The 72089-nt window shown below is 35.1% G+C and overlaps 1 protein-coding gene and 1 non-coding gene across 2 annotated transcripts; one reads left to right on the plus strand and one right to left on the minus strand.

Annotated features, from left to right (window-relative positions):
- The first annotated feature begins 25720 nt into the window (after positions 1 to 25720).
- On the plus strand, positions 25721 to 27125 carry LOC148785051 (uncharacterized). The gene is made up of 3 exons (XM_088875211.1): positions 25721 to 25909; positions 26039 to 26651; positions 26734 to 27125. Exons 1-3 carry the CDS (start codon positions 25721 to 25723, stop codon positions 27123 to 27125), a joined length of 1194 nt encoding a protein of 397 aa, XP_088731337.1.
- Positions 27126 to 29992: 2867 nt separating this feature from the next.
- On the minus strand, positions 29993 to 30064 carry TRNAD-GUC (transfer RNA aspartic acid (anticodon GUC)). Its single transcript has one exon. It is a non-coding gene; the product is annotated as a tRNA-Asp (tRNA).
- Between the last annotated feature and the right edge of the window lie 42025 nt (positions 30065 to 72089).

Consider the following 72089-nt stretch of genomic DNA (forward strand, 5'->3'; position numbering starts at 1 on the left):
CTGGAAGCCCATTTGCCAAACCAAAACCACTTTGGACCGCCACCTCAGCCCGACCCGGTTCGTACTCCAAATCCTTTGTAATAGTTGGTTAGGTCATTTGTGAAAGAGATATCATTGAAGGGTTTCTCCCTACAGTGGTATCAAAGCATCCTTCTGATCTGTGTTGTGCCTTAGTGGTGGTAATTCTAAACCCCTCCTCTCTTATTTTTCTCTAAAATTTATATATTGTTGCTATAACTGTGATTATCTATTGATCTATTATTTTTGCAATTTTTTATATATTGTTGCAATTTTTCGCGGTTATAATCCCCTTATATCTCTCTTGGCTAGACCCTTGAGGTTGTCGGGTATCTGGAAGGGACTGAGGCTGGATAAGCCTCTGACTCATTATCTCTCATACTTAATTATTTACTGTTGCGATAAATCTGTGTGATTGGCATATTATTTTCTGTCTTTATTCTCTGAGATCTGTTCATACTTTTATGATCTGTTTATCTTCGTGATACTCTTAAGATCTGTTATTATCTTTGTGATATATCTCAGAAATCTGTCTATTATTCATATATCTCCTGATCTGTTGATATTGTGATCTACACTGTTTAGTGTGTTTCTTACTCTTAAATTCTTTTTTTGTGACAAATCAATATTCTGTGTGATTAATCCTTTGTGAACTGTCTTAAATTTTTTTTTTTAAGTCCTAAAATCTAAAGATTTCCTTTTGTTTAAACAGCGTCAAAAATTTTTCTTTTAAACTCGTGTTTTCTGTCTCAAATCCTATTTCTTTAAAATGGCTGGTTATAATCTCCAACCCTTTGATGGTAAAAGTGATTTTTTCTTATTTGGCAACAAAAAATGAAGGGTATTATTATTCAACAAAAAGTTTTTAAGGTCACTGATGGAAAATATTTGGAGAATGTTTCAAAAGAAAAGAAACAAGAAAATGATGAATATGCCTAATCCTCTATTATTCTCAACTTGTCTGACACTGTTTTACGACAGGTTGTTAAACAAAATTCTTGAAAAGATTTATGAGATAAATTAGAAGAGCTTTATACAGAAACCTCTTTGCCTAGTAAACTACTTTTGTTAGAAAATATTTTTAGATATAAACTCGATTTGTCTAAAAACATTGATGAAAACCTTGATGATTTTACTAATTAATCCATGACATTAAACCCACAGGTGATAAAAACATTGATGAATATTCTCCCATTGTCTTGCTTAATGCTATACCTGAAACATACTCTGATGTAAAGCTGCTATTGAATATGGTAGGGATAGTGTTAACATTGAGACTGTTCCTGATTTAAGCCAGAATTTGATCTCATGTGCTGCATCAGAAGAAGAAGGGTTAGAAGAAAAGTGGGGTAAGGGTATTATGAAGATCATGAAAGGTTCTTTGATTGTCTTTAAAGCTGAAATAAAACGAAACCTTTATATGTGCACTATTATGTATGACAATATTGCTACTTCCTTCTCTGAATGTGATAGAACTACTTTGTGGCATAAATGACTTGGACATATTAGTCTAAAAGGACTTGAACTTTTAAAGAAAGAAGGGATTTTGAATGACAAAATTCATAAATTGGATTTTGTGGTGAATGTGTTATGGGCAAGCATCACAGAGTATATTTTCCTGTTTCCCCCTCCCCTAATCCCTCTATGTCTACATGCATTTTAGACTATGTAGATGCTGATATTTGGGGTCCATCAAATGTGCCTACTCACGGTGAAAATCGTTATTTTATGTCCATTATTGATAACTTTTCTCGTAAAGTATTTGGTTTCTTGATGAAGCATAAATCGGAAGTTTTTGAAATATTTGAAAAATGAAAAATTCTTGTTGAAAACCAAACTGGAAAGAAATTGAAATCTCTTAGAACCGATAATGGTCTTGAGTTTTGCAATCAAAACTTTTCTGATATGTGTGATAAATTTGGGATGAGAAGACATAAAACAAATCCTTACACTCCCCAACAAAATGGTGTTGCTGAACATATGAATCGTACTTCACTTAAAAAAGTGAGATGTTTATTGATTAGTACTGGATTGCCTAAATCATTCTGGGGAGAAGTTGTTTTAACTGCTGCACACTTGATAAACATGTCCCTTTCTGTGCCTTTATATGATAAAACCCATGAATCTATGTGGAATGGAAAATTACCTGATTATCTTCCTTACGTGTATTTGAATGTTCTGCTTTTGTTCACCAAAACTCTGATAAATTAGAACCGAGATCCCTAAAATATATTTTTATTAGTTATCCTGAAGGGGTAAAAGCTTATAGGTTGTGGGTTAGAAGTCAACCGGGTTTCAAAGTCTTAATTAGCAAAGACGTTACCTTTAACGAAAACGAAATGCCATGTTTAGAAAAGACTCGGCCCAAAGAAAAAAAATCCACTTTTAACAAAGTAGACCTAGAGGAGAATAACCTAGAGGAACAAAACGCAGAAAATACTGAAATGGTAGAAACAAATCCTTTCGAAAATTACCAACTTGCCAGAGATAGGAATAGAAGACAAACTAGGATTCCTTCTAAACTTAGAGATTTTGACACAAGTCTAAATACCGAATTATCTTAACCTTCTAGTGTTGATGAAGCAATGCAATCAGAAAAATGGCTAAATGCTATGAAAGAAGAGATGAAATCCCTAAAAGATAACAAAACTTGGGTTCTAGTTCCTAAGCCTAAAATGCCTCAATTGTTGATTGTAAATGGATTTTCAAGATAAAACAAGAAAACGTAATAAAGTATAAGGCAAGACTAGTGGCTAAGGGATTCAAACAGAAAGAAGGAATAGACTACAATGAAATTTTTCTCCTCAGTTGTCAAATATACTACTGTTCCCATCATACTTGCTCTCACTGCACACTACAATTGGGAATTGAAACAAATGGAGGTTAAAACTGCATTTCTACATGGTGATTTGGATGAGGATATTTATATGAGTCAACCCATTGGTCTCAGTGGTGTGTCTAAACCCGAATATGTGTGTTTATTGAAAAATTCCTTGTATGGAGTGAAGCAATCCCCTAGACAATGGAACAAAAAATTCGACTTATTCATGCAGTCTTTGAATTTTAAAAGAAGTCGTTATGATCACTGTCTTTATTACAAGTATGTGGATAACTCTCCTATTTTTCTCGTTTTACATGTTAATGACATGTTGATTGCTAGTCCTAGTTTACAACTTATAAATGTTTTACAAAAGGATTTATGTAAAGCTTTTGAAATGAAAGATCTTGGCAATGCCAAACAAATTCTTGGTATGAATATTGTTAGCAATAGAGAAAACTCTTCTATACTTCTAAATCAAAAATCGTATATTTTGTCTATCCTTAACAAATTTTGCATGGAAAATGCTAAACCTACTTCTGTGCCTTTGGCTGCTCACTTTCAGTTATGTAAAGATCAATGCCCTAAAATCGAAAGTGAAAAAGAAAAGATGGAAAATGTTCCTTATTCAAATGTGATTGGATCTATATGTTTCTTATGGTGTGCACAATACCTGAAGTTGCTTATGCTATTAGCTGCCTTAGTAGATATATGTCTAACTCCTGTCCTCCTCACTATGAAGCTTTGAAATGATTGCTTAGATATTTGCGTGGCTCTGATAATATTGGCATTACTTTCTCTAAAAATTCTGAACATACTCAACTTGTTGGTTACATGTACTCTAATTATGCAAACGATAGAGATAGTCGTAAATCCACCACATCTTATGTGTTTACCTTTTGTGGTTCATGCATTAGTTGAAAATCCCAACTCCGACACATTGTTGCATTATCTACAACCGAAGTTGAGTATATTGCTACCACAAAAGCATTCAAAGAAGCCATATGGCTAGATGGTCTTATAAAAGAAATTGGTTTCTCTAAAGAAACTTGTGATTTTTTCTGATAGCCAATCCTCAATTCAATTATGCGAGAACCATGTTTTTCATGATAGAACAAAGCATATAGACGTTAGGTACTATTTCATTTGAGATATCGTGACTAAAGATGTTATAAAGCTGGAAAAGATTAGTTCTGACGAGAATCCTGCAGACATGGGAACTAAGTGCTTGCCTATCGAAAAATTCAATAAGTGTTTAAAGATTCTCAGTTTATTTCCTGACTAACAAAGTTTCCTTGTCAAAGTTTTTTCTATCTGCAGGTACATCCATGGAGTATTCTATGTCAATGATGAAAATGACCAGATCCACTATACTCCTGACCTACCTTATTTGGGTATTTGATCCAAGGTGGGGTATGTTATAATTTGTGGCCCAAAACCGAGTAAACTCCAAGCCTAGTCTAGAGGCCCATTTGCCAAACCAAGACCACTTTGGAGGCCCTCCTACCCTGATCCGATCCACCACCTCAGCCCGACCCAATTTTCTCACTATATAATGGCCAAAATGCATGAAACCCCCCTATGTTTGGAAAAGTACGCAAAAAAACACCCCCTATTTTTAGAATAGGCTAAAACCTCCCTCCTATTTTGTTTTAGTCAGCAAAAAACCCCCATTCTGTCAGCAATTAACGAGAAGTGTAGGAGACGCGCGTCTGTTGCGTTTGGTAGTCATTTTCTGCGGTTTAGGTTCATATTTAATGATAATTTGGACCAAAATACCCTTATATGGGTCTATATAATATACAAAGCGTTTTTTAACTTGTTTTTTGTCTTTCTTTTGTCATTTCAAACCCTGAAAATAAGTATTAAATTTTTCTATATTTAATAAAATTAAAATATTAAATTATATTTAAATTCAAATAATTTTATAATTGTTAATTATTAAATCTAAAATTATTTTTAATTAATTAAAATATATATTTAATTACAATAATTATTATTAATTGGCCAAAATATTTAATAATTAAAATCAATTAAAAATTAAAAAAAAGAAAGAAAATCTGCTATTTCGCCCGTTTTTTGGCTGGAAACTTGTTTCTAAGTTTTTGGCAACATCCAGACAAATTTTCCACGGCCAATGGTACCGTTAGAATCCTCTCTTCAAGACGAACATTTCCATACCTTCAATTTGAGTTTTCGTCGATCATAGAGAGTGGGCTCAAGCAACAATTGTCGAACATGTTTGCTGTTAATTCATCTCCGTCCGATCAAATCTCCGTCTCAGATTACCACCATCAGACTCGTCTCTTCAAGACGATTCTAACGAGACCGGCCTCACTCAATTTGGTAAAGAATTTATGGAGATATGATAATTTTAATAAAATCTTCGTCGTCGATGACGAAATTGGGGGGGGGAGGAGCCCGGGGGTAGAGGGGGTATGGGTGCGGGTGGTGATGGGGGGGTAGTGGGGGGGTAAGGGGGTGGGTCGGGTAGGAACAGCTTGCAGCTCGTCTCAGGTTCTGCACTTGTTGCTAAGTTCTCCAATGGCCTTCCTAGTGTTAACTTCCTTAAAAATAGGCTTGTTAAACTGGCGTGTGATTAATTTAAAGCATGTCTTTTATCCAATTATCTAATAAAGAAGACTTCTCTACACTATGGCTTCAAAGTGAATGGCAATTTGATAGCTTCCACATGAGAGTTTTTAAGTGGACTCCTAATTTAACCCCCAAGCTCAATCCCCCATTGCCCCTGTATGGATCATGTTACCAAAATTACCATGTCATTTTCTTGAGAAACAAACTTTGTTTGGTTTGGCTAGTTTAATTGGTAAGCCCTTACGCATGGATGAGGCTACAACAGATTTATCAAGACCTAGTCTTACTAGAGTTTGTGTTGAAATTGACTTGATGTGTTGGAATAGTTGATCAGAAATCCAATTTGATTATCGGTCTTGAGAACCATTCATGTGGTCTTTAGTCAAGTGATATTCCCCAATGAATATAATAACTATTCATCTTTAATATATGTGTCTATTCCCCAATAAGATTTTTCCAGTGCAGTCAGAATGTGTAGTGAGGATAGTGGGTTTCAAGAAGAGGAACCGTCCCCAGTCAGTATGTGATAGTGGTATCTCCTATGCACTTGGAGACGCATTGACCCATTATAAATCTATAGCTACAGTAGTTGGTTCATAGAAAATGGTTTTCTATGTTGAACAATTTAGCGAAACACAATATCAAGTATTAAAATATAATTGCCTAGTATAGGATGGAAGTTGATACATAGATTCCAAGCCCTAAACTAAGGCTGTAAACGATAGATGGAAGGACCCTACTCATATGGAATCGAGAGCCTAAATGTTCACACTTACATTCATCTAGTCTCTAGTGCCATGGACCGTTGCTAGACGACCACCTATGGTAACGAGATCTCTTGATCAATGGTTGACCAAAAACGATTTACTCAATTGGATTTAATTAACCAGCAGTGTTGGACACTAGTCCAAGTCTAGTTGAAAGGTGAACCTAAAGAGTTACATTCAAATTATTGTGGAAGGATAAGGAATTAATTTAAAGTTAATTATGAAAGATGTAAATAATTGAATTATTTACACATGGGATGATCCATTGGATGGATAACAATAAATTAAATTAATTGGACTAATTTATTTGTGTTTGCTTCAATTATTAAATTAAATTTATTAAGTAGAGATAATTGAGCCTATGTGTTTAATGGGATTAAATGACATTGGGCTTAATTTAGTTTGGATTTTTTAAATTGGATGTAGTTATATTCATTGGGCCTTGGATTTATGTTAATCTAATTAAAATAAAACCCGATCTACTAAATTAAGGCCCATTAGCCAAAGGGTTGACTTCTGTCTTTGGAAGGAGGGTTGGTGAAGTTGCACTTTTGGAAAATGCAAATTTGATCATATTTGGAGTCGTTCTTATATGGCATGATTAGATCATACCATATAGGAAGGGAGTTGTCTTATAGGTAGGTAAAATGTATCTAGACACATTTCCACCTTCCTATATAAAGCATATATATGTGTGGGTCATCATCATTATTCATAAGATGATAACATAGTGAGTAGTGTAGAGAACACACTCCTCTCCTTTCCATGGAATTCGACCTCTCTCTCCCTCTAACATATCAACCCTCTTGTTTATCTAATTCTCTACGATTTAGGATCAAATGAAGAGTTGTGAGAATCTTGATGAAGAGAATATACTAATTACATGTAGTTCTCTTCGATCGTTTCTTCCAACCGATTTTGATTTATTGTAACAAAGAGATCAAAGAATTCTTGCCATGGTGTAGTGTGGATCATCTCTAGAGGGCTCCTACGTTGGAGCCTAGGGTGAACAAGGGGTTAAACATGCATCACCAGTTGAAACGATAAACGAAAGAGGTAATTTCATTTAAATAATGCATCTCGTTTGTTTCTTTAATCTATAGACTTGTATGTTAGGATTGGTTATTTTATTTATTTTTAATCCACATACTACATCGACCGCCAAGGAACATCAAAGGTACACCCCTTGGTTGGTCATAAAAATACTTTTTAGTTCTGCGTATTTTTTACCACTTCATTTTTTTTCATGCTTCTACTTGCACGTTCCGAGGCCAATTCAATTCCCCTCAAATGATATCAGAGCCCATTTCAATATATGGCCATAGATTTTCTGTGCTATTTTATTTGGTGAGCATGAAGAACATGCTTACTGACTTTTAAAGCATGATTTAATGCTTTAATTTTGGTGACTATATATTAGGATTAACTTGTTTAATTTTGCAACTGTTTTGGATATTTGGTGTATTTAACAAAATTGAATTTTCTGTAAATGCTTTATTTTGTTTCAGATGCAGAGCCAAAAAAATAAACAAACGTACGGTATAGCGCATTGTTGGCCCGCACAGACCAGTGGGCCCAAGCAAGCGCAGCACGCGCAGTGCAGCCTGTGAGTGTGTGGGGCCGTTTGTGCAGACTATGCACTGACGGCCAAACAGTTGGACAATTTTCTCGTCATTTTTTCGAGAAATTAGATTTTCTGGATTTCTACATATTTTCTAAAATAATGAATTCTTTTAATTTAATTGGACTTTTTTTGAAATTAAATTACTTAATTAATTGGTGTATTTTGTGCATTGGATGCACATATTTTATTATCCATTTAATTGTAATTTATTAAACTTGTATTTTTCTAGATATAATTGTATTTTATGATATTGGATATCATAGATGATATAATGCATAGTTTGTATTATAAATTTGCTTGAATATTTATTGGATTAACCATGGATGATCACCAAGCCCATGACCGCATGTATGGATTTTATTTTCTGGTGGGTGGGGCTTGCGAGTCTCTTGATGTTTATCTTCTCATCTCTCTTTTCTATGCCTTGAAATACTAAGGCTGGCTCTTCCTCCCTATCTATGTACTCCCCCTAATTCTTGATCGGGGTTTTGGGTTGATGGGTTAAGTGTAACAGTGAGTAAATATTAGGCCCATAATAAATTTGGTTCAAAATGGTTTTGATCTCTCTAAGGCTTTCATCCATAACATGTGATGAGGAAGCTACCGTCACCCAAGTGTGATCTCATGAGTCCTGGCATATTTGGAATAGAGGAAAGCTAAACAATTATTGTGAACTAAGGAAGACACTCATTATTTTCGTATCTCATGAGTCGTGAGGGGCAAAAGTTGAGGTGTCATTTGGTTGATGGGTTGGGCCAAATACTGAATAGCATGATTCGCTTGGAGTCCCGGGATTATATGAAGAGATGAGGCAAAACATCTTGGGAACCTCATAGGATGAGAATTGTATTGGATACCTCCCATGAGCCTTTTGCCATGTAAATCGTCAAAGCAGGTTATGATAAATTGTGCTTGTGGATCTGAAGCCCACTAAGAAATATTTTTCCGATACCCTACTTGAGAGTGGTGAGCTTTTGTAAACATAGTGGGAAGGGTAAATGACTAAAAGACTAAGTCGTAACTTGAACAAAATATTACGATAATCTACTTAGTTCTTTCTGCTTTACATTTTGAATGTATGTCTAAGATCCACTTACCATCATGTTTCAGGTTAATTAAATCCAATGTAATAAATTATAAATGATTGGCTGCAAAGTTTGATGATTGTCCTTGATTTTCGGAACCTGGCTTGTGTCATGGATAAGCCACTTCTATAGATTTGGGAAAGCGCCTAAAGAACGTTTGAAGCTTGAAAAACAGGCATAAGGAGAACCGCAAGGTCCGCAGCATCATACTTGCTTCCAGGATCAATGAGATACAAAAGCTGTATGACAGGCTGGACGTTGTTGGCTCGATAATGCTCCACATAAAACGAGCTTATGTGGCACTAAACCAGCATATTGGATATGTTGCAACGAAAGCATTTTTAGAGGCAAGATGACTGAGGGTCATTTGTACATAAACGTGGGGTTAAGATGCTATTCGTTATGGAGAAGCTCAAGGACCTCAATGTTGATCTTGAAAAGGAGATGTATATTGACGTGATCCTTCAGTCCCTTCATCCCTCCTTCGACCTGTTTATCATGAATTCTAAATGGGCTTGAGAAGACTAGTCATGAGTTGATAAACATGTTGGACCAATACAAGGTAAAGATTGAAAAATCTACGTTGTCAGTATTGGATTAGGAGACTTCGACTTTAGGAGCGAAAGACAAGGGTGGTGGACGCTAGAAGAGGAAGAAAGATGAGACAGAGTCCCGCTGCAAGCGCTTCGAGCGCTCCTGTTACCCCACTGGGCAACGTAAGGAAATGAAAAAGTTAGTTCGACAGTCAAGAATTGCTAATGATGTTTGCATAAATTGTCAAAAAAAAAGGGACATTGGAAGAGGGAGTGTCATAAACTCTTCACCACCCAAGCTGTTGCATTTATTGCTGAACAACATGATTACTAGTTCTACTCCGTTAGTATTGGATACCTGCTTCATAAGCTCATTTCTACAAATAGTTTGCAGAAATGCAAAAGAGTAGAAGGCTAAGACAGATAGTTGCAAAGCTAGACAATGACATGGCCATTCTTGCAAAATCTATAGGGTTAAATGGACTTAGCTATTAGTGATCGTGTTAGGGTGTAATATAATTGTGTAACCCAGGATGATCAAGTTTTCATTAGTCTATTTTTGGACAAGTTAGACTATAGATTTGATCAATAAAAGGTTTTTTTATTTGATGATGAGTTTTTTGAGTTAAAAATTGTTATACTCCATGTCATAATCGCATTTGGAAGGTTCGGGGAATTACACTTAAAGTGGAGAACCAACCCTTCGATTGGACCAAAGTGGTGTGTATTTATAGGGATTTTTTGAAGTTTCTTAATAAGAATGAAATTCTCACTCAGTGAAATTCTTCCTGGAAGAGACGATGTTGAACTGTAGCTGGTTAGAAAGAAACTGAACCTTGATTGGACATGGTTTGGTCGGTGTTCCATTGAATTACTTAGCCCATATGGATATATAGACTTTTGAAAATTATCGAGTTGCAAAAAAATGGCATCTTAAAGTGGTGATCCAGATATCATATTTGATATGGAATGACAAACTTGTATTCCACAAAAGTTCTTGAGTATGAGGGACGGTCCTGCATACGTCAAGGGACTAGTGGGAGGCAAACTAGACTTGGAGTCTGGTTTGTGCAGGTTTATTAAAGAATAATGCAAACATCATTTGCAATCAATATTTTCATAGACTATATTCCAGTTCTCCGAAAAAGAAGATCAGAAAAATTAAATTTCCTAAAAGGTACGAGTTTTTGAGTCTGACCGGATAAGGAGAAAAGATGTGGAACATCGATCTAGATAATTGTGTTCCTAGTGTTTTAGGTGTTAAAACTTATTTATCCTTTGGAATGATAGAAGCATATTATGGAACACTAAAACACAAATATTATTCATGAAAAACTCTGCATAAAGGAGTTGGATTCTTGTTTAGAGATAAGTTATCCAAGACATAGTCATAGTATACTGATGAGGAGCTTAGATGTTTTTCATCCCCTACGTCTCTATTGTAAACAACATGGGAATGTTGTTTGGTGCACTAAGCCTGATGTTGTATCTGCTTTAAGCATAATAACTATATCAGGTATGCACCAATGATGCAGTAGACAATTGTTAAAGAACTATCTTTAATAGCTGAATAAGGATTAAAGAAGAGTTCTTGACGCACGTTAATGAAGAGTTGATTATGGAAGGCTATAGCAATAATAGCTTCCGACATATATAAAAGGCACATAGAGTCTGTTTCCTCCTCATCTTTACAATCTTAATGATCAAAATTATGATATGGAATGTCAGGGGTATTGGTAAAACTGAAAAGCAAAAAAGTCTTTTTGAAATGCTTACAGACCATAGACCTCATATTTTAGTCTTGTTAGAGCCTTTTGTACAAATAAAGCTGTTTTTTTATTCGTAGGTTTGGCTTTCACTTCATGTTCTCTAACACTACTAGCAAAATCTGTATTATGTTTGGATTAATATTTTAGATGTTTCTGTTTTAGTGTTTTGGAGATAGATGATAAGTTTGGATTAATATTTTGGATGTTTTTGTTTTAGTGTTTGGAGATAGATGATATGTTTAGATTTTTTATTCATTGTCGACTCATGTCTTTGAATATATATATTTAGTAATATATATGTGTATGTATATAGTATTTTGTTTGTTAGTGAAATATAATATATATATTTATGTCAAGTAACTTTTTTTATTGAGGAATTTCTTTTTATATTGTAAATAATAATTATAATTTTAATGCTTAATTAAATACATTGTAGTTTGTCTCCACAATGATTTTGTTAGACTTTATCTTTGGAATGAAAAAATATAATATATAAAATTTTAGTAAAAAATTTAGAATTAAGTATATACTATTGGTATATTATCCTCAAATTTCAAATTTCTCAAATATTTCAGTGAAATAAGGAAAATTATAAGTACAAAAGATTTCATTGGTCTAAGTTGAAAAAAATTGTAATCAAGAGTTAAATGCACTATATAACATGTTGAAAATACATTAGTTAGAATTTTATATGTGAACTGATAAATTTTAATAGATAATTGAAGTAATAAAAATACGAATTAGGTATATAGTACTGATATATTGTCAGTAGTGTACGCAACTGCTACAATATTTTCGTTAGGTAGAGAAAAGTTTTACATATTTTAACTATGTAGCATTGATATTAAGTATCTTTAATATCAATGATTTCATAAGTTAATAATTATTTTTTAGTAGTAATTATTAATTATATTTTACAAATATTATATATTAAATAATATATAATACATATAATACATATAATAAGAAAGAAGAAAAGAAAGAAAGAGAACAAGGGACAAGATGTAAGAAGAGACAGAAAAGAATAAAAAAAATATTTAAAATTAAAATTACAAAAACAAACAAGGTGTAGTGTTTTGGCCCATTTCTAAGATGAGCCAAAACATAAAACCAAACATAGGGCTGGTGTTTTGCTCAATTTTGTTTTAGTGTCCAGGTTATACTGTTAAAATCAACTCTTCTATTTTACCTGAAGATATATATTGCACCTTCATATATGCTAAACGTTATAGAACTCCCACAAGAATTATATGGGAAGACCTCAAAAGTTTCTCACTCCTTGGATAGTTCGGGGGACTTCAACACCATATTGCACACTAATGAGAATCAAGGAGGTATTATCAACAGCCCAGGCCCCATAAAAGACTTCAATGATATGATATTTCATATTGGTTTGATTGATCCTGAGTTTAAAGGATGAGCTCTGTACCTAGACTAACAAAAAGAGTTTGGAGGAGAGCTTAATAGAGTCTTGTACTCCCAAGAATGGTCTGAGTTCTTTACCTCCACCAGAGTTAGACACCTTGCTAGAAGATTATCGTATCATCATCCCCTCCTCCAAAGCAGATGACAATCATCCCTCTTCATTTAGATTCCAGAACATGCGGATAAAGCACCATACTTTCATTGATATAGTCAAACAAACTTAGTGCCTTCCTATTTGAAGTTGAAAAACAGTTTAACAGACTCCCTCAGAAGCCAACCTGATCACTCTCAATGTAGCACCCCCTTCGCTACAATGGTTATATCTACTCTAAACGTCATACTTATAGTAATCCCTGTGTTTATATATATAAATGCACATAATCATCTAATCAATTTGCATACGTAATTCCAACACATCATAGCAGGTATTATCAACCTACAACATTATATATACATATCAAACACCACAAGGTGATTTATCACAAGTAATCCGTACGCTTATATTCTCTTTGTACAAACAAAATGTGAGTTGTACTCTAACTGACTAAGAGGAAAAAACTGCATACTGGCCCGACCTGCCTGAGTATAGCGTGTAGACTTAGCCTTCAACAGGCAGACACCTCAAAGTCTACTCTTGAAATAAAATGTCAGCAGAGGGATGAGTCTGCCACTCAGTAAGTAAATAACCAGCTCTATCTATATATGCAACCCAAACAAGATAAATAGGCAACACGCATGGGATACAATCAATTTAATTCTAACATAATCAGCTTTATTACAGCACATGACTATCTCATAATAAGACAACCAATCAAACTCCATTTTTCCTAGTTTGCTTACCAGAAGGTGATATTGTGTTTTTCTCATCAACTCATTCTCACTGTTTATAAATTCAAGTGAGTCTCCTTGACAGCCGGCTCATCAATCTCATGGCTCATCGATCTCATTTCGCATCATAGCTCTTTCAATTCGCATCATAGCGCTTTTATTTCGCATCATAGCTCTTTTATATCGCAACATCGCTCTTTTCACATCACATCTTTTTCATATCGCATCAAAGCTCTTTTCATTTTATTTCTTTCTCATATCGCATCAAAGCTTTTTTTATTTCATTTCTCCTTATAGGCTTTTCAACACATCAAGTGGTATTCACGCCACAATTATATTCAATTTCCACCATTCCCTCATTTCCACATATCACCATTCTTGTAAGCAACTAGTAACGTAAAACAATATATCAAACATATTCTCATTTTGAAACATCCACAACACATCAAACAACAAACATAGTATTTCAACGTATTATCTAATTCCACGTACACAATATCGTCAATCAAATCAAATCATTCACCACTCCTATATTTTCAGATAAATCAATATCCGCATGAACCGCAAAGTCATATAATAGTAATACCACAAATAAAGAGAACATATATAGATAATACTAATTATTTACATACCTCGACCTTACAACGCTTTTATCTATCCAATAGGTAGTGGTTAGGTCTTTTCACTTTACCCCAGTATCGTATAATGAGTTATACCACACACAATTAATATATCGAGAATATCATAATTTCTTTTAAATATAATATTGACTATCATTTGTACAATTTCTAGTAATTCTTTAATATTCCATTTCCATCAAAATAAAAATCTTTATTTTTCCTCTTTATTAACATACCATTTATTAAATATAATTTTTGAAATATTTCTATTAATTCTCTATCAATTTGTCGCTATTATATAATTTAATTAAACAATAATACATTTAATTGCGTATTTGGTAAATAATTCCGATGGAATTGTATCAATTAGCTATATCAATATTCAAATCTAATAAATTTAATAATCTAATTAACCAACAATATCATTTTTATATCCGATTTGATATTTAATTTGACACTATTTTAAATAGCCAAACTCGTAAAATATTCCGATTAAATAATACATCGCTTAGTATAAACAATATTTAATAAATGAACTAATTAAATAATATAATTATATAAATTAATAAAAATTGAAATTGCAATTCTCGTACCTCTAGTTTTTCTTCCGCGAGAGAAACCCTCAATTTCATGTGTGTGTGCGCCGTGCATGTGTGTGTATTATGTATGTGTGTGTGAGTAAAGAGAGGAGAGTGAGGCGGTGGGGGGGGATGGCCCACCTCCCACTCTCAATCTTCTCTCTCTTTTCATATGTATATATATTATTCATTAATATATATATATATATTTTTCTAATACATATATATAAATAATAATATTATTATTATTTATTTAATTAGACTTTTCTTAAAATACCCATTACGTCCCTCCTAAATTTCTTGAATTAATATAAATTGTCCCAAAATATTATAATGAACTCCAATTTAATCCGTTCAAGTTTTATTATATTCCAATTATGGCCCATAATTTATTTACTAATTAACTAAGTTTCATAAAAATTTACCAATTAATCCCCCAATTATATATTATAATCTTTAGGGTGTCACACTCAACAAACGAAATGTTGCATTGGTTCATGCACTCAATCTTGAATCCAAAATTTAGAGACGAAAGAATAATTGTAAATGGCTCAAAGCTGGAGAAATAAACACTAAGTACTTCCATTCCCTTGTAAAGAAGAAAAGACTAAAATCAAGAATTCATAAAGTGAGGGACAATTAGCAGGAAATCACTACCCCAGATCAAATCAAACCCTCTGCAGCTAGCTTCTTTCAGAATCTTCTCTGTGCCATTCCAGTTCTTCTTCAAGACCAAACATTCTCTTTTGAGTTCCCTCAACTCCTTGAACAGGTGACCCTCAACCTTTCCAAAGCTCCTTCTCCAGAAGAAGTTAAAGAAGTTGTATTTGCTATTAATAAGGACAGTATTGCTGCCTCATCATCAAACTGATTATGTCTAAGGCATATGACAAAGTCAACTGGAAATTTCAATATTCAGTGGTCGAAAAGATGGGATTTCCTAACATATTTATCATCCTTATTAAAAGTGTCACTGAGAATTATTGGTTTACAGTTCTTGTGAATGGGGAGCCTTCTGGATTCTTCAAATCTTCTCAGGGTCTTAGACAAGGAGATTCTATTTCCGCCAACACTTTTCATTCTTGCAGCAGAGGCCCTTTCTAGGGGGCTAGACTACCTTTTCATGAACAACAAAGACATGATCTACCAAACAGGCTGCAAAATCAAGGTGTCTCACCTAGCCTATACAGATAACATCATCGTCTTTACAAGGTGTGCTTATGAGGCTCTGACTGAATTAATGGATTTCTAGATCACTATGAGAAACAGTCAGTTCAGCAAATTAGTCATTCTAAAACTTTATGTATCTCTGGAAAGAAAGCCCAAAGAATTAAATCTCTCAGTGGCTTCACTTTGAAAAATCTTCTTATCACTTACATTGGAGACCCCTTAGATAAAGGAAATAAAAATAATGTTTTATATGAGTTTCTCTTGGACAAGATTAGGAGCAAGATTTCTGGTTGGGAACACTGTCATCTCTCACAAGGGGGAAGACTTCAGTTGGTTAAAAGTGTGCTTGCATCCATGCCAATCTATCTTCTTCAAGCGTTGAGCCCTAGTATTTGCATTATTAAAAAACTTGAACAACTCTTTGCAAAATTTTTTTGGGGATCCTCACCTGATCAAAAAAAAATTCACTAAATATTGGATTTCATTTGTTACCCAACTAAGGAGGGAGGACTAGGAATTAAGAACCTTAGAGATGTCATTACAGCATTTTCACACAAACTCTGGTGGAGACTGATCTCAGCAAATACTGTCACAAGAACACTCCTGCTATTGCCAAAGCTAGAAAGGAAAACTCTTATATTTGAAGAAGACTTTTAATATTACGGCTGCTACCAGATAATATCTTCTGGAGTCTTGGAGCTGGCAATGTCTCCTTGTAGCATGACTGGTTTACCCCAGAAGGCATCCTTCAGCATTTAGCGAATCAAGACAGAACTTATAATACTCTTGGTAAAAGTTTTTGGAGGAACCACAAATGGGACAGCAGCAAACAACAAGAGGTTTCTCATCATATCACTAAACTCATTTTGCATATCCAAATCAATCCTGGTTTTCAAGATCATATGCATTGGAAACAATCCACAAATGGCGCCTTCAATACTAAAGCTTGGGAGTTCATTAGAGATCATAAACCATCTCAAGTTGTCTTCAGATCTCTTTGGTCTCATTTGATCCCCCTAACCAACTCAATCTTTTCCTGGAAACTTCTCAATAACTGGACCCTAGTGGACAACAAGCTTAAAAAGAAAGGAATCCCCATTGTTTCTAGATGTGTTCACTATTTTAAGGACATGGAAACTCATGCTCCCCTTTTCCTTCACCATAAAGCATCAATTGATGCCTCGAATTTCATTTCCACAAAGCTTCGGATCACTCCCCCCCCCCCTGCACACACAACTTCGTAATGTTCCTGTAAGCTTGGAAGTGCAACATACACTCTCAACCTCATACCAGGGACATCATACCTTTGCTGGAATGTGGAATATCTGGACAGTTTGTAATGCAGCCAAATATGAAGGGACAACTTTCAGATCAAGCCATATCATATTCAAGACACTCAACTACCTCCAACACTTACACAAAGCTAGATTCTGAAACCTGCTTACTGAAAAGGGGATAGATGCCTTTCTTCTGAATATTCCCCTCCCTATTAAGGAAAATAACTTCAAATTCACTATTGTTAATTGGAAATAGCCACAAGAGGGGCGTTTCAAATTGAATAATAATGGAGCATCCAAAGGTAATCCTAGCATCGGAGGTGCTGCAGGTATTGTTAGAGATCATAATGGATAGGTTGTCTTTGTATTCCTAGAACCTCTTGGTTTTTCCTCCAATACAGTGGCAAAATTACAGGCTATGATTCGAGATATTCGGTTATGCATTGAAAGAGATATGAAAAGAATCTAGATTGAAATTGATGCTCTCATTATCATCAGACTCATTTCCTCTTCATACCAAGGAGCCTGGCACCTTCAACCTCTTTTGCAGCAGATCAGAACTCTCTTATCTCAAAGTAAATCAAGGTTGTCCCATATTTTTAGAGAAGGCAACCAAGTCGCTGACTTCTTTGCCAACTAAACTTGCAGGCTCCAACAATTATCCATTCTAAATCCTGAACACATTACAGCTATCCTTATAGTTATGATTAAACTTGATGCTAGTTGCCTCCCCTACATAAGTTTTTGAAGTTCTAGTACATTTATTTCATCTAAAGCATCTTACATGAAATTTTTAGTACTTTACCTTCTGTTTGGCTGGGAAATTTGTTTGTCCTTTACCCCTGAACTATGGCTAATTGACTTGGGAGATGTTCTCCTTGTATTCTTCACTTTCCATATTTCTTATAAATCAACTTTTTTGGCTTCTGTGCATGCCCTGCTCTACTCTTCCCACTCCTTTTGATATGTTCAGGGATGTAATATGGATTCATTTTTTTTCATCAGTTGTGTTCATACTTGCCTGCTTTTTGGGAAGTAGTTGAAAACACGAACTTCACCTCTCTTGTTCTATCACTTCTAGTTACTTCTTGGGAGAGGAGAAAGTCCTGTGGATCACCATCTGCTCTTTTGTACATGTTATGTTGTGCAGCTGCTCTGCATTTGCCTTTGGTTCTGCTCCATTATGTCCGAGATGCTTTTATTGCTGCAGATCTCTTGTTGTGTTGATTCACTATGTTGCTTGTTTTGTTACTATGGTAACATGTTGATGAAACTTGTCTGCCTTGATATTGTATTGTGTTATCTTGGTAACATTACTTTTGATTTCTTCAAGTTTTTTGTCCAAGGCATGCAAGGTCCTGGCCTACTTTTTGTTCTGCCTTTTTTGTGAATACATGTTGACAGGACCGGTGCTGGAGATTTTCTGTACGATATTGGTGAAGTGGTAGAAAATTTTTTACTTGCAAAATCCTTTAGCCCAACAACCTCATTTTATCTGGTATTTAGGAATTTCGTTCACCGAAAGGGAGTAGTACTCATCATTTATGCTTTCTCTATAGAGTGTAAGGGATTAGTACTCATTGTTTATGCTTTCATCGTAATTTTTAATTGTAAAGGAGTAGTCCTCCTTACTTATTACTTTCCTAAGAATCATAGGCAGTTAGTACTCCCGATTATACTTTTTTATTTTTCATGATTTAATAAAAAAGGGATGGGGTCCCCCGGAAAAGCCCCCCTCCCCATCTTCGGGTTGTTTAATTAAAAAACTTGCTAGAAAAAATAGTTTGAAACTGCAAAAATTTGAACTATCTCAAAATTTATATATAACTTAACCCAAAAATAGCTCTAAACCCCAACCTTTGTAAGCTAATTTTTTTAATTTAAATAATAACTACAGAACAAATGGACAAAAATAAACTTGCTTGAAAAAAAGACCTGAAGCTGCTAAAACTTACACGATCTCAAAATTTCATGAAACTTGATCTAAAAGTAGTCCTAAACCCTAGCATTTGTTTGGTAACTTTCTAGTAAATGTAAATTTCATTAAGTAAAAGGAGTACAGAGGTACAATACAACACATTTCAAGGCTAGACATACCCCTCAACAGGCCAAAGGATCCACCATAAACGATAAAGTCCACATGAGCTAATAGAATAGGGTAAGTCATCGCTAAGGATCCTCTGTCGCACGTCTCCTATAATGATAGCAGCAAGTCTTGATGCATCACATTCCTCTCTATCAAACCGACGTTGCGTTTGCGCCAAATGTGGTAGACAGCCGAAGCAACAAGGGCACGGTAGGAAGCAGAGATGGAATCCTCGACCTTCCATTTCGTTGTTGCCCACAGAATATCCGTTGGCCAATCAGAGTTAGGCCAATCAAATCTAAGGGTCTGCTGAATCACCCTTAAGCACTTTCAAAAATAGCTACAATGGAAAAATAAATGTGTATGTGTTTTTATTATGTCATCATCGCAGAAGATATATGAACTACCCAGCTGAGAGAGTCAAGGTTTGTCCAAGGTAGAGAGTTCCTCCAGAAGAGCCAACCAAAAGGACCAACGCATGCCTGGGAATTTGAAAGGGACCCAAGAGTAGTGAAGACCAACCTACTTTCGACCCGTGAGGTCTCAAGATACTAAGAATGTAAGCAGTCGTAGGAGTATCGAGTGATCTCCAAGTCCTACAGTCCACTCAACCATAGATAGCGGGTAATACAAGAAAGATTTCTAAGTAGTCAGTATCCGTAATATACGACCAATACCACTGTCCGTCCTCAATAACCACATTAAAAAAAGTTGGTAACTTTTCTAAGCTATATCATAAGTGCCGAATGTATGAAAAAGAAATAAACTTGCAAAAAAAATTGGCCTGAAACTACTAAAATTTAGACTATATCAAAATTCTACAAAAATTAACTCAAAAGTAGCCATAAACCCTAACTTTTGTAACATAAATTTTTTAAACTAAATAATAACTACATAATATACAAAAAGAAATAAACTTGCTAGAAAAAATAAGCCTGAAACTACTAAAATTTGGATTATCTCATACCTCCACGAACTTGAACCAAAAGTTTCCCCACACTAGCATTTATACGGTAAATTTTCTAAACCAAATAATAACGACAAAATGTATAAAAAAGAAATAAACTTGCTTGAAAAAAAGCTTGAAACTGCTAAAATTTGGACTATCTCATAATTCCACATAACTTGATCCAAAAGTAGCCCTAAACCATAACATTTGAAAGTTGAATTTTTAAAGCTAAATAATAACTACATAACATATGGAAAGAAATAAACTCAAGCATAAAATTGCTAAAATTTGGACTATTTCATAATTCAAAAAAAGTTTATCCAAAAGTAGCCCTAAACCCTAGCATTTGTATGGTAAATGTTCTAAGCTAAATGATAGCTACAGAACGTATGAAAGAGAAATAAAGTTGCCTGAAAACAAAGCCCTGAAACTGCCAAAATTTTGACTGTATTAGAATTCGATAAAACTTGACCCATAAATAGCCCTAAATCTTATCATATGTATATTAACTTTTCTAGACTAAATAATAACTACAGAACGTACGAAAAATAAAAGACTTGAAACTGCTAAAATTTGAATTGTCTCAGAATTTTACGAAACTTGACCCTATAATAGCCCAATTCATTGAATTTGTATGGTGACTTTTCTAAACTAATAACTATAAAGCGTGTGAAAAAGAAGAGTTTATTGCTCGAAAAATAGGCCTGAAACTGCTAAAATTTGGATTGTCACAAAATTCCATGAAACTTGATACAAAAATAACCCAAGACCCTTGCATTTGTACGAAAAAATTTCTAAGTTAAATAATAACTATAGAACATATGAAAAGAAATTAACTTGATTGAAAAAAAGGCCTGAAACAACTAAAATTTGGACTATTTCAAAATTTCAGAAAACTTAACCTGAAAGTAGCCCTAAAGATGATGATAGTGATGAGTAGCACTTTGTTGGATCAAAAGTCCCTTTTGACCTTGCAGCAACAGTTTTTGGTAAGTCTTGCATAATTCAGGCTACTTTTCCTGGGTTTACAAGCTTTCCGCCAAGAATTTGGAGTGTATGGAGTTGGTCTTTCTTTAGGACTATTTTGGATTCCATGATGATGCAGATTCTATCAAGGCTTGTTTGGATTCACACTGATTTATAATTTTTTTTTTTAATTAGCTTTGCTTTGGATTTGATATTTTGTAAAGGGAGTAGTAAGTCCCAATTTTCTTGTTTACAAAATGTGTTGTGCTTCTTCAACTTATGCTTATATATTGAGATGAGAGGGGACTCCGAAAAAATCCCCTTATCCTACCCCGTAGCTTTTGGCCAAAAAAAAAGTAACCCTAAACTTAGTACTTATACCATAAATTTTCTAAACTAAATATTAATTGCAGAACGTATGTAAAAGAAACAAATTTACGTAGCTCACAGACATTAAGAAATTACCATCGAAAGATTCTTAATTTTATTATAAAATTCCCATTCGTATGCTTTTAATTTTAGTAAACCTTATGAGATTCTACTCCTCACATAGGGGCAAACTGAAAAGCATCCATGGGATCATGGGTTTAATTATTTAGTATTATTAAAAAATTAAAATATAATTAAATAATATATATAACAAAAACATATTAAGTCGTGAACATTGTTCACAACTTCAAGGAAAAAAAAGTTTTTAAAAATGTCCGAGCTCATCAAGGGTGAGATATATATGTTTTATCAATATTATACATATTATTATTATTATTATTATTATATATTGTACTTATTCAATTATCAATGTAAATTATATATTAATAATTATTTAATTATAAATTTGAATATTATATATTATTATTACTATCATAATTGCAATCCCACATTGACGTATTTAAAGGATTTCGGCATTATTGGTATTCTTGCTTTTGACGCATTTTTTGCTCTCACTTCTTATATAGTATAAATATTTAAAAATATATATATATATAAACGTAAATATGTCTGTGGGGGTTTATATTTTAAAGTACAAATGTAAAATTATGGGTTCGAATCCCACCAAATATGTAGGTATTTATCTTATTTTATACAAGTTACTGTAATTTAATTATCATTGCTATTTTGATATATTTTTTGAATTTATTTACTATTTTGTACACAAAATAAGTTATTATAATTTATTACCGCTATTTATATTGAAATCATAAATAATATTCGTATTTATTGTAATATTTATAATAATTAATTATAATTTTTTTAATTAATAAGTTTTTAACATTAATTATAATTAGAAAAATATTGAAATTTATACTTAAATAATGAAAATATATAATATTAATAATAATAATAATAATAACAACAACATATATTACTTAAAAAAACATCAACGCTGTCAGGGCTAACAACCTTGACAGCCTTGATGAGAGACAAAAGAAAAACAAAAAGAAAAAGAAATTAAAATAATTTTGAGTCATGGATATTGTCCACGACTAAGGCATTTTTAAATAAAAAATAGAAGAAATTTTTCATGTCGTGGACACTTGATATATTTTTGTAATATATTATTTGTATTTTTTATTTTTTATTAATTTAAAATAATTAATCTCAGGATCATGATGCTCCACCAGTCTCAAAAAAAAAAAAAAAAAAAAAGCAAGTTTTCACATAGTGCCAAACACATCTAAGTACAACTCTGGATCTTATGTTTAATCTAAATTTAAATATTTTTATCCTATTATTTATATATTATATATACACATTTGTCTATACTATTATAAGAGTATGAGAATCATATAATATGTTATATTTCTTAATGAAGTTGGGATTAAGCATGTTCGTCAGTGTTCTTTTGACAAGCCGTGCCTTAATCCGGAAGATGAAGAACTACACTATCTATGCAGTTTCCACAACCATACATCCCATGCTTGGAAGCATGATTCTTGCAATCGAAGTGTTGATAATCCCAATCCTTAATGATGGAATCATCATGACCATTTTTAAGGACAAGGTGAAGCCATTATCAATGCCCGACTCATGCAAGCTGGGAGGAGATTTCACTATTAGTCGTTTTTGACACTTATCTTGCTTTCAAGATTGTCGTTTTCTTATGAGCTATTAAAGAATAATATGCATTAAGAATTGCCTATGTATACTTAATAAATATCTAAGATCTGATCTTAAGACAAGTTCATTAGACTTTCAGTATAAATTTGGTGCAAGACAAATTAAGGACAACTATAGTGAGTTGATTTATCATCAAGTCAGCATCATGGGGCAGGCAGTCATCTTCGTTATTCGATCAAGGAGTTGTCTAATGTGGAACGACCTAGTTTTCTCCTTGTGGCCACCTTTCTAATAGCACAACTGGTAAGTTGAGTAACACTATAGCAATTTTAGATAATTCATCTGTTCCACTATCTAATAGTTATTCTGCAGTCATATTTTTATGTATAGGTTGGAATTTCATGCGTATGCAAACTGACAATATGCAAAAATCCACAGTATAGGGTTGGGCAAGGTAGGCATCATATGGCTTTCAGCATCATTTTCTACATCCCTCTCAACATATTCAAGTTTATCATCACATATGCACTGAGTCGGAGATCATGGAATAGTATGAGAAAGAACAACGTAGACTTTGTCAATTCTTCCCTCATATATAAGTAAAGTTGTAAATGCACGTAGATGTAGAAAGATGGTGTTGATTGTTGTTTTTCAACTTCAATACTTGCTACAATTTGTTTTGCTACAATTAAACTTTTATATTATTAATTAATTTGTTCAATATTTATTTTTTGTTGAATACAATTAAATTCAATAAATATAGGATTTACAAAAGATGCTTGATGGATAGATTGATTACAAATGAGAGGGCTTGGCCTATTTCTAGGCAAACCTCAATTTCCTAGGGAATCCTAGCAACTATGCTACACTATTGGTTTCTACAATATTCTACAACCCTCTGGACAATTCTGTTAATGTTCTAAGCCCCTTTCTACAATGTACAAGAATCACTTAGAGTCATTCCCAACATTTTTGATAACTCTACAATTGTCATGATTTTATAGCAATTTAGTCTTCCTTTTTAAGCCAAAATATTTCTAATCATGTGATTTTATTGCATATTCAGCCAAAAGGAAAGACATGAGATAAAGATGGTAAATATCAAGCTAAAATCAGAATTGAAGGCATCAAAAGAAAAGAGGAGATTACAAGGCAATTTCTGCAGGATTGACTAAGCATGCAAACGCTCAGTGAAATGGTCAACTCGGGTGAAAAAGGAAAATGAGTGATTTTCGCAAGAAAAAAAAAAGAATGAAGTGCTTAGATTTGGAAAGGATTCCTTAAAACATGTTACTGGTGATTAATTTACCTTTTTAGAATTAATTATGTATTTATCCCTCCACGTCTAGATTCGTACGAAACTTTTATTATAAATAGAGGGGGATCTCTTTATTCGAAGGGGGTTCGTGAATCATTGGAATTAATAGAATACTTTATTTAGTTTATTTCACCCTCTCTCTTTTATTTTTAATTTGTAACCGGAGTTAATGGAATTCCACTTTTTAGTGTGTTCTTCCATTAACATGTCCGGCTAAATTTCTTATTTTCTGGTTAAGGTATGGTGATTGCTTGATTCGTAATATATTGTGAGATCTAATTTGTTCTCTTTACACTTGTTATATGAATATTCATGCTATTCTCTTTGCTCTTATTACAAACGTCTGATATTTGAATAATGTGGCTAGTTGTTCACTATCAAGAAGGTTTGCTTAGCTAATTGAACTTTATAAATCCGTGTAATTGTTTATTTAGTTCAATGCTTAGTGGCAACGTAGCATGATTAATTATGTCATAGTAATTAGTTATGTTATGGGGAATTTATGATCTAGTTCAAACGAATTATCCTCGTAGGAGTTTATTGATTAGAATCAGGTCTTTCGAATTCTTAATGCTGTTAATAGATTAAATCTTGTGGATGTTCCCAGGGTTGTCTGTTAATTAGGGATCTAGCCAACGGTTTGTACCTTGGCTGACGAAAAGGTAAGGTGTTAGGTCGTACCAACATTATAACTGGTTTATTCGTTTATACATGTGTTATTCTTGCATAGATGATCAGCTCACAAGATTCAAGCATTATCCTAGCCTTAACCGAAATATCTCTCTCTCGTACCTTCATCAGGTAATTTCAATTATTTTCTTGTTTATTTAGTTTTCAATTATTTCTTTTTATCATCAATCTCCCTCTATTATTTTCTTTTTCCTAAAGAAATCAACTTAAAACCAGTCTCTGTGGCTTTGACCCTACTCCCACTGTCACAAGTGTACTAGAAATTATTTTTTGTGATCTCGACACCCACCAAATTTTGGCGCCGTTGCCAGGGACTGGCGTTTTTAACTAGATTTCTTTAATTTTTGTTACTTGCTTTTTATCACCATTAATGCAAGGTCTTCTCGTACAGGTAAATTGGAATACGATCCCGAAATCGAGAAGACTTCATGAAGACTACGTTGGGAGACTAAGCAACAATCAGAAGGAACATCCGCTCCCTATGAAGACGGAAAAGATATAACTTTGGAATTTGACGCGCCCTCGAGCGAATCCGGAGAAGAAATAATGGCTTTGATTCCTGAAAGATCGATCAAAGACATGACATCGCCCGATCTGAACCAGCAGTCACTGTGCATTAAGTACTCGAACTTGGAGGTAAACTGTGAATTGAAATCTGGATTAATTCATTTACTTCCTACTTTCTGTGGTCTCGCAGGTGATGATCCACATAAGCATCTGAAGGAATTTCATGTGGTATGCTCCGGAATGCGACCACAAGGTATAAGTGAGGAACAAGTCAAACTAAGAGCATTCCCCTTCTCTCTTGCCGACCAAGCGAAGGATTGATTGCACTTTCTACCTTCGTTATCCATTACAACATAGAATGATCTCAAGAGGCAGTTTCTTGAGAAATGTTTTCCTGCCTCAAGAGCCACAACAATCCGAAACGAGATCAGCGGGATTCGTCAATTCGCAGGAGAGAGTCTTTTCGAATATTGGGGAAGATTCAACCAACTAATAGAAAGTTGCCCCCATCATCAAATCCCAGACCACCTGTTGATCCAGTACTTCTACAAAGGTCTATCAAGCATGGATAGGAAACTGCTAGAAGCGGCAAGTGGAGGAGCACTGTTCAATAAAATCCCTTCCGAAACGCGTAGCTTGATTTCGATTATGGCGTCCAACATGCAACAGTTTGGGGTTAGATACGATGATCCACCAAAGAGAAGCAACGAGGTAAGTAATCTTGAAGATCGTTTAAATCAACTCACATCTATTGTTGAAAAAGTTGTTGCAGACAAATATCAACAAGTCAAAGCGTGTGGTATTTGCACTTTAACGGGGCACGCTAATGACATGCGCCCAACTCTTCAAGAGTCAACCACCGAGCATGCCGACTCCGTAGGAGGATTTGTTGGACAACAACACAGAAGATATGGTCTTTTCTCCAACACATACAACCCTGGATGGAGGGATCATCCAAATCTGAGTTACGGTAACCAACAACAAAAACTTTCAAAAACCCCAGCACAAACCACCTCCGTAGCCTAACCCCACGCCTAGCCCATCTCTCGAAGACGTGGTGAAAGCATTAGTGACCAACACACAACAGTTCCAGCAACAGACCCAGACGAGCATTCAAAACCTAGATTCTCAAATCAGTCAACTGGCGTCGTCTGTTGACAAGCTAGAGTCTCAAGGTAAGCTACCTTCTCAATCTATTATTAACCCTAGACAAAATGCTAGTGCTATTGTGCTTCGTAATGGAAAGGAATTGCAGGAAAATGTAAACAAAGATGGCACTAAACGTGGGCACGCTGTGAAAAGAAAGCCGGAAAAGGAAATTGAGGTCCAACAAGAACAAGCCGAACCAGAAGAGGATCATCCGAAGCCTTTGGTAACCAGACCACTTTTCCCAGAAAGAGTTACCAAAGCAAAGAAGAAAGAGGAAGAAAAAGAGATTTTTTAGACGTTCCGCAAAGTGGAGGTAAACATTTCTTTACTCGATGCCATCAAGCAAATACCCCACTACGCGAAATTCCTTAAAGAACTGTGCACTAGTAAGGGAAAACTCAAGGGAAATGAATAGGTATATATGGGAGAAAATGTTTCTACAATTCTCCAACGAAAATTACTCCCAAAATGTAAAGACCCAGGTACATTCTCTATACCTTGTAAAATTGGTATGATTGGATAAAAAGGGCTATGTGCGACCTTGGAACATCTATAAATATTATGCCCCTAACCATTTTTGAGTCCTTAAATGTTGGTCCTTTAAAGGAAATGGGGGTAGTCATCCAACTTGCAGACCGCTCTGTAGTCTACCCGGAAGGAGTCTTGGAAGATGTTCTTGTACAGGTAAATGAATTGGTGTTTCCCGCCGATTTCTACGTGTTGGATATGAGGGAGGACAACTCCCCCAATTCCACATCAATCTTGTTAGGAAGATCATTCCTCAAGACAGCTAGAACAAAAATCGATGTGCACAGTGGAAGACTCACCATGGAATTTGACGGTGAAATCATAAGATTCAACATATATGAATCCATGAGGTATCTAACTGATTTACCTACCGCCCTCCTTGTAGATACTTTTGACCCTTTTTTGCAGGATTCCATAGCAACTGATGGCGAAGACCATGTGAAATATGCAATCGAAAGAGTACCTCACTATGTAAAGTTCCTTAGGGTGTTGTGCACCAACAAATTCAAATTGAAAGACTTTATTGATCCATTGGTGCAGGAAAAACCTAAATTCGATGGTTATAAAAATTTTAGCTCTCGTTCGAGAACTTATAAGAACAAAGCATTTCACGATAAATTAAATTCGAGGAAGAATTCTCTCATGAACCTCAAAGTTTTCCTCAGTCTACACCATCTCTGGATACGCTACGACGAAAAAGGAGTGGATTTAAAGTGCCCAACTTATTCAAGTTGAGGAACAACAATGTATAGCCAAAGATATTAAAAGAAAGGCGCTGCATGGGACGCAACCCATGAAATTTCTATCCTTTTCTTTTCTCTTTTGTTTGATTTTAATTTTAATATTTTTATTCAAGTTTTGCGATGCGTGCCACGCTTAATGAAGCATCTAAATCTATTTGGAAGGCCAAATTGGACATATTTGAAGTTTTCACTAAACGTGCCCACGCTTAATCGATATTTCAAAACTATTTAACTTAGTTCACCAAAACAGATTTGGAGTTTTCGCTAAGCGTGCCCACGCTTAGTCGCACTTCGTAGGCTGTTATTCACTTTATTTACTTTCATTTACTTGCCTTTTTATTTATTTATATTTATGTAAAAAAAATTAAAAAATCAAAATAAAAAAGGAAATTAGGTCAACATCTTTCTTCTTTATTTAACCGATAATTATCTCTCTCTCAGCTCACCCACAACAGCTTCAAGAACTCTTCATCTCCCTCTCGACTCATGGCCGACGACATCACACTGAAAAAGCCCTCCGCTGTGACAGCCGTCGTGCGTCATCGTCGTCGTTGCTGTTCTTTTCGTCTCCTGTCGTCGCTCACCCACAACATCGCCTTCTCCGCCACCGAAACCCGACGACCCACGTCGTCATCTTCTTCCTCAGCTCCATCGCCATTTGGTGTTCATCGTTCCAGCCACCACTTCGTCTAATTTCACCGTCACCGCCCAAGCACATGACGATTTCTCCTCAGTCCGCCGTTCGCCGTAGCATTGTCTTTCACCATCGCGTCATCCAACCCAACGCCGCCAGCCTCTGTTTGCCGCCACTCTGACACGCTTCGCCATTGTTGTTCCTCTCGCTCAACCACCGTTCACCATCAATGTGAGTCTGACGGAGAAAACCTAGATCCGCTGCAGCGCCGCTGTTCCGAAACAACCTAGATTTCTCGCAATCGTCATTCAAAACCGCCACCACAACGCCGGAACCCTCTGCCGTCATCTAGATAGTCCATCGCTCTCCGTCGTGACCCATCTCCACTATTCTTGTCTCACCGTCGTTGCCTGCCGTTGCTGTTGTTGCCGCATCTCCGAAATCTTCAAAGCACGGTTTATTTGATTCCTTTCCCTCATTATTTTATTTTATTATATCTGATTAGGGATCTAGCCAAAGGTCGTACCTTGGCTGACGAAAAGGTAAGGTGTTAAGTCGTACCAATACTATAACTGGTTTATATGTTTATACATGTGTTATTCTTGCATCGATGATCAGCTCACAAGTTTCAAGCATGATCCTAGTCTTAATTGAAAAATCTCTCTCTCGTATCTTCGTCAGGTAATTTCAATTGTTTTCTAGTTTATTTAGTTTTTAATTATTTCTTTTTGTCATCAATATCCCCCCCATTATTTTCTTTTTTCTAAAGAAATCAACTTAAAACCAGTTTTTGTGGATTCGACCCTACTCCCACTGTCACAAGTGTAGTAGGAATTATTTTTGGTGATCTCGACACCCATCAATTTTACAAAACTGTCATAAAAAGAGTGACTTATTTCTAATTAAGAATATGGGTTAATTATATTTAAATTCCTTGAGAAAATACAAAATTATATTTTTTTTCTCAAAAACATTTTGTAATTACACTTACATCCCTCCAAAAACTTACTATATACACATGACCCGCTTTTGTTAAACTTTGGATGAAAAATATTGGCATTTGTCAAAAAAAGACTACAGAGTTTCCATTTTCATCTCTCATTTATATTTTTTTTCGATAAATGTAAATTTCATTAAGTAAAAGGGGATACGTAAGTACTGTACAACAAGCATCAATTAGGTGAATTCATCAACGATAAAACGCGCATGTACTAACAGCATAACGAAGCTAAGAATCCTCTCTCGCAAAATAATAGCCGCCGTTGCCGGGGATCGAACCCGGGTCACTCGCGTGACAGGCGGGAATACTCACCACTATACTACAACGACTTGCTTTTTTCACCTCTCATTTAACGTTCCTATATAATACTTTTATATTTATAAAGAAAAACTGTAATGATGTTAACTTCATTCTATATACTCACTCACATATATATATATATTACATTTATCCCTTTATAAATATAAAAATACATATGGGAAGAGGGTGAAATGTATGTAATATTTTTGCTTACAATAATATCTTTTGTCCAAATTTTAACGAAAAAGGATCTGCTTTAAACAAAAAATTTTCAAAAGGAGTGTAACTATAATATTAAAAAAATTGGGTTTTGAGGGATGAATTTTCAATTGGATTTTTGCCGTTGCAGTTTCCGCTATGATTTCTTTTCTTGGTATTAAATCTAATTTTTATGAGCAAGATGATAGAATATATAAATTAGGAAGCATGTTGTAATACTTTTGTAATAAACAATTTTTTTTTTTTATATTAATACAATTACCAAGGCATTCTTCATTCAATATTTATCTATTTTATTATACTAGGAAGCATAATATGCTATGCAGGTATACAAATATATTTTTACAGATAAATATATTATTTTAATTAGTCATAAAATATATTCAGTTCATGATATTAATTATATTTCTGTCACTGAAGCATTAATATTATATAATTATATTTTCAAAACAAATTGATAATAATTGTTTCAATTCATAGGAAAACTATTTATTTCTATTATTTGTTATTCACCTTCTAAAATTAATTGATAATACTAAATAAAAACTATTTTCCCAGATTTAAAATTTTATATTTCGTATTCGTTAATGATTGTATTTCATTATTTTGTACCAAGTCAATTAATATGGAAATAAAAATAATAATTGATGCGTTCAAAAAATGGGCGGGTCCAATGAATATGGATTATGTTAAAAAATTAGGCCGAATAGTATGTAAAACCTGAATGGGGAATCTTCAAAAAAGACGTTAGCACTCCAACGCTCAAGTTAATATCAAATTTGAGATTTAATAAAGCAAAAAATAAGTACAGGACTCTAGACCTGTAGCGTCGGATTCAAGTACCGATTGCACAAGGCCGTCACCAGACTCTGGTGAAACGGCATAATTGAGTCTCAAGAAGGGCAAACTCCTGTTGATTCAAGTCAACCCAGCACCTCCGGGGTTAAGAAGGGAGAGATCAGCCTTAGGCCGATGACAGGCACCTCTAAGGTTAATACTAACGGGTTAATACCTTCTTCTGCTTGGCAGGACTGCCAGCAAATTTGGAAACAATTAATTTCCTGCAAAGGAGTAAATCCAGGCAAGACCATCATCGAAACATCCTGAAAATATAACAGAGTCTGGATGTTAGAGGGGTCTAAACCAGAAGATGTCCGAGAATGGTATGATTTCGGAGCTCTTGCTTCAGTTCGTACCATGTAACCGAATTTTTGGGAAATCTCAAAACTTCCGGAGTAGATTAGTGGGGTGGTCTTTGATTCATGGCAAAACAACCCCCACTTAAAGACAAGCGACATTCTGGAGATGAAATTCATTTCAGTAGCTCCAAAAACTGCAGGAAAGGGGTCTCATCCAACATTCCATTTTATGAAGCTGTAGAGGCTAGATATGGTAGCTTTCAACAAAATCAAAAAGCTGCCTTCGAAGAAGCTCCCTTGCTATCTACCATTAGTGAAGATAGTATCTCTACCAGGAGAGCTTGGGGATTATGGGTCTGTCTGATAGATATGAACAAAGTCAAGTATCAGTTTAAAATCTTCTCAAACAAAGTGAATAGATCGTTCCTGTTAAATTTCATGAAAGGAAAAAGCATGGAGTTCGCTGAAAACTTATTCGAGAAAAAGAGGATGTTAATTTGGGAAAATAAGCTGCCAGCAACCGAAGCCACACAGTTGAAGACGTGCAACATGTTGCATGTAGGGCAATGGCATAACCATTTGTGCCCTTGCTGCGAGAAACAAGAAAAGCCTTTGTTCGGTACAAAGATTAGGGTTACGAAAAATAAACCCGAACTGTACCAAGACAAGGGGAAGAGAAAAATTTTTACCAAAAAAAGTAAAAGTTAAACGATATAAAAAATCGAGAGAGTAAGACTGTCGGTAGAAAACAACAAAAGCCAAAAGTCAGCAAAACAAGGAAGACAGCTGGAAGTCACATGGCCAACAAACCATAATGACCAATAGCTGGAAAAGACGAGGCAATGACAAACGCAATAAAGTCATTCGAAAAAGACAAGATGATGACGAAAGCAATGATGTCATCAAAAATCAAGTTGGAGTCCGAGTTTGAAGTCCGCGGACGCCTATAAATAAAGATACGATGAAGAAGAAGGGGATCATCAGAAAAACTTCTCCTACTCTTCAAAAGCATTAGAATTCTGAGTCTTTTAATCTTCTGTAATATTTTTATTTTTCACTTTATGGGGGTTTTCCCAATAAGTCAAGTCCTCTACACCATGAGAGGCTAAAACAGTGGTCTCCTCCAACGGAGGAATAATATTTATGTAATATTTCTTATATTTCTTCAATAAAAGTTAGATTTCTGTTCAACCTGTTTTCTCAAAATTCTATCAAGTCCCTATATTAGAATCCCTTTTACGCCCTAAGGTAGGAAACGAAATAGGGCTGTGCTGTTTGTTGCTGAAGTAGACAAGCTCCTGCGAACCATCTGCTGTGATAGTGTGGTTGGAAGAACTCCGTAAAACAGAGGACTTGGAATACTCGAAAACAAAGCGGTCAAAGCAAGGTATGAATTTATGGGGTCTTAATTTATTTCGAAAGCATGTTGGGCCTATTTCGGAGCATGAGGTTTAGTGTTAAAAATGGCAAAGAGAGTTGATTAAAGGACCGATAGTGTTGAAATCTGGAAACCAGGGGACCATAACTGTCGACCGTGAAAAGCGTGGGACTAGAAGTGATAACGGCCTTATCTAACGGGACAAAAAATGCAATTTTGCCTTTATAGGGAGTTCTTGAAGTTTCATAATAAGAATGAAATTCTCACTTAGTGAAATTCTTCCTGGAAGAGACGATGTTGAACTGTCTCTGGTTAGAAAGAAACTGAACCTTGATTGGACATGGTTCGGTCGGTGTTCCATTGAATTACTTAGCCCATATGGATATATAGACTTTTGAAAATTATCGAGTTGCAAAAAATGGCATGTTAAAGTGGCGATCCAGATATCATATTTGATATGGAACGACAAACTTGTATTCTATAAAAGTTCTTGAGTATGAGGGACGATCCTGCATACGTCAAGGGATTAGTGGGAGGCAAACTAGACTTGGAGTCTGGTTTGTGCAGGTTCATTAAAGAATAATGCAAAAATCATTATTATTCAATATTTTAACAGACTATATTTCAGTTCTCGGAAAAACAGGATCAGAAAAATTAAATTTCCTAAAAGGTACGAGTTTTTTAGTCTGACCAGATAAGAAGAATAGATGTAGAACATCGATCTAGATAATTGTATTCCTAGTGTTTTAGGTGTTAAAGCATATTTATCCTTTGGAATGATAGAAACATATTATGGAACACTAAAACACAAATGTTATTCATGAAAAACTCTGCATAAAGGAGTTGGATTCTTGTTTAGAGATAACTTATCCAAGACTCAGTCATAGTAGACTGATCAGGAGCATAGATGTTTTTCATCCCCTACGTCTCTATTGTAGACAGCATGGGAATGTTGTTCGGTGCACTAAGTCTGATGTTGTATCGGCTTTAAGCATAATAACAGATATCAGGTATGCACCAACGAGGCAGTAGACAATTGTTAAAGAACTATTTTTAATAGCTGAATAAGGATTAAAGAAGAGTTCTTGACGCACGTTAATGAAGAGTTGATTATGGAAGGCTATAGCAATAATAGCTTCCGACATCATAAAAAGGCACAAAGAGTCTGTTTCCTCCTCATCTTTACAATCTTAATGATCAAAATTATGATATGGAATGTCAGGGGTATTGGTAAAACTGAACAGCAAAAAAATCTTTTTGAAATGCTTACAAACCATAGACCTCATCTTTAAGTCTTGTTAGAGCCTTTTGTACAAATAGAAGCTGCTTTTTTTATTCGTAGGTTTGGCTTTCACTTTATGTTCTCTAACACTACTAGCAAAATCTGCATTATGTTTGAATTAATATTTTGGATGTTTTTGTTTTAGTGTTTTGAAAATAGATGGTATGTTTGAATTTGTGTTTTGATATAATATAAAATAGTGTAAAATAAGTGGTGTAGGTTTGATGTTGGAATTTGGGAGATAGGAGTTACTGTTCATTATCAAATCATGTCTTTGAATATATATTTAGTAATATATATGTGTATGTATATAGTATTTTGTTTGTTAGTGAAATATAATATATATATTTATGTTAAGTAACTTTTTTTATTGAGGAATTTCTTTTTATATTTTAAATAATAATTATAATTTTAATGCTTAATTAAATACATTGTAGTATTGTCTCCAAAATGATTTTGTTAGACTTTATCTTTCGAATGAAAAAATATAATACATAAAATTTAGAATTAAGTATGTATTATTGGTATATTATCCTCAAATTTCAAATTTCTCAAATATTTTAGTGAAATAAGGAAAATTATAAGTACAATAGATTTAATTGGTCTAAGTTGAAAAAAATTGTAATCAAGAGTTAAATGCACTATATAACATGTTGAAAATACATTCATTAGAATTTTATATGTGAACTGATAAATTTTAATAGATAATTAAAGTAATAAAAATACGAATTAGGTATATAGTACTAATATATTGTCAGTAGTACACGCAACTATTACAATATTTCCGTTAGATAGAGAAAAGTTTTACATGTTTTAACTAAGTAGCATTGATATTAAGTATCTTTAATATCAATGATTTCATAAGTTAATAATTATTTTTTAGTAGTAACTATTAATTACATTTCACAAATATTATATATTTAATAATATGTAATACATATAATAAGAAAGAAGAAAGAAGAAAAGAAAGAAAGAGAAGAAGGAGAGAGAAGAAGGCTGCGACAAGATGTAAGAAGAGAGAGAAAAGAATAAAAAGAATATGTATTTAAAATTAAAATTGCACAACTAGTGTAGGTGTGCAAATTACAAAAACAAACAAGGTGTTGTCTTCTTGGCCCATTTCTAAGATGGGTCAAAACACAAAACCAAACATAGGACTGGTGTTTTGCTCAATTTTGTTTTAATGTCCAGGTTATACTGTTAAAATCAACTCTTCTATTTTATCTGAAGAGATATATTGCACCTTCATATATGCTAAACCTGATAGAACTCCCACAAGAATTATATGGGAAAAACTCAAAAGTTTCTCACTCCTTGGATAGTTGGGGGGACTTCAACACCATATTGCACACTAATGAGAATCAACGAGGTATTATCAACAACCCATGCCCCATAAAAGACTTCAATGATATGATATTTCATAGTGGTTTGATTGATCCTGAGTTTAAAGGATGAGCTCTGTACCTAGACTAACAAAAAGAGTTTGGAGGAGAGCTTAATAGAGTCTTGTACTCCCAAGAATGGTCTGAGTTCTTTACCTCCACCAGAGTTAGACACCTTGCTAGAAGATTATCATATCATCATCCCCTCTCCAAAGCAGATGACAGCCATCCCTCTTCATTTAGATTCCAGAACATGTGGATAAACCACCATACTTTCATTGATACAGTCAAACAAGCTTAGTGCCTTCCTATTTGAAGTTGAAAAACAGTTTGACAGACTCCCTCAGAAGCCAACCTGATCACTCTCAACAAACGAAATGTTACATTGGTTCATGTACTCAATCTTGAATCCGAAATTTAGAGATGAAAGAATAATTGTAAATGGCTCAAAGTTGGAGAAATAAACACTAAGTACGTCCATTCCCTTGTAAAGAAGAAAAGACTAAAATCAAGAATTCATAGAGTGAGGGACAATCAGCAGGAAATCACTACCCCAGATCAAATCAAAGCCTTTGCAGCTAGCTTCTTCCAGAATCTTCTCCGTGCCATTCCAGTTCTTCTTCAAGACCAAACATTCTCTTTTCAGTTTCCTCAACTCCCTGAAGAGGTGACCCTCAACCTTTCCAAAGCTCCTTCTCCAATAGAAGTTAAAGAAGTTGTATTTGCCTTAATAAGGACAGTGTTGTTGGCCTCATCATCAAACTAATTTTGTCCAAGGCATATGACAAAGTCAACTGGAAATTTCCATATTCAGTGCATGAAAAGATGGGATTTCCTAATAGATTTATCATTCTCATTAAAATTGTCACTGAAAATTATTGGTTTACAGTTCTTGTCAATGGGGAGCCTTCTGGATTCTTCGAATCTTCTCAGGGTCTTAGACAAGGAGATTCTATTTCCCCAATACAACTATATTCAGTTAACTTAATAATTGTACTTAACATTATACTAAAGATGCATAAGAAGTTTATAAAAAAAAATTAATTACATTTTTTTTTTAATTTTCTGATAATTGAACAAGTCGGGTTCAAGTGCAGGACCTACCAAGAGTAGAAGGAATGCATTAAGCTAGAAACTTGAGGTCTTCGTAAATTTTCTCTTTATGAAAACCTTCTTTGTCTCATGAATGTTAATATATCTCGGAATAATAAATTATAATAAATCTTATGATGTAAACGATTGTATAAAATGTATAGGGAAATTCAGATAATCACAAAATTAGTGTTACTCTGCCACCATTCTTGATTGCGTCATTGGATATATACACTAACATTCTTCCATGAATTCCAATGCAAGTCAACCACCTTACCCCTATAGTTTTATTTAGATAAGTCATCAAGGTATAAGAAATATTGAGAAAATAGTAGAGTTGTGAAAAGTTTAATAAAATTAATGAAGTACTTATTGGTAAGATTATTCAAATATATATGAGTTATTAATATATATAAAATTGTGAAATATGAAATGCAACAAAATAAAATTTATAATATGCTTAAGTATTTAAAAAAATTAATGTGGGTCAGAAACTTTAGCACGTACCACTAGTATGCAAGTAATTTTAATTAACTAAATAATTATACTCAACATTGTACTTAAGCAATACAACTACTAAAGAAGCATAAGAAGTTTTGAAAAAATAATTATTATTTTTTATTTTTTGTTAATTGAATAAGTCGGGATCAAATGCAACGGACCTATCAAGAGCAATAGGAGGTATAAGCTAGAAACTTGAGGTCATTGTAAAGTACTTATTTCTGAAAATGTTCTTTATTTCATGAATGTGAATTTATCTCAAATTAATAAATTATAATAAATCTTATATAAATGATTAAATAAAATGTGTAGGAAAATTTAGATAATTGAGAAACTAGTGTTCCTCGGCCTCCAATCTTTGTTGCATCGTAGGATACACTAACAATCTTCCACAGGTCTGGTGCATTCCAATGAAGTCACCCACCTCACCCCTGTAGTTTTATTTAGATAACATGAAATACAAAATATTTGAGAAAACGGTGAAGTTGTGAAAAGTATAATAAGATTTATTAATATATATATGATTTATTAATATAGATTAAATTGTGAAGTATTGAACGCAGCAAAATAAAATTATATAATTATGCATAAGTACTTCAAAAACTAATGTGGGTCAGAAATATAATATCAAACTTCAATTAATTATGAGGCCAAGAAAAAAAAATCCATTTCCTTGGTTTAAACATCTCAACTTAGAACATATACTTTGATTTTCCCAACTATGGCACGGATCTTAATATTGTTCATTAAGTACAATTGAAGTGATAGAATAATCTTATTGTAATTGCAATTAATCCAAGTGGAAATATAAATTTACCATAGTATATCTAGAATAGATATCGACGTAAAACAATTTTAATAAACTTTTGTAAGCAATAAATGACCAGAATTAGCACGTATCCTGTTCTTGGTAGGTTTGCAGAATTTGAACCTGACTTGTTCAATTATAAAAAATTGAAAAATTATATAATTAATTTTTTTTCTAAACCTCTTAGACATCTTTAGTAGTTCTTGCTTTACTAGAATATGAAGTACAATTATTAAGTAAATTGAATTTATTTGCTAACTAGTGATGTACGTACTAATTCCGATCATTTATTGCTAGCAAAGTTTTATTGAAATTATTTGAAGTTGATATCTATCATCTATCTTTATTTTTTCACTTGGATTAATTGCAACTACCATAAAGTTATTATATGACATAAATTATAATTGATGAATAATATTAAGATCTGTGATACTAGTAGAAATTCACGTATATATTATTATATTCTGGTTTGAGATGTTTAAATTAGCGACCATGTGCTAATCCTGATAATTTATTTCAAGCAAAATAAAATGAAATTATGGGTTGATGTGTTTAAACAATGGAAAATACTTTTGTTTTCACTTCATAATACTTTTGGTTCCAATTTTCCAAATACTTAAGCATAATTATATAACTTTGTTTTGTTGCATTTCATATTTCACAAATTTATCTATATCTATAATTCATGTATGCATAATCTTACAACCAATAATACTTAGTAAATTTTGTTAAACTTTTTATAAATCTATTATCTTCTCGATATTTCATTCATCCTGATGGTTTATTTGAATAAAAAATATAGAAAGAAGGTTGTTGATTTTAACTAGAATGCAGCAGATCCATGCATGTACTAGTGTTTGTGTATCTAACGATGATGCAGTGAAGAATGGTGGCAGAGGAACGCTACAGGTAATGAGAATTTTCTTGTGCTTCGATCATCTAATTTTTCCTTATACATTTTATACAACTGTTTAGCTATTGGGAAAATTGCATTATTAGCTTATAAGGCTATATTCTAGTGCTATCCAAGTTGTCCCGGTACATGCAACATTATGTGATCGGCCCATCAATTTGCAAATGAAGCTTAATAGGTCGTGCATTATGAATAGCATAAACAAGCAATATCATGCTAGTATAACTTCATGGGTAAATAGAGATTACATAATTGATTGGATCAATTATCTTATCAAACCTAAGTCTAAGTTAAGATTCGTGCGATACTCATGGAAAAGTATTCATGTGTTATGGGTTGAGATTTTTAAATATAGGAAGAAATAATTGTTTTGGCGTCATTAGTTGATATAATGTTTATGTCTCCACCATGATTTTGTGAATACGTAAGCATGATTAATTATATAATTTTATTTTGTTGAGTGCTATTTTAATTGAAATTAAGGTTATCTAAATTTGTCATATATCTTTTATATTTATTCATTTAGTAGATTGTTGAGAACATAAAAAAAAAATTCATATTTGTTATACTTGCAAACTAGTGATATTCGTGCGATTAATTTTTTTTTAATATAAGAGTTTCTAACATGACGTGCGATTAATATATTGTCACTTGGATTAAAACTGCCATATTACATGACGTAAATTATGATTTGATAGAATTTATCTATACTTGCCAAATGAATATAAGAGTTTCTAACATTATACATTTAACATGAACATATTGTTGTAATAGAATTTCATAGCTCTCAAATTTACCTATATATATACTTCAAATATGAAGAATTTTTATGCATAAGTGTGTCATGAATCTCAATAGTTTGTTTATGCTCATTTTCAACATCAAGCCTCATGGTGATTAAATTAATTAATTGAATTAATTATCTTACCAAATTGTCTAATTACGTTAACATCCATGCGATATGGGTGGAAATCCCTGTGTGTTGAGACATTCAACTATAGGGACAAAATGGTTGTTTAACTTTATGATATTTGACGTTTGATATATATATCTGCATTAATTTTGTAAATACTTAAGCATAGTTATATAATTTTATTTTAACTGATGCTATAATTTTATAAAATTTAAGTAGTTTTTACTGACACAAAATAAAGCACATTTGATTTTATACAACCCCTCAAATTTGGTTGGAGTAATTTTGCAGATACGGCGAATAATTGACCCTATATATGGGGTTGAAGATGACGTAGTTAATGAGTTGGACATTTACAAATCTCATATATATATTGCACATCATGTTCTTCCCGTAGGACGAAATGGATCTTCTTATCTTCATAAATTCTATCTAAATTTGAAGTTTATGAGGAATTGTCCTTATAAATTCTGATTGCATGTTGTAATACTTAAATATCTTTTAATAGAAAGTCAATTTGTATCACAAGTAATTATTTCATATATATCACAATTTTTATACTATAAAATAAGTAGTATATATATTTTTAATCTCGCATTTATATCCATTAATACTATTAAATAACAAATTCACTATAAATATTATTAAATAATTCCTTCCCAATCCTAGCAATTAATTATCCCATATCCAAAAAATGAATGAACCATAATAAATTGTTTGAGGTGTAAAATGACATAAAGTGATTATTTTATTGGAAAATAATGTATCTTATGCAATTAATATGAATTCTCACGCGTGGGCAATTCTTGCACTTAAGTTGCACATAAATAGCATAATTCATATAATATTGTAGAATCCCAAATAGTAGGTTTTCACGAATTTTACTTTTTTTAGATAGCTACAGTCACTAATTATGTTTCAATTTTCAGTCAATTTTAGATAGCCACATCAAATGGGTTGATTTTTTCCCCCATTTTGGTCTATTGCGCTTTACTTTATTCCTCTCTTTGATTGGAATAGAACAGCATGAACCCTACTTTTATAGCTTCTAGCACTAAGGAGGTAAAAAAAAGTTTCATTTATTCCAGAGCCTAATAGCAAACTAGATTGCTTCATTTGGTTCTACCCTACTCTTTTCGAGTGTCCATCCTAATTAAACAAAGTATAATCAATACAATTAAACAAAGTATTGTCCAAATATTATCCATCCTAATTTAATCTCATCCGTCACCTAATCACTCATTTATCAATTTCACATTTATTCCATCTATCAAGAAAAATTAGAGGCTTAAGAATATAAATACAAACACTTCCTCAGTTTAGACAGCTGTATCAAATACTATTGATGCTTGATCAACTAATAACTATACATTAGCTCTGTTTATTTGGTGGGAATGGAATCTCATGTAAATAATAAAATTGTAAGGAATTCAATTACTATCCACTTGCGGAGGCCAATGAATAAATATTAAGTAGGAGATCATGTTTTGGTATCAAATTTTCTCACTAAAATTTTGTACTTGCATGTTCTTGTTATAATTTGTGGCCCAAAACCGAGTAAACTCCAAGCCTACTCTAGAGGCCCATCTGCCAAATGAAAACCACTTTGGAGGCCCTCCTACCCGGATCCGATCCACCACCTCAACCCGACCCAGTTTGCTCACTATATAAACCTGAAACCTAACTCTTGTCTGTTCATTTCTCCTCCTTCCTTACTTTCGCCGTTTACTTTCCTTTCTCCTCTGCAATCCCCTACGGCTGGTTTCTCTCTTCTCCACCGATAACTAAGGTGGCTCTCCAAAGCCAATACAATGGCTTTTGGGAAACCACCCAATACCTTCCATCCATGTTGTTTCTCTACCCCTATAAATAGAAGCTCGACTCCTGTTAAATACACGAAAGAAAAATCTGTTTCTTCTTTCTTCTAAATCTCTGAATCGTTCTCTGTGAACAATGTGAGTGGTGGGTTTGAGGTGATCGGTTTCTGATTTTCGTGATCTGAGTTCTCTTGGTGATTTTCTGAGGTGCAACCGCGATTTTGGTTTTGGTTTTTTGGGTTCGGTATTACTGTGACCGTATCCCTGTAGTTTTTGATCTACCATTATCCCTGAGCCATTTTCAACAAAGCTTTGATATTTTGATTATTTTTTTATTTCCTCTGTTGATTCTTTATTGATTTGTAATATTCATTATTAGTCTGTAATATTGAGGAGTTTCATACTCCAAATCCTTTGTAATAGCTGGTTAGGTGCTTTGTGAAAGAGATATCACTAAGGGGTTTCTCCCTACAATGGTATCAAAGCATCGTTCTAATCCGTGTTGCGCCTTGGTGGTGGTAATCCTAAACCCCTCCTCTCTTATTTTTCTCTGAAATTTATATACTGTTGTCTATAACTGTGATTATCTATTAATCTATTATTTTTGCAATTTTTTGTATACTATTGCAATTTTTTCGCGGTTATAATCCCCTTATATCCCTCTTGGCCAAACCCTTGAGGTTGTCGGGTATCTGGAAGGGACTAAGGCTGGATAAGTCTTGGACTCATTATCTCTCATACTTAATTGTTCACTGTTGCGATAAATCTGTGTGATTGGCATATTATTTTCTGTCTTTATTCTCTGAGATCTGTTCATATTTTTCTGATCTATTTATCTTCGTGATAGTCTTGAGATCTGTTATTATCTTTGTGATATATCTCAGAAATCTGTCTATTATTCATATATCTCGTGTGATCTGTTAATATTGTGATCTACACTGTTTACTGTGTTTCTTACTCTTACTTTTGTTTTTTTTTTTGTGACAAATCAATATTCTGTGTGATTAATCCTTTGTGAACTATCTTAAATTTTTGTGGTTAAGTCCTAAAATCTAAAGAATTCCTTTTGTTTAAACACTGTCAAAAAATTTTCTTTTACACTCGTGTTTTCTATCTCAAATCCTATTTCTTTAAAATGGTCGGTTCTAATCTCCAACCCTTTGATGGTAAAAGTGATTGAAGGGTATTCTTATTCAACAAAGTTTTTAAGGCCATTGATGGCAAATATTTGGATAATGTTTCAGAAGAAAAGAAATAAGAAAATGATGAATATGCCTACTCCTCTATTAATCTCAACTTGTCTGACATTGTTTTACAACAGGTTGTTAAATCAAATTCTTCAAAAGACTTATGTGATAAATTAGAAGAGCTTTATACAGAAACCTCTTTGCCTAGTAAACTGTTTTTTTAGAAAAAAATTTTAGATATAAACTCGATTTGTCTAAAAACATTGATGAAAACCTTGATGATTTTACTAAATTGATCCAGGACATTAAACTCACAGGTGATAAAAATATTGATGAATAATCTCCCATTGTCTTGCTTAATGCTATATCTGAAACATACTCTGATGTGAAAGCTGCTATTAAATGTGGTAGGGATAGTGTTACACATTGAGACTGTTGTTAATGGATTAAAGAGTAAAGAAATGGACCTTTAGGCTAATAAACCCAGTCAAAATCAACATAAGGTTAATTTTATCAGAGGAAGGTCTAAGTTAAGAAATTCAAAGTCCAGATATAATAGCAGAAGTAGGAGTAAAAACCGGAATAACAGTAGGAGCAAATCTAGACCTAGGAAGAACACTTATAAAGAAGATAAAACAAAAGAGAGACGTTGTTATAATTGCGGTATAAAAGGTCATTATATAAAAGATTGTAGAAAACCGAGACGTGAAAACAGAGATAGATACTATGAAGAAAAAGAAAAAGCCAATAATGTTTATGATGAATCCACTGGTGAAGTTTTTGTTGTGTGTGAAGCAAACTATGTGCATTCCTTGAATAAGCATGAATGGTTGATTGATTCTGGATGTACTTTTCATATGAGTCTATTCAAAGAAATCTTCTCAAATTTTAAAAATGTGGTTATGTGCCTATGGCTAATGAGAAAAAGTGTGAAATCAAAGGTCTTGGTGACATTTCACTTTGTTTTAACGAAGGTTATCGGTTAACCTTGAAAAACGTCAGATATGTTCCTGATTTAAGCCATAATTTGATTTCATGTGCTGCAATAGAAGAAGAAGAGTTAGAAGGACGGTAGGGTAAGGTTATTATGAAGATAATAAAAGGTTCTTTTATTGTCTTTAAAGTTGAAAGAAAACGAAACCTTTATATGTGCACTGTTATGTATGACAATATTGCTACTTCCGTCTCTGAATGTGATAGAACTACTTTGTGGCATAAAAGGCTTGGACATATTAGTCTAAAAGGACTTGAACTTTTAAAGAAAGAAGGGATTTTGAATGAAAAAATTGATAAATTGGAATTTTGTGATGAATGTGTTATGGGCAAGCGTCATAGAGTACATTTTCCTATTTCCCCGTCCCCTAATCCCTCTATGTCTACATGCATTTTAGACTATGTACATGTTGATATTTGGAGTCCATCAAATGTGCCTACTTATGGTGGAAATCGTTATTTTATATCCATTATTGATAACTTTTCTTGTAAAGTATTTATTTTCTTGATGAAGTATAAATCGGAAGTTTTTGAAAATTTTGAAAAATGGAAAATTCTTGTTGAAAATCAAATTGGAAAGAAATTGAAATCTCTTAGAACCGATAATGGTCTTGAGTTTTGCAACCAAAATTTTTCTGATATGTGTGATAAATTTTGGATAAAAAGACATAAAATAAATCCTTACACTCCCCAACAAAATGGTATTGCTGAATGTATGAATCGTACTTTACTTGAAAAAGTGAGATGTTTATTGATTAGTTCTGGATTGCATAAATCATTCTGGGGAGAAGTTGTTTTAACTGCTGCACACTTGATAGACATGTCCCCTTCTGTGCCTTTATATGGTAAAACCCCTGAATTTGTAAGGAATGAAAACTTACCTGATTATCTTCCTTACGTGTATTTGGATGTTCTGCTTTTGTCCACCAAAACTCTGATAAATTAGAACCGAGATCCCTAAAATGTGTTTTTATTGGTTATTCTGAAGGGGTAAAAGGTTATAGGTTGTGGGTTAGTAGTCAACCGGGTTCCAAAGTCTTAATTAGCAGAGACGTTACCTTTAATGAAAACGAAATGCCATGTTTAGAAAAGACTCAGCCCAAAGAAAAGGAATCCACTTTTAACAAAGTAGACCTAGAGGATAACCAAGGAGGGGAAGAGTTAGAGAATAACCTAGAGGAACAAAACGCAGAAAATACTGAAAATGTAGAAACAAGTCCTTTAGAAAATTATCAACTTGAAGAGATAGGAATAGAAGACAAACTAGGATTCCTTCTAAGCTTATAGATTTTCACACAAGTCTAAATACCAAATTATCTGAACCTTCTAGTGTTGATGAAGCAACGCAATCAGAAAAATGGCTAAGTGCTATGAAAGAAGAGATGAAATCTCTAAAAGATAAAAAAACTTGGGTTCTAGTTCTTAAGCCTAAAAATGCCTCAATTGTTGATTGTAAATGAACTTTCAAGATAAAACAAGAAAATCCAATAAAGTATAAGGCAAGACTAGTGGCTAAGGGATTCACACAAAAAGAAGGAATATACTACAATGGAATTTTCTCCTCAATTGTCAAATATACTACTGTTCGCATCATACATACTCTCACTGCACACTACAATTGGGAATTGAAATAAATAGACATTAAAACTGCATTTCTACATGGTGATTTGGATGAGGATATTTATATGAGTCAACCCATTGGTTTCACTATATGTCTAAACCTGAATATGTTTGTTTATTGAAAAAATCCTTGTATGGACTGAAGCAATCCCCTAGACAATGGAACAAAAAATTCGACTTATTCATGCACTCTTTGAATTTTAAAAGAAGTCATTATGATCATTGTCTTTATTACAAGTATGTGGATAACTCTCCTATTTTTCTCATTTTATATGTTGATGACATGTTGATTGCTAGTACTAGTTTACAACTTATAAATGTTTTACAAAAGGATTTATCTAAAGTTTTTGAAATGAAATATCTTGGCAATACCAAACAAATTCTTGGTATGAATATTGTTAACAATAGAGAAAGCTCTTCTATACTTCTAAATCAAAAATCTTATATTTTGTCTATCTTAAGAAATTTTCCATGGAAAATGCTAACCATACTTCTGTGCTTTTGGCTGCTCACTTTCAGTTATGTAAAGATCAATGCCCTAAAACAGAAAGTGAAAAAGAAAAGATGGAAAAAGTTCCTTATTCAAATGTGATTGGATCTATTATGTTTCTTATGGTGTGCACAAAACTTGATGTTGCTTATGCTATTAGTTGCCATAGTAGATATATGTCTAACCACGACCTCCTCACTGGGAAGCTTTGAAATAGTTGCTTAGATATTTGCGTGGCTCTGATAATATTAGCATTACTTTCTCTAAAAATTCCAAACATACTCAATTTGTTGGTTACGTGGACTCTAATTATGCAAACGATAGAGATAGTCGTAAATCTACCACATCTTATGTGTTTACCTTTTCTGGTTCATGCATTAGTTGAAAATCCCAACTCCAACACATTGTTGCATTATCTACAACCGAAGTTGAGTACATTGCTACCATCGAAGCATTAAAAGAAGCCATATGGCTAGATGGTCTTATAAAAGAAATTGGTTTCTGTAAAGAAAAACTTGTGGTTTTTTCTGATAGCTAATCCTCAATTCAGTTATGCAAGAACCCTGTTTTTCATGATAGAACAAAGCATATAGACGTTAGATACCATTTCATTCGAGATATCATGAGTAAAGATGTGATAAAGCTGGAAAAGATTAGTTCTGACGAGAATCCTGCAAACATGGACACTAAGTGCTTGCCTATAGAAAAATTCAGTAAACGTTTAAAGATTCTCAGTTTATTTCCTGACTAACAAAGTTTCGTTGTCAAAGTTTTTTCTATGTGCAGGTACATCCATGGAGTATTTTATGGCATGATGAAAAATGACCAGATCCACTATACTCCTGACCTACCTTATTTGGGTATTTGGTCCAAGGTGGGGTATGTTATAAATTGTGGTCCAAAATCGAGTAAACTCCAAGCCCACTCTAGAGGCCCATATACCAAACCAAGACCACTTTGGAGGCCCTCCTACCCGGATCTGACCCACCACCTTAGCCCGACCGGGTTTGCTCACTATATAATGGATAAAATACATGAAACCCCCCTGTGTTTTAAAAAGTATGCAAAAAGTACCCCCCTTGTTTTCAGAATAGGCTAAAAACACCCTCATATTTTGTTTTAGTCAGCAAAAAACCCCCATTCTGTTAGCAACCAACGGGAAGTGGAGGAGACGCCCGTCTGCTGCGTTTCGTAGTCATTTTCTGCGATTTAGGTTCATATTTAATGATAATTTGGACTAAAATACTGCTCTATGAGTCTATATAATATACAAAGGGTTTTTTGGCTTGTTTTATGTCTTTCTTTTGTCATTTCAAACCCTAAAAATAAGTATTAAATTTTGCTATATTAAATTATATTTAATTTATTAAATATTAAATATTAAATATTAAATTAAATTATATTTAAATTCAAATAATTTTATAATTGTTAATTAATTAAAAATAATATTTAATTATAATAATTATTATTAATTAGCCAAAAATATTTAATTATTATAATTATTTAAAATATTCTTAATTAACTAAAATATATTTTAATTAATATAATTATTAAAAAATTAAAAAAATAAAAAGAAAATCTGCTATTTCGCTCCCTTTTCGCCAGAAACTTGTTTCTAAGTTTTTGGCGCCGTTCGGATGAATTTCCGACGGTCAATGGTACCATTAGAATCCTCTCTTCAAGACCAATATTTTCGTACCTTCAATTTGAGTTTTCGTCAATCATAGAGAGTGGGCTCAAGCAACGATCGTCGAACATGTTAGTCGTCGATTCGTACTCCGTCCGATTGAATCTTGGTCTCAAGTCACCATCATCAGACTCGTCTCTTCAAAATAATTCTAACGAGACTGTTCTCACTTAATTTGGTAAAGAATTTATGGAGATAGATAATTTTAACAAAATCTAGTCACCGGCGACGAGATTTTGGAGGGAAGCCGGGGTAAAGGGGTGGGGGGGCAGGGGCGTAAGGGGGTGGATAGGGTAGTTAGTTTTTTTTTAATATATAATAGTAATATATTTTTGAAATTTTAAATTATTTATATATAATATAAGTTAAATAATTTGTTGAATCTTGACCTTTTATTTTTTAAAATCTAACGGTTGAGATTAATTGATTAGATTTAACGATCAATATTTGAACAAAAAAGATCAAACGGTCATTCAAATAATAAATAATATATATTAAGTAAGGGTATAACGGTCATTTTCTAAAAAAATAATACCGTTAGTTGGATTAACGGAGAGGGGCGATTGAGCTGAGTTTTATAGAACACGTCTGACAGCTTTTAACCTATTCCGAAAATAGGAGAGTTTTTCCTGTAGACTTTTTAAAACACAAGAGGGTTTTATGCATTTTGTCCAAAAAATAATCCTAAACCCTGGCATTGTGTGGTAAGTTTTTTAAGCTAAATAATAATTACAAAAAAAGATGAAAAATAAGTAAACCTCTTTGAAAAATACACTTGAAATTGCTAAAAATTGGAGTTACTCAAAATTCTATGAAACTTGATCAAAAAATAACCAAAGATCCTAGCATTTGTATAATAAATTTTCTAAGTTAAATAAGAACTATAGAACATACGAAAAATAAGTAAACCCCATTGAAAAATAGAAAATTTAAATAATGGCTAAAAAACATGTCGAAATGATGGAATTTCTTGATGAACAATTACCCTAAAAAAAAAAAAAATTTTACCCTCAAACAATAGTTCTGAGGGTTGGATTCTCCCTCAAAGACGATCAAAATAATAGGTGGATTGGCCCTTAACTCTGCTCGCAACAATAGTCTATATAAAATAGGTCTGAAACTAATCATAATTGAATTATCTTAGAATTTCACAAAATTTAACCCAAAACTATTCCTAAATCCTAGCATTGGTGTGATAACTTTTCTAAACTAATAATAACTATAGAACATATCAAAACAAAGTTAACCTTCTTGAAAAATAGTCATCAAAATGCGAAAATTTAAATTGTCTCAAAATTCTAGGAAATTTGACCCAAAAATAGCTCTAAAACCTAGAATTTGTATGATAATTTTTCTAAGCAAAATAAAAACTACAAAAAATAAGTAAATCCACTTGAAAAATAGGTTTGAAACTACTAAAATTTGGATGACAACTAAAATTTAGAAGAAAGATTCAACCATTTGAAATTTTGTCTCTCTAAAATATTTTCTCTCGATTCTGTGCTTTCTCCAGCCCTTCTCCTGCCCCAGCCATCGTCGCCGGTGCTGGTGACAACGCCACCACCACCTGAACTGCCATCAAACAGGGAACTTTTTCACCGTTTAATCTCCCCTCAACTTACCTCATTGGCTGACTCCGCTTGCCCTCTCCTATTTCTTTTTTATTTGGACATTCCGGTCACATTCCGCCGTCGGTGACCCCCCGGCATCACCTCCAACATCTTTCTTCAAGCCTCAGCTCTGCAAGCCTCCTTCACCCCCTGAATTTTGCAATCCATGACCCACGTGCCTGACTCCATTCTCCAACCTTCGACGGAAACCTACCACCTTTGCTCCTTTTTTCCGCATGGCTGAAATTTCAACTTCAGAGTCTACAGCAAGCTCTTCTGACCCACCTGACCCTTCACCTCAGCCCCGTAAAACACCAGCTGACCCCCTGACTAAAAAATCCTTTGCTAGTATGGTGGAAAATCTTCAGTGTCGCACTTCTAGTCTGATCCAGTGAGAGCTGCAAAGAATTCGTTTAATAAGGATGAGTTGCAGATCATTTAAACTTCTACTACATTTAAAGGTGAACCTAGAACCAAATGCTCCAAAGCAGAAAAGGAACAACTTGCAAATCGTCTCAGGTTCTGCACTTGTTGCTAAGTTCTCCAATGGCTTCCTAGTGTTAACTTCCTTAAAAACAGGCTTGTTAAACTGGCATTGAGAGGGACTATCACTGTGGGTGTGATTAATTTAAAGCATGTCTTTTATCCAATTATCTAATAAAGAAGACTTCTAGACTATGTGAATGGCAATTTGACAGCTTCCACATAAGAGTTTTTAAGTGGACTCCTAATTTAACCCCAAAGCTCAATCCCCCATTGCCCCTGTATGGATCAAGTTACCAAAATTACCATGTCATTTTCTTGAGAAACAAACTTTGTTCCATTTGGCAAGTTTAACTGGTAAGCCCCTACGCATGGATGAAGCTATTGCAGATTTATCAAGACCTAGTCTTACTAGAGTTTGTGTTGAAATTGACATGTGTTGAAATTGACTTGATATGTTGGAATAGGTGATCAGAAATTCAATTTGATTATCAGTTTTAAGAACCATTTAAGTGGTCTTTAGTCAAGCGATATTGCCCCAATTAATATAGTAAGTATTCATCTTTGGTATATGTGTATATTGTGTTTATGAATTACGTTAAGCATTGCTTTAACGTCACTACAGATGCCCACAGACCATTTAGATAAGTCATATAGTTGGGTTGCTCATTGGATGGCGGCTATGGGACCAATTTCTGAAAGTTGGTCTGTAACGCTTCAAGCCGAGGACCTCGAGACTCCTATTGAGACTTGCACTGAGTATTGCATTCATTGGATGAGTGACGTGTTTCATCGGCGATAAACATTGGACGTCTATATAATTTCAGTAGGTTAGTTGACAAGGTGGTCAACTAACTGAACTAACTCACATGACTCGTCATATGGAAGCTTTGGAGGTTTAGTCGGTAAGACTTGAATCCCTGCCTCCAATAGTACGTGGTAGTCCTTAGACATGAGGAACCATAATAGTCACGTGCACACAATGACTATATATTGGATCAACGACAAGAGGTGATTGTGTCACAAATATGATCATTATAATATTTGTCCAGTGCAGTCAGAATGTGTAGTGAGGATAGTGGGTTTCAAGAAGACGAACCGTCCCTAGTCAGTATCTGATAGCGGTATCTCCTATGCACTTGGAGATGCATTGACCCATTATAAATCTATAGCTACAGTAGTTGGTCGATAGAAAATGGTTTCCTATGATGAACAATTTAACGAAACGCGGTCTCATGTATTAAAACATAGTTGCCTAGTACAGGATGAAAACTGATATATAGATTCCAAGCCCTAAACTAAGGCTGGAAACGATAGACGGAAGGACCCTACTCATATGAAATCGGGAGCCTAAATGTTTGCACTTACATTTATCTAGTCTATAATGCCATGGACCGTTGCTAGACGACCACCTATGGTAACGGGATCTCTTGATCAATGGTTGACCAAAAACGATTAACTCAATTAGATTTAATTAAGCAGCAGTGTTGGACACCAGTCCAAGTTTAGCTGAAAGGTGAACCTAAAGAGTTGCATTCAAATTACCGTGGAAGGATAAGGAATTAATTTAAAATTAATTATGAAAGATGTAAATGATTGAATTATTTACACATGGGATGATCCATTGGATGGATAACAAAAATTAAATTAATTGGACTAATTTAATTGTGCTTGCTTTAATTAATAAATTAAATTTATCAATGAGCGATAATTGAGACTATGTCTTTAATGGGATTAAATGACATTGTGCTCAATTTAATTTGGATTTTTAAATTGGATGTAGTTATATTCATTGGGCCTTGGATTTATTTTAATCTAATTAAAATAAAACCTGATCTATTAATTAAGGCCCATTAGCCAAAGGGTTGAATTCTGTTGTTGGAAGGAGGGTTGGTGAAGTTGCACTTTTGGAAAATGCAAATTTGATAATATTTGAGCCCTTCTTATATGGCATGGTTAGATCATACCATATAGGAAGGGAGTTGCCTTGTAGGTAGGTAAAATGTATTTAGACACATTTCCACCATCCTATATAAAGCATATATGTGTGTCATCATCATTATTCACAAGATGATAACACAGTGAGTAGTGTAGAGAACACACTCCTCTCCTTTCCATGGAATTCGGCCTCTCTCTCCCTCTCACATATCATCCCTCTTGTTTCTCTAACTCTCTACGATTTAGGATCAAATGAAGAGTTGTGAGAATCTTGATGAAGAGAATACACTAATTAAATGTAGTTCTCTTCGATCGTTTCTTCCAACCAGTTTTCATTTCTTGTAACAAAGAGATCAAAGAATTCTTGCCATGGTGCGGTGTGGATCATCTCTAGAGGGCTCCTACGTTGGAGCCTAGGGTGAATAAGGGGTTAAACATGCATTGCCAGTTGAAACAAAAACCCAAAGAGGTAATTTTATTTAAATACCGCATCTCGTTTGTTTCTTTAATCTATAGCCTTGTATGTTGGGATTGGTTATTTTATTTATTTTTAATCCACATACTACATCGACAGCCAGGGAACACCAAGTCCATTTTGGGCCTAATATTTAACTTGGTACAATCAAGTGAGTGTTATGTTTGAGTGTTTGACCGAGACCTGATCACATAATTATATTGCATGCATAAGCATCTAATGCTAAAGCAATAAATAAATCATTGCATGCAGCATAATCCAGCATTCCCCTATTGGATGATCACGAGGCGAACTAATGTGACTCACTGAGCCTGTAGTGAGTCTATGGTCAGTCTAAGGTGGCCCTATGCTATTACAAAAGTAATTTACCCATCAACATATAGATAGGCATTGTAATCAACTGGCTAGGTGTTGAATCGACTGAACTGACTCGCGGGGATCATCACATGGAAGCCTTGGAGGCTTGGTTGGTATAACTTAAGTCCCCAGCTCCGATAGTACGGGAGTAGTTCTCAGACTTGAGGAATCACGGTAGTTATGTGCATACGATGACTGTATCTTGGGACTGTGCGAGAGGTGATTGTGTCACAGACACGATCATCATAAGCCTTATCCAGTGTAGTGGGAGTATATAGCAAGGACGGTAAGTTCCAAGAAGAGGACCAGTCCCCTATCAAAACATGACAAAGGTATCTCTTATGCACTTGGAGATACGTTAACGCACTATAAAGCTATGGCCACAATCATTGGTCGAATAGGAAAAAGAGGTTCCTATGTCGAGCAATTTGGCGTAATGTGATTTCAAGTATTAAGCATAGACGCCTAGTCTAGGGTGGGAATCGACACCGAATCCCATGCTCTAGACTAAGGCTGGGAGGCTGGGAGACGGTAGATGAAAGGATTGTACCTATATAGACTCGAGGGCCTGAAAGGTCACACGGATTTTTGCCTAGTCTCTAGTGTCATGGACTTGCTAGATGACCACTCATGGTGACGGGCTTTCTTGATCAAGGGTTGATTCAAAATTATTAATTAAATTAGATTTACTTATTAATAGTGTTCGACACTAGCCCAAGTCTGGCTGAAAGGTGAACCTAAAGAGTCACACACAAATCATCGAGAAGGACAATGAATTAATTTGAAATTAATTCCATAAGTAATTAAATTATTTATATATGAGAGGTATCCATTGGATAGATAAGCCGAGGATAAATTAATTGGATTAATTTGCATTGGTTGCCCTTATTATTTAATAAGTTGGACTTATTATTTAATAAAGGGTTATTAGGCTCATATATTTAATTGGATTAAATATATGATGGACTTAACTAATTGAATTTTAATTAAATTACATTTAATTAATTGAGCGTTGTATTTTAATTAATTAAAATCGGCTCAAGCCCATTAATTAAGTTGGTGGAAATGATTAGAAAAGAAAATTATTGACTAACAAAGTTATTTTTGGAAAGTGCCATGTTAGTCATCCTTTATTTGGAATAAAGGATTTTATTACCTTATGGATGGTTAAATGAACCTAGATATATTTTAATGCATCCATTCATGATATATATGTGTGTGTGTGTGTGTGTGTGTGTATTAGCCATTTGGAATGACTAATGAATACATAACAAAGCAAGAAAATAATTTCCTACTCTCTAGAATTCCAGTCGGCCACCCTCTCCTCTCATACACACTTGGCGTATTTTCTCTCTAATTTTCTTCTAGTAAAGAGAATTGTGGAATCTCAAATTCTGATGTGGTATGGACACGATTTTAGAGGGCTTCTACGTTGAAGCATTGCGCGAATGGGTCAAACGAAAGTGGTCCGAAGTAAATCAAAGAAAGAGGTAATTCTTGATTTACGTTCTAGTACCTTTCATATTTCATTCAACCATTAGCCCGTTATTGTTTATTATTTAACTACATTGAATGCCGGGGAACTCCAAGGGTACACTCCTTGGAATTATAGTTTTATTGCATTTTCATTTTAATTTACGCAATTTATTATCGTCGCTTCTGCTTGCGCGTTCCAACGCCGATCCACTTTCACCTTGAGGTGCCCTTTCAAGTGGTATCAAAGCCCGGTTCAATGTAGGGCTCTGGTTTTGTGTGAATAAGTATGGCAATATGTTATTTATTGCTTTTGAAGTATGATATATTTTTTGCTTATTCTTGGATAATCATATGAGGAAATTAATTTGTTTAATGTTTGCAATTTTGGATGATTTAAGTATTTTATGAAAATTGATTTTTTTTATAAAATACTTATTTTAATTTTGGTTTAATGTGAGGAAATAAAAAAATTGGTACTGTAGTAGTGCACTACCGACCGACAGTGCACAGCGTGCGCGTAGCTCTCGCACCCGCGCGCAGGCCTGGCCAGCTCGGGTACGCGTGTGCGCAGGCAGTCTGTGCATGCCCGCGCTGCGCACAGGCAGTGGCCGCGTGCCGGCGACCGACTGTGCGGCTGCTGCGCTGCTGCTGATGATCGACGATTGGGCCGTTTTTCGCTGTTTTTCGGAAAATTGGATTTTCCAATTTCTGCATATTTTATTAAAAATATTAGTTATTGCTGATTTAATTCTGTAGAAAATTGGATTTTTCTTAGAATTAAATTGCTTTAATTTATTTGATTTATTTGAGTGTATTGAATGCACGGGGCTTAACTAATTAATTTTCCTTATTTGCATGCAATGGATGCACGAGGCTTAATTAATTAGTTTGGTTTATTTTCATGCATTAGATGCCTGAGGCTTGATCATCAATTTTAGTTGTAAATTTTAAGCTCATTATTTTCTGCATATAATTATTTGTCGTGATATTGGATATCGCGATACTTTTGTGATGTTCATTTCTTGTCTAGCATGATTAATTATTATTATATGCAAGATGAATATGAATGCATGATCACGGAGCCCTAAACATCATGTATGTCTTTTAATTTTTGTTGGGTGGGCCCGGTGCCCTTGTGATTTTATCTTCTCCCTCTTCATGTTTTTAGCCTTGGAATAATAAGGCTTGCTATCTCCCTCTTAATGTACTCCCCCCAACTTCTGACTGAATTTTCTTTTGAATTGTAATAAGAGTAGTGTAGGACATTTTATGTGAGATTTTTATTTTAAGAAGGTCCATGGAGAAGAAGGCCCACGAAGGAGGAGGCCTACGGAGAGGGCGGCCCATGGAGATATCACAAGGCCAATCTATATGTTGACGGACAAAATATTTGTAATAGCATAGGGCCACCTTAGACAGACCATAGACTCATTGCGGGTTCAGTGGATCGTATAGGTCGGGTTCGTGATCATCCAACAGGAGTATGCTAGATTTCATTGCAAGCGATGCATTTATTTAATACTTTAATATTTGATATTTATGCACGCAATGTTTATATGTGATGGGGTCTCGCTCAAACAACTCATAATTAACTATCACTTAGTTGGACTAAGTTAAAGTGTTAGGGGGCATAAATGAATTTGGATCAAAATGGTTTGATCTGTTCAAGGTTTCCATCCATAATAATGTGGTGAGGAAGCTGCCACTACACAAGAGGGGTCTCACGAGTCGTGGCACATTTGGACTAGAGGCAAGCTGCATCATTTTTGTGAACAAAGAAATACGATCAATGTTTGCCTGTCTCACGAGTCGTGGGGGCCGACAGTTGAGGTGTGATTTGATTGATGGATTGACCCCCAACATTAAACAAATAATTAGGCCCATAAATGAACTTGGATTGAAATGACATTTCAATCTGTCCAGGCTTTCCATCAATAGCGGTATCATGAGGAAGCTACCGCTATCCGAATGCGATCCCTCGAACCGTGGCACATTTGGAATAGTAGGCAAGTTGCATTATTGTTATGAATAAAGGAATACGCTCTTTGTTTGCCTTGTCTCATGAGTCGTGGAGGGCGACAATTGAGGTATGATTTGGTTGATGAGTCGGGCATAACACCGAGTACCATGATTTGCTTGGAGTCCTCGAGAAAATGTGAAGAGATGAGGCAAAAGATCTTGAGAATCTCATGGGATGAGAATGGTATTGGATACCTCCCACGAGGCCTTTGCCATGTGAGTCGTAAAAGCAGGGCATGGAAAATTCGCTTGTGGATCCCAAGTCCACTAGGAAAGAATTTTTCGAAATTCCACTTGAGAGTGGTGTGATTTTGTAAAATAGTGGGAGAAGTGACTAAAGACTGAGTCTTAACAAAACTTAATATTGCTATAATCTACTTGTTGTTTCTGCTTTGCATTTACAATGCATGTCTATGATACCATTTTCCAATTTTCTTTATTTTGAGATTTATTTAAATGGAACACTATCTATTAAAATTGACAGCAGAAATCAAAGGATGGTCCTCGATTTTTGAACTAGGCTTGTGTGATGGAAAAGCTACTTCCATCGGACTTGCGAAAGGAGTCTTTGCTTAAGGAACATTTGAATTTTGGGATTAAGGCATAAGGGCAATCGCAAGGTCCGCAGCGTCTTATCTGCTTCTGTCATTCATGAGCTGTATAACAGGCTGAACGTTGTTGGTTCAATAAATACTCCATATAAATCAATTTATGTGGCGTCGAACCGGCATATTGGATATGCCGCGACGGAGGCATTTTTGAAACAAAGATGACTAAGGATCGTCTGTACATAAACATAGGGCTGAGATGTTATCCCTTCTGGAAGAGCTCGATAACCTCAATGTTAATCTTGAAAGAAGATGTACATTGACATGATCCTTCAGGTCCCTTCATCCCTCATTCGATCTATTTATCATAAACTCTAAATGGGCTTAGAAGACCTTTCCATGAGTTGATAAAATGGTTGGACCAATACGAGACAACGATTGAAGAATCTGCGCTGTTGTTATTGGATTTGGAGGCTTCAACCTCACAAGTGAAAGGCAAGGAAGCCAGACGTCGAATGAAAAAGAAGGATGAAGCTAAGTCAGCTCCTACAAGGCTTTGAGCGCTCCTATCGCCTTGATGTGCGAGGGTATAAGGAAAAATGGAATAACGGTTCGACGGTCAAAATTTACTTATGATGTTTGTATGACATTGCAAAAGGACATTAGAAGAGGGAGTGTCGTGAACTCCCTTTCACCCAACTATAGCATTTGTTAAGCGAACATGATCACTGTTCTTATTCCCAAGTTTTGGACACTTGCTCTCGAACGCATTCCTGCAAATGGTTTGTAGAAATGAAAAGGAATAGAATGCTAAGTCAAGTAGTCTTAAAGCTAATGAATGACTGAGCTATTAAGTAAACTTAGTTGTTAGTATTCATGTTGAAATAGTATACGATTACGTAACCCGATGTGATCAAGTCCTTAGTCAATTATTGGACAAATTAGACTGCAAACTTGATCAATAAAAGATTCTTTCAAGTATGCTGAGTTATTAAATTGTCATAGAACATAACTAGATTATGGATGCTCAAAATAAATGACTAAATGGATGGTCAAGAACATAACTTACAGAGAATGGCATGCATGAACTAGGGTCATATCCCGCTAGTTAGGATGAGTAGGTTGCTAGATTCGTAATGTTTAACAATAGATGATTTGAATTTACTAACTTATGAATCCTTTCTGAGAAGGAAGCAAGCCATGAAAGCACTTTGTGGGATAAAGAATGCTTGTAAAAGTGATCTATTGGGATCCAAAATAGACATCTGTAAGTTACTAAATACGTAAATACCAGTAGAGGCTTCACAAGTATAAAGACTTCTGAGAAGTTCGGAGAAATTAGACTTGAGGTGGAGAACAAGACAAACTCTTCGATGGGATCGAGGTGGTGCATATTTAGTGGGGGTTCTTGAAACATCCAAAAATGAGAATGGAATTCTCATTTAGTGAAATTCCTCCGAAAGAGATGATGTTGAACCGTCTCTGGTAAGGAAGAAATCAAGACCTCGATTGGACATGGTTTGATTGGTGCTTCACTGAATCAGTTGGGCCGTCTGGATGTCAACTATTGAAAAATCGTCCACCTGTAAAATGTGGGATTTTCTCAAGTAACAATCCAGACACATTATTTGATATGAACTGGCAAACATGTGTCCTACAAAAGTCTTTAGTATGTGGAATGCTCCTGCATATATCAAAGGACTAGTGGGAGGAAAATTGGGCTCGTAGTCTAATTTATGCAGGTCCGTTATGAAATAATGCAAACAACCTGTGTTCTACAACAGTTTTTACTATGAGAAATAGTCCTGCATACGTCAAGGACCAGTGAGAGGAAAATTAGGCTCGACGTCTAATTTATGCAGGTTCGTTATGGAATAGTGCAAACAACCTGTGTCCTACAAAAGTCTTGAGTATGAGGAATAGTCCTGCATACGTCAAAAAGACTAGTAGGAGGCAAATTAGACTCGGAATCTGATTTGTCCTACAAAAGTCTTGAGTACGAGGAATAGTCTTGCATACGTCAAAAGACTAGTGGGAGGCGAATTAGACTCGAAATCTGATTTATACAGGTTCATTATGGAATAATGCTAACATCACTAGTAATTGAAACTTTAACTGACCATATCTAAAGTTCTCCAAAGGACAATAAAAAAACTCCAATTATCTGAAAGGTACGAGTTTCTAAAACCGGACAAGGAGAGTGATGTAGAACATCTACCGGATAAATGGCTTGGAGCCATAAAATCCATGGAGTTCAAACTGGGTTTAAACCTCCCACATATTTGTTTTGACAAAATCATGAGGTACATGACTTAGTCAAGAACAAGGTAGAAGGTCAGTGGGAGCTCAATTGTGTTCCAAGTGCTTTAGATGTTAAAAAGTCTTTGATCATTTAGAATGATAGAAAGATGTTGTGGAAGTGTGAAACACGAAGATTGTTCATAAGATTCTCCATAATAGGCATTGAATTCCTATCTAGGGATAAGTCGTCCAAAATTCAGTCGTGGTAGACTGATGAGGAGCTTAGATGTTTGACATCCCCTACGTCTTTGCTGTAGGTAGCATGGAATGCTTTTCGGTATACTGAGCCCGATGCTACTTATGGTTTTCGAGCATAACAACAGATATCGAGTGTGCACAAACGAAGCAACAGACAATTGTTGAGGGCTATCATTAATACCTGAAAAAGGATTGAGGAAGAGCCCTTGATACACATAAATAGAGAGTTGATTCTGGAAGGTTATAGCGATAGTAGCTTCCAGGATCATATGAATAATATTTAATCTCGAAACGGACGTACATTCGAGATTTATGATAATGTAGTAACATTGGAGAGGTTAATTAAAAACAAATTAATTAAATACTAGTTTGATCACCTAATCAGTGGTCAAAATCACCATAACGACACTTGAAAAGAAGAGGGTTTTAAACTAGTTGCTCTGAGGCTCTAGCTTAAATTCATTTTTTCAACGCCCTTAAGACTAGAAGCTATTAAAAGTAGGGTTAGCAAGAAGAGGAATATGGCAAAGGCACAATAAACCAAAATGGGGAAAAAGATCAAACCATTTGATGAGTAGTGAACAATAGGCAATTGATTTAGGGCAAAGGAAGAATTGACCAACACCTGTGAAAAAACCCCTAGAAATGAGGAGAATCAAAGAGAGAGAAGGCTTGATCAAGAAAAGGAAGAATATAAAAAAAAGATCAACATGGGCAATTAGCCATTAGGAATCATCAGGAATTCGTCAGCGGAGGGTGAGCCAGGTGTTGGTTGCGGTGGTTGCCAGCAACAAAGGGTAAGAAATAAAATATTTATGATTTAAATAGTACAAAAAATATAGACGCTTTAATCATTTTTCACTTACATGTGATGTTAATATGATTAATTTACTTCTTATCATATCAAGCCAGGCCTAATTGGCTGAATAAGTTGGAATAACCGACCCAATTAGTCCATAAAAATAAATGCGGCCTTAGATGTTTCTTCTTAAGTGTAGTTTAGAGTGGCAAAAAATTAGTGGTCTCTTATGAAAAGGTAAGTTGGTAGGCTAAGTAAGAAAGTTTGTATAGGGAATCTTGTTTGAAAGCAATTAGCAATTTAACTATGAAAATTGAAACATAACTACTGACTGTATGAGTTATGCTATTCAATTGATTTTGCTATTGCCCATTTGTTATCGCAGAAGATAACTATTGGTTCAGCAATGCTAGGCATTAGACCCAACTCTTGCAGGGTTGAGGTGAAAATACATAAATTGAAAATAAGAGAAAGTAGAAGTATGATACCTTCATTTTTGTAGCGTTCAGTTGAAATCTTGTTCACTTGAGGCTGCAACACAAGAACCCTCTAATTTGTCCACACCATACCGGATAGGAATCTCAATGTATTCTTTGCTAGAAGAGAACAAGAGAAAAAATTGCTCAAGAGCAAGAGAGAGAGGGGCGGCCAAGTGGTGAGGGGAGAGGAGAGGAACTTTTTTGTTTTTGTGTATATTGTGCAATAATTATCTTCCTTTGATGAATTATACACAATATGTTATATATACCCTGTATAGATGTAAATGAATGTGTCTAGATACATTAATTTGTGTATAAGGTATGTCTCCTTAATTGCAAATCAAGAAGATGATTAAAATTGCACTTTCCAAAATTAAAATTTGCTAGCCATTTATTTCCTTTCATAGAATTTTTCCATGGACTCAAAATGGGGGAATGGCCGATTTTTATGCCTCAAAAAATACAAGCCCAATGAATTTTTATTTAAATCCAATATTAAAAAAAAATTTATCCAATTGAGCCCAACATGTATTTAATCCAATTAAATACACAAGCCCTCATTGTCTTTATTAATTAATAAGGTCTAACTTATTAAATAACAAGGACAAGCCCATTATAAATTAATTCCATTAATTTATCCTTGGCTTTACCTCCAATGAAACTCTCATTTGTAAGTAATTTAATTACTTGTTGAATAAATTCCAAATTAATTCTTTGTTCCTTTTTGGTGATTTGTGTGTGACTCTTTAAGTTTACTCTTGCAACTAAACTTGGGCTAGTGTCTAATATTATCATTAATTAAATTTAGTTTAATTACTAATTATTGATTCACCCTTAGTCAAGCAAGCTATCACCATTGGTTTCCGTCTAGCAGCAGTCCATGACACTAGAAACTAGGTGAATTTCCGTGTGAACAATTAGGCTCTCGAGTCCATACGGGTACAATCCTTCCATCTACTGTCTCCCAGTCTTAGTCTAGGGCATGGAATTGGGTGTTGGCTATCATCCTGAACTAGGCTTCTATGCTTAATGTTGGAGATCGTATTACGCCAAATTGCTCAACATAGGAACTTCTTCTCCTATTCGACCAATGACTGTGGCGATAGGTTTATAGAGCGTGAGTGCATCTCCCATACTATCCAAGCAGGGGATTTGAGTTATATCGACCAAGCCTCCAAGGATTCCATATGACGGTCCTCGCGAGTCAGTTCAGATGATTCGAATCCTAGTCAATCAACCCACCAAGATCCCATAGATGCCCAGCATCTGTCACCGATGAAATATGTTACTCACTAATTGAATGCGACTCTTAGTTCATGTCTCCATCAGACTCTTAATACCCATTCTCAAGGTTCTCGACTTGGAATGTTTTAGACGCAACCTTTTGGCAGTATCCATCTTGACCTAACAATCTCCCACTTGACCTAAAGTAAATCACCCATCGACCTCAAACCCATCTTATCAAGATGTTGAGTATGAGCAATTTGCGACAATGGATTAGTCAGTGGATTTGCTGTGTTTTCTGCTAAGTTGACTTAGTCCATCCGTACGTTACCTCTACTCACCATCTCTCTAAGTAGCTGGTAGCATTTAAGAATGTGTTTGGAATGGCAATGAGATCTCAGTTCCTTTGATTTTGCTATTTCCCCATTATTATCGCAGAAGATAACTATCGGTTCAGCAATGCTAGGCATTAGACCCCACTCTTGGATATAGTTTTTCATCCAAACTGCTTCCTTAGTTGCTTCTGAAGTTGCTACATATTCAACTTTCATGGTGGAATTCTTCGTTGTAGCTTGCTTGGAACATTTTCAAGTAACCATACCACCATTTAGCTTGAATACAAAACCTAACTAGGACTTTGCATCATCATCGTCCGTCTGGAAGCTAGCATCTTTGTTGCCTTCCAGAATCAATTCTCCATCACCCTAGATCAAGAACATATCTTTAGTCATTTTCAAGTACTTATGTATGGTCTTGACCGCACTCTAGTGTGCTTCACTGACACACGCCTAATATCTGCTCATTACGCTCAACGCATATGTGACATCGGGCCTAATGCATTGGGCAACATATTGAATACTACCCATGGCTGAACCATAGGGGATGTCAGACATCCATTTAAGTTCCTCAGCAGTCTTGAGAGACTGTTTCTTAGACATCTTAATTCCATGTCTCATTGGAAGGAATCCTCGTTTTGAGTTCTCCATCTTGAATCTCTTTAAGACTTTTTCTGTGTACGAGGATTAAGTTAATCCTAACATCCTTTTGGATCTATCCATGTAGATCTTGATGTCAAGGATGTCGGAAGCTCTCCCATATCGTCATGGAAAATTGAGTGGAGAAAACCATGCTTTTATGTTTCCGAATATCTTGACATCATTTCCAATGAGCAAGATGTAGTCAACATAAAGCACAAGGTACACAACTGAGCTCCCACTGATCTTCTTGTATACACAAGGATCAGATTCGTTCTTGATGAAATCATATTCCCGTATGACTTCTTAAAATGCATGTTCCAGCTTTTGGCAGCTTTTTTAAGGCCGTAGATGGACCTTTGGAGACGACAGACTTTCTATTCTTCTCTAGCAGAGGTGAAACCTTTCGGCTAATCCATGTAGATCTCTTCCTCAGTCAAACCATTTCAGAACGCTATTTTCACGTCCATTTTGCCATATTTCATAGTCATACCATACTGCTATGGTGAGCAGTATCTGAATGGACTTGGCCATGGCCACGGGTGAGTAGGTTTCCTTAAAGTCGCCCCTGGGTCGTTGAGTGCATGATATTTCCATGAGCTTAGCCTTGAAGGCAATAACCTCCCTATTAGCTCCAAGCTTACGTTTGTAGACCCATTGCATCAATTAGCTTGACGCCTTTATGTGGGTCCATAAGGGTCCAAACTTGATTTGAACCTATCGAGTCAATTTTGGATTTCATGGCCTGAAGCCACTTATTCAAGTTTATGTCATACATCGCTTCTCCATATGTTCTTGGATCACCGTCAACTGGTTAGTCAAGCCTAAGAATCCATACCTATCAGGTGGTTGGGATACTCTGTTGACCTATAGAGAATTGGAGCACTATTATTGGGACCCCTAGGTACAGATGGCGTTGCATTATCTTGATGAGGTATCTGACTTGACTCTTCAAGTACTTACTCATCACGTCGGCTATCCATAGGAAAACCTTTTTCCAACATTACTGCATTTCCCAAGACAAAAACCTTTTCTTCCGATGGGTCATAGAAATAGTACCTCACAGTTTCTTTCAGATATCCGATGAACCTGCAAAAACTAGATCTTGATTCTAGTTTGTCTCCCACTAGGTATTTATAGGACACGGGCTTGCTGTGCCATATCTCATATGGCGTCTGGGGCATAACTTTGATGGCGCCATGTTGAGCAACTTGACCGTCGTCTTAAGAGCATATCTTTAGAAGGATAGGGTAAAACTCATCATAGATTTAACCATGTCCAACAGGGTCCGATTTCTCCTTTAGGCCATGCTGTTAAGTTGAGGCATTCTAGGAGAAGTCCATTGAGAGAGAATTCCATTCGCTTTTAGGTAATCCATGAAGTGACCATTTAAATACTCTTCACCTTGGTCTGACCGAAAGGTTTTGATCTTACGGCTAGTCTGATTCTCTACTTCAAGTCTGAATTCCTTAAACCTTCCAAAGGCCCCCAAATTTGTACCTCATAAGGTAAACATAACCATACGACGAGTGGTCATTGATAAAGGCTATGAAGTATGAGTATCTTCCTTTAGCCTAAGTATTTAGTGATCCACAGACGTCTATGTGAATTAATTACAACAGACGAGTGGCAAGCATACTTTGTCCAACAAAAGGTTTCTTGGTCATTTTCCCTTTTAGATAGGATTCGCAAGTTGATAGTTTGTCCAAGTCATCTACCTCTAGACTCATTGATTCTACCAACTTTCTCATCCTCTCTGTGGAGATATGACCTAACCTCGCATGACAAGCTGCGTTTTCATGATAATTTAATTTTCTTTTGTGTTGGGCAGTCATGATTGAATTTGACTATAGGAGAATTTAAAGACCATTTATTAATGTACCAAACAGATGAAGGTTATTATCAATCATCAAATAAAAACTATTTTTATCAATCTTAAACGCATAAGCATCATTGTCTAAAACAGGAACGGAGATAATGTTTTTTATCATGCTTGGTACATAATAACAGTTTTTTAATTCTATCCAAATATGACATTAATAGCTAAGTTGAGAGATCCCACGACTTCCTCAGCAATGGTCTTGCATCACCAAGCCTTAGGACTATCTCGTCCTTACGTAGCCTTCTACTTCTTTCCACTACCTGCAAATTATTGCAGATGTGAGCTCCATAGTCAGTAACCAATTCCCAAGAACTAGAATTAATTATCATATTTAATTCAATAAAAAACATACCTGGATTGGAGAGGAGTTGTGGGCACTCCCTCTTTCAATGCCTCTTTTCACGGTAATGAATGCAAACATCATTTTCCCTCGACCGATGTGAACCACTATTCTTCCCTTTCCCTTTACCTTTTTCCACCTAATCAACAGGGGTGCTCGGAGTTCTAGTAGTGGCTGCGACAGCTTTTCCTTTTCCCTTCTTCCTCTTCCAACGTCCGGCCCTTTTGTATTTCGCTTTGAAGGTTGAAGCCTCTCCTATCAATACCATAGGCGCAAATTTGTATGCCATTGCCTCGTATTAGACCAGCATATTAATTAACTCAGAAATAGACTTCTTAAGTCCATTCATGTTGTGGTTGATGATAAACGGGTTATAGGAGGGAGGAAGTGATTGGAGGATCACATCGTTGTACATGTCGTTGTCATTTTGAGGTCTTCGAGCTTCTCCACGAGGGATAGCATCTTGACCCTATGAGTTTGCACAAAAGATCCTTCAGTCATCTTGGGCCTGAAAAATGCTTTTGTAACGGGCATATCTAATATGCCTATCAGGAATCGCATAAACTTCCTTCATGCGAAGCATTATCAAGGGGAACGTCTTCCATCCTGTCATATTAATTTTGGATGTCATTGGTCATCGAAGCCAATATGATACTGCGGACCTTGTGGTTGTCCTCATACCAATATTCGAATGTCACACGTTCTTCGGGCGAAGACCCTTCTGGCAAGGTTGCTGGGATCGACTTGTTCAAGACATAGCCCTGGTTCTTGAAATCTAGGACAATTCTTAAATTCTGTAGCCAGTCATTGTAGTTCGTGCTATTGAATTTATTAGTCTCGATTATTAAGTTTAAGGGGTTCTTAGACATTTTCTACACAATAAAGTTAAACAGAAATCAACAGACAATAGTAATATTATTGATAAGTTCAAGACATGGTCTTTGGTTTGTAACTCTCCCAATATTTATACGGAAGCCCATCACTCTCAAGGGGGGTTTTGAAAAATCATTTTCCAGTGGGCTTGGGATCCAAAAAAATAGTTTACCATCTATAAGAAAAAGCCTTGTGGGAGGCAACCGATGCCATTCTTATTTCATAAGATTATCAAGATATTTTTCCTCACCTCTTCACATGATCCCGAGAACTCCAAGCGAATCATGTTATCAGTGTTACACCCGATCCATAAACCAAATCACACTCCAAGCCTCGCCCCTCACGACTCATGAGCCAGGAAAAAGCTGAACGTGCTCTTTTTTCTCAACAATGGTGGTACTTTCCTCTATTCCAAGTATGCCACGACTCGTGAGACCACAATTGGATAGTGGTAGCTTCCTCACTACATTGCTGCGGATGGAAGGCTTAGACTGATCAAGATAATCTTAATCCAAGTCCATTTTGGGCAGATTATTTAACTTGGTACAATCAAGTAAGTGTTATGTTTGAGTGTTTGACCAATACCTAATCACATAATTATATTGCATGCATAAGCATCTAATGTTAAAGCAATAAATAAATCATTGCATGCAACATAATCCAGCATACCCCTATTGGATGATCACGAGCCCAACTAATGTGACTCACTGAGCCCGTAGTGAGTCTATGGTCAGTCTAAGGTGGCTCTATGCTATTACAAAAGTAATTTACCCATCAACATATAGATAGGCATTGTAATCGACTGGCTAGATGTTGAATTGACTGAACTGACTCGCGGGAATCATCACATGGAAGCCTTGGAGGTTTGGTTGGTATGACTTAAGTCCTTGGCTCCGATAGTATGTGAGTAGCGCTCAAACTTGAGGAATCACAGTAGTCACGTGCATACGATGACTGTATCTTGGGACTGTGCGAGAGGTGATTGTATCACAGACACGATCATCATAAACCTTATCCAATGTAGTCAGAGTATATAGCAAAGACGGTAAGTTCCAAAAAGAGGATCAGTCCCCTGTCAAAATGTGACAAAGGTATCTCCTATGCACATGGAGATGCGTTATGACGCTCTATAAAGCTATGACCACAATAATTGGTCGAATAGAAAAAAGAGGTTCCTATGTCGAACAATTTGGCGTAATGCGATCTCAAGTATTAAGTATAGACGCCTAGTCTAGGATGGGAATCGACACCAAATTCAATGCCCTAGACTAAGGCTGGGAGACGGTAGACGAAAGGACTGTAACCATATGCACTCGGGAGCCTAAAAGGTCACATCGATTTTTGCCTAGTCTTTAGTGTCATAGACTTGCTAGACGGCCACCCATAGTGACGGGCTTTCTTAATCAAGGGTTGATTCAAAATTATTAATTAAATTAAATTTAATTAATAATAGTATTGGACACTAGCCCAAGTCTAGCTAAAAGGTGAACCTAAAGAGTCACACACTAATCACCGAGAAGGGACGATGAATTAATTTAAAATTAATTCCATAAGTAATTGGATTACTTATATATGAGAGGGATCTATTCGATAGATAAACCAAGGATAAATGCCATGTTAGTCATCTTTTATTTGGAATAAAGGATTTTATAACCTCATGGATGGTTAAATGAACCTAGATATATATATATATGTGTGTGTGTGTGTGTGTGTGTGTATTAGTCATTTGGAATGACTAATGAATACATAACAAAGCAAGAATATAATTTCCTACTCTTTAGAATTCCACTCGACCACCCCCTCCTCTCATACACACATGGTGTATTTTCTTCCTAATTTTCTTCTAGCAAAGAGAATTTTGGAATCCCAAATTCTGATGTGGTATGGACACGATTTTAGAGGGTTTCTACATTGAAGCATTGGACGGACGGATCAAACGAAAGTGGTCTGAAGTAAATGAAAGAAAGAGGTCATTCTTAATTTACGTTCTAGTACTTTCGTATTTCATTCAACCATTAGCCCATTAATTTTATTGTCGTTTATTATTTAACTACATCGAACGCCGGGGAACTCCAAGGGTACACCCGTTGGAATTATGATTTTATTGCGTTTTTGTTTTAATTACGCAGTTTATTATCGCTGCTTTTGATTGCGCGTTCCCAAGCTGATCCACTCGCACCTTGAGGTGCCCTTTCAAGTGGTATTAGAGTCCGGTTCGATGTAGGGGCTATGGTTTTGTGTGAATAAGCATGACAATATGTTATTTATTGCTTTTGAAGCATGATATATTTTTTGCTTATTCTTGGATAATTATATGAGGAAATTAATTGGTTTAATGTTTGCAATTTTGGATGATTTGAATATTTTATGAACATTGAATGTTTTGATAAAATACTTATTTTAATTTTATTTTAATGTGTGGAAATAAAAAAAATTGGTACTGTAGTAGTGCATTACCGACCGACAGTGCATAGCGTGCGGGCAGCTCTTGCACCCGCGCGCAGACCTGTCCAGATCTGGTGCGCATGCGTGCAGGCAGTCTATGCATGCCCGCAAGCGACTGTGCACCCTCTGCGCTGCTGCTGACGACCGACGATTGGGCCGTTTTTCGAAAAAATAGAATTTTCCAATTTTGCATATTTTCTTAAAAATATTAACTATTGCTGATTTAATTTTGGAGAAAATTGGATTTGTCTTAGAATTAAATTGCTTTAATTAATTTGGTTTATTTGCATGTATTGGATGCACGGGGCATAACTAATTAATTTGCCTTATTTGCATGCAGTGGATGCACGAAGCTCAATTAATTAGTTTGGTTTATTTGCGTGCATTAGATGCACAAGGCTTGATCATAAATTTGAGTTGTAAATTTTAAGCTTATTATTTTCTGCATATAATACTTTGTCGTGATATTGGATATCGCGATACTTTTGTGATGTTCTTTTCTTGTCTAGCATGATTAATTATTATTATATGCTAGAATGAATGTGAATATCACGGAGCCCTAAACAGCATGTATGTGTTTTAATTGTTGTTGGGTGGTCCCGTCGCCTTTGTGATTTTATCTTCTGCCTCTTCCTCATTTTTAGCCTTGGAATAATAATGCTTGCTATCTCCCTTCTAATGTACTCCCCCCGACTTCTGATTGGATTTTCTTTTAAATTATAATAAGAGTAGTATAGGACATTTTATGTGAGTTTTTTATTTTAAGAAGGTCCATGGAGAAGAAGGACCATGAAGGAAGAGGCCCACAGAGAGGGCGACCCATGGAGATATCACAAGGCCCATCTATTTGTTGATGGATAAAACATTTGTAATAGCATAGGGCTACCTTAGACAGACCATAGACTCACTGCGGGGTGAGTGGGTCGCATAGGTTGAGCTCGTGATAATTCAACAGGGGGTATGCTAGGTTTCATTGCAAGCGATGCATTTATTTAATACTTTAATATTTGATATGCATGCAATGTTTATATGTGATGAGGTCTCGATCAAACAACCCATAATTAACTATAACTTGGTTGGACTAAGTTGAAGCGTTAGAGACCATAAATGAACTTGGATCAAAATGGTTTGATTTGTCCAAGTGGTGAGGAAGCTGTCACTACCCAATCGTGGTTTCACGAGTCGTGGCACATTTGGACTAGAGGCAAGCTGCATCATTATTGTGAACAAAGGAATACAATCAATGTTTTCTTGTTTCACGAGTCGTGGGGGGCGACAATTGAGGTGTGATTTGATTGATGGATTGACCCCTAACACTAAACAAATATTAGGCCCATAAATGAACTTGGATTGAAATGACATTTCAATTTGTCCAGGCTTTCCATCTATAGCGGTATCATGAGGAAGCTACCGCTGTCCAAATGTGGTCTCACGAGCTGTGGCACATTTGAAATAGTAGGCTAGTTGCATTATTATTATGCATAAAGGAATACACTTGTTGTTTGCCTATCTCACGAGTCGTGGAGGGTGACAATTGAGGTATGATTTGGTTGATGGGTCGGGCTTAACACCGAGTAGCAAGATTTGCTTGGAGTCCTCGAGATCATGTGAAGAGGTGAGGCAAAAGATCTTGAGAATCTCATGGGATGAGAATGGTATTGGATACCTCCCACGAGGCCTTTGTCATGTGAATGCAAAAGCGGGGCATGGCAAATTCACTTGTGGATCCCAAGCTCACTTGGAATGATTTTCCAAAATCCCACTTGAGAGTGGTGTGATTTTATCAAATAGTGGGAGAGGTGACTAAAGATGGAGTCTTAACAAAACTCAATATTGCTATAATCTACTTGTTGTTTCTGCTTTGCATTTAGAATGCATGTCTATGGTACCATTTTCCAATTTTCTTTATTTTGGGATTTATTTAAATGGAACACTATTGATTAAAATTGACAGCAGAAATCGAAGGATTGTCCTCGATGTTCGAACTTAGGCTTGTGTCATGGAAAAGCCACTTCCATTGAACTTGCGAAAGGAGTCCTTCCTTAAGGAACATTTGAGTTGTGGGATTAAGACATAAGGACAATCGCAAGGTCCGCAGCGTCATATCTACTTCTGTCATTCATGAGTTGTATGTCAGGTTGGACGTTGTTGGTTCAATAAATATTCTACATAAATCAATTTATGCGGCATCGAATCGGCATATTAGATATGCCGCGATGGAGGCATTTTTGAAACCAAGATGATTAAGGGTCGTCTGTACATAAACATGGGGCTGAGATGCTATCCCTTCTGGAAGAGCTCGGTAACCTCAATGTTGATCTTGAAAGGAGATGTACATTGACATGATCCTTCAGGTCCCTTCATCCCTCCTTCGATCTATTTATCATAAACTCTAAATGGGCTTGGAAGATCATTTCATGAATTGATAAAATGGTTGGACCAATGCGAGACAATGATTAAAGAATCTGCACCGTCGGTATTGAATTTGGAGGCTTCAACCTCAAAACCGAAAGGCAAGGAAGCAAGACATCGAATGAAAAAGAAGGATGAAGGTAAGTCAGCTCCGACAAGCACTTTGAGCGCTACTATCGCCTTGATGGACGAGGGTAAAAGGAGAAATGGAATAACGGTTCTGCGGTAAAAATTTACTTATGATGTTTGCATAAAATTGCGAAAGGGCATTAGAAGAGGGAGTGTCGTGAATTCCCCTTCACCCAACTATAGCATTTGTTGAGCAAACATGATCACTGTTCTTATTCTCAAGTTTTGGACACTTGCTCTCGAAACGCATTCCTGCAAATGATTTGTAGAAATGAAAAGGAATAGAACGCTAAGTCAAGTATTCTTAAAGCTAAGGAATGACTGAGCTATTACTGGAAAAGCAATAAGATTAAGTAAACTTAGTTGTTAGTATTCATGTTGAAATTGTATATGATTACGCAACCCAACGTGATCAAGTCCTTAGTCAATTAATGGACAAATTAGACTGCAAACTTGATCAATAAAAGATTCTTTCAAGTATGCTGAGTTATTAAATTGTCATAGTACATAATTGGATTATGGATGCTCAAAATAAATGACTAAATGGATGGTCAAGAACATAACTTACAGAGAATGGCATGCATGAACTAGGGTCATAGCCCGCTAGTTAGGATGAGTAGGTTGGTAGATTCGAAAAGTTTAACAATAGATGATTAGAGTTTACTAACTTATGAATCTCTTTCTGAGAAAGAAGCAAGCCATGAAAACACTTTGTGGGACAAAGAATGCTTGTAAAAAACGATCTATTGGAATCCAAAATAGACATCTGTAAGTTACTAAATACGTAAATACCAGTAGAGGTTTCACAAGTCTAAAGGAAGTTCGACAAAATTAGACTTGAGGTGGAGAACCAAACTGGTTATGGAGACAAACCCTTTGATGGGATCGAGGTGGTGCATATATAGTGGGAGTTCTTGAAATGTCCAAAAATGATAATGGAATTCTCATTTAGTGAAATTCTTTTGAAAGAGACGATGTTGAACTATCTCTGGTAAGGAAGAAATCAAGACCTTGATTGGACATGGTTCGATTGGTGCTTCACTGAATCAGTTGGGCCGTTTGGATGTCAACTATTAAAAAATCGTCCAGCTGTAAACTGTGGCATTTTCTCAAGTCACAATCTAGATATAATATTTGATATGGATTGGCAAACATGTGTCCTACCAAAGTATTTAGTATTTGGAATGCTCCTGTATACATCAAAGGACTAGTGGGAGGAAAATTGGGCTTGGAGTCTAATTTATGCAGGTTCGTTATGGAATAATACAAACAACCTGTGTCCTACAAAAGTCTTGAGTATGAAAAATAGTCCTGCATAGTGAGAGGAAAATTAGGCTCGGCGTCTAGTTTATGCAGGTTCGTTATGGAATAGTGCAAAAAACCTGTGTCCTACAAAAAGTCTTGAGTATGAGGAATAGTCCTGCATACGTCAAAAGACTAGTGGGAGGCAAATTACACTCGAAATTTGATTTGTCCTACAAAAGTCTTGAGTATGAAGAATAGTCCTGCATACGTTAAAATAGTGGGAGGCAAATTAGACTCGAAATCCGATTTATACAGGTTCATTATGGAATAATCCTAACATGACTAGTAATTGAAACTTTAACTGATCATATCTAAAGTTTTCCAAAGGACAATCAAAAAACTCCAATTATCTGAAAGGTGGGAGTT

Source organism: Sesamum indicum, linkage group LG11 (assembly GCF_026168435.1).
Source record: "Sesamum indicum cultivar Baizhima isolate 11 linkage group LG11, ASM2616843v1, whole genome shotgun sequence".
NCBI lineage: Eukaryota > Viridiplantae > Streptophyta > Magnoliopsida > Lamiales > Pedaliaceae > Sesamum > Sesamum indicum.

Bases quoted from the DNA above. Each gene is read 5' to 3' on its own strand.
- LOC148785051 (XM_088875211.1), top strand. From the start codon at position 25,721: ATGGCTTTGATTCCTGAAAGATCGATCAAAGACATGACATCGCCCGAT. The intron at 25,910-26,038 runs GTATGCTCCGGA...ATTACAACATAG, and splicing joins ATCTGAAGGAATTTCATGTG to AATGATCTCAAGAGGCAGTT. The intron at 26,652-26,733 runs GTAACCAACAAC...CATCTCTCGAAG, and splicing joins TCATCCAAATCTGAGTTACG to ACGTGGTGAAAGCATTAGTG.